General features: G+C 39.5%; 1 protein-coding gene and 2 long non-coding RNA genes across 3 annotated transcripts; all 3 read left to right on the top strand.

Annotated features, from left to right (window-relative positions):
* Positions 1-20,594: 20,594 nt before the first annotated feature.
* On the top strand, positions 20,595-34,551 carry LOC106895143. The gene is made up of 3 exons (XR_001413367.1): positions 20,595-20,696; positions 22,558-22,629; positions 34,426-34,551. It is a non-coding gene; the product is annotated as an uncharacterized LOC106895143 (long non-coding RNA).
* Positions 34,552-44,141: 9,590 nt separating this feature from the next.
* Positions 44,142-57,735, top strand: LOC106895126. Its single transcript, XR_001413360.1, has 4 exons — positions 44,142-44,242; positions 46,005-46,091; positions 46,436-46,556; positions 56,469-57,735. It is a non-coding gene; the product is annotated as an uncharacterized LOC106895126 (long non-coding RNA).
* Positions 57,736-59,945: 2,210 nt separating this feature from the next.
* On the top strand, positions 59,946-62,480 carry LOC106895111. The gene is made up of 2 exons (XM_014954240.1): positions 59,946-61,782; positions 62,163-62,480. Exons 1-2 carry the CDS (start codon positions 60,984-60,986, stop codon positions 62,303-62,305), a joined length of 942 nt encoding a protein of 313 aa, XP_014809726.1. The 5' UTR covers positions 59,946-60,983; the 3' UTR covers positions 62,306-62,480.
* The last annotated feature ends 9,609 nt before the right edge of the window (positions 62,481-72,089 follow it).

Here is a 72,089-nt window from a genome sequence, read left to right as displayed (position 1 = left end):
TGGCCCTAGATAAGCAGAAAACATGAAGAAAATTGTTAAGGCTTTTGCTTGTGCCAAAGATTATAAAAAATATATCTCAAAGGACACCATGTCAGTAAAATAGAAAAATCAGCTCCTTGGAATAAGTACAGCTTAGGCTAGAGGAAAAAAAAATCAAAAAAACAACAAACTACCCCAAAAAGAGAGATATTTGGCTTAATCTCGGACAGTAAGAATACATTTTGAGATCTCGTTTAATCAAATCTACTTCTGGTAGACGAGACATATTTTAATTGTGTGTCTGGCAGATGGCAATGATTCAGTGAACACCTCAAGAGTTTTCTGTGTACAATGGGGTAAGTTCTAAATATTTTTTATTCAGTCTAGGAGGTTGGTAAAAAAAAAAGTGTTGAAATAAGTAAGTGCTTACCGAAAAAAAGATAGCAGGATAATGTGGATATTTTGGTTAGTACTGAGTCACGGTGCCAGCACTATTAAAAAATTCTGTACAATCCCCAGGGAGCGCAGCAGTGAGAGGCAGATCAGGCAAAAGAAAACACAAGAGACTGAGATCCAGGAGTTCCTTCTGTTCTGTGAAAGTTGTAGCATGCGTTAGCCCGGTTGGAAGTGGTTGTGCTTTGTCCCAGGCAGCTGTGAGGCTGCCACCAGGAGTGGGCCCCTGAAATGGTGGTGCATCTGAAGGGTTCCGGGGACTGGGAGGCAGAGGTGCCCTACAGAGGCTGCCTGGAGCCAAGCCCAAGGCACAGGGAGCTGTGGGGTGATGTGGCCACAGTGTGTGGCTCTCGCAGAGCTAAGGGGATCCTTGCTGTCTGTCAGCAACGATGTTTGGAGGTCTTGTGGGAAATCCATCGGGTAGTACTTCATGCTGTAGAGTATTCATAACTAATTGTCTGTGTATGAGTATTTAGGTTGTTTACTGAGGTAACTAGGGTACACTGGTAACACAAATATTTATGGTGATGTTTGGCAACGACCAGGACATGTGGGCTCTGGGCCTTTTGAATGGCGCTGACAAGAACCAGGAAGCACGTCCTATTTTCAGCATCTTCAGTGAAGTGGTGCAGGCTTCCCCATGCAGGTGGCTGCTGGTAGAAGCAGAGGGCTTAGACAGAGGTGATAAAAGGAGAGAAGAGTGGAAGGCCAATGAGAACAGCATTTAAGGTTCTGGCAAACTTCTGGAAAACTTCCTCCAGAAAAAAACCAAAACACAGTATATGAACGTGTATAGGCTTGGAGAAGAATGGCTGGAGAGCGGCCTAGTAGAAAAGGACCTGGGGGTGTTGGTTGACTGTCAGGTGAACATGAGCCAGCAGTTGTGCCCAGGTGGCCAAGAAGGCCAATGGTATCCTGGCCTGTATCAGGAACAGTGTGGGGAGTAGGGCCCGAGAGGTGATCGTCCCCCTGTACTGGGCCTCACCTCGAGTTCTGTGTCCAGTTTTGGGCCCCTTACCACAAAAAAAGACATTGAGGTGCTGGAGCGGGTCCAGAGAAGGGCAACGAAGCTGGTGAGGGGTCTGGAGAGTAAGTCTTATGAGGAGAGGCTGAGGGAGCTGGGGGTGTTCAGTCTGAAGAAGAGGAGGCTGAGGGGAGACCTTGTCGCGCTCTATAACTACCTGAAGGGGGGGGTCTAGAGAAGCGGGGGTCGGTCTCATCTCCCAACTGACAAGAGATAGGACAAGGGGAAATGGCCTCAAGTTGCGCCAGGGGAGGTTTAGATTGGATATTAGGAAAAATTTCTTCACAGAAAGGGTTATCCAGCATTGAAATGGGCTGCACCGGCAAGTGGTTGAGGCAACATCCCTGGAGGTGTTCAAAAGACAGGTTGACATGGTCCTCAAGAATATGGTTTAGCATTTTTTTGGTTTTGGGTTTTTTGTTTTTAATTGCTTATTTCTTATTTATTTTTTTGTCAGAGTTAGGTTGATGGTGGACTAGATGATCTTTAAGGTGCCTTCCAACCTAGATGATTCTATGATTCTATGATTGAATGCACATTTCTCTAAGGCCTAATTTGTGTTACCTACAAATTGTGTTGTTTCTGCATCTAATGTGCTTTCCTTCCTTCATGTCTTTTCGTGCTTTCAGGAGCCTCTCTCCTTGCCTGGGTTACTCTTGTCCTGAATAGTCTTGTTCCCACCTCCCTTCCCACTCCCAAACTATCTCCATTTTTCAAGGCACTGGTCATCTCCTCAAAGCCTTCGATTTTGCACCATAGTAGTGACTTTTAGTTCAATGATGACTTTTTAATATTACTAATCTCTTTTAAATAGGGCAGGGGAGAAGGCTCTACCATTTAGGCCAATTTTCTTCCTTCTGGGAAGAAAAATTGTATGTTTACCCACAATAGTGTGTAAAGTTCATGGACACAGTGCAAAATCAAACAGCTTAATGATTTCCCTGGCTGAATAACTCTTGGATAATTTTCTTTGAATATGACCAGTTGATGCATTGCACATCCCTCTGTCCAAATGAAAAACAACATAGTCACAGGCCAGATTTGCAGCTGATTTAAATTGGCATGGTTTTATTCTATTCAACTGAGTTTTGACAGAGTATAGCTATGTGTCTAGAACTTACTATCGCTACATTCTGCTTCCTGCTAACAAAACATTAATCTGTAAAAATACAGATATATGCAATTATTTTCCAATTAATAGAGCAAATAAGATTGAGATGACAGAGACTATGTAATTTTTAATTCTCTCATTTTAGTTGTTTAATTCTTAGCTATTAAAATAGAATATAACTTTTTAAGAAGTTTAACTGTTATCTAATAATCATATTTAAAACACATATTATTAATTAATACAAAACACTTCAAGAAATTCAGTTCTCAGAATTTTGTAATTTTATCATGTTGAAATAAATTCTACACTCTTACAATTTGCTCAGACAAAATCTAGATAAAGTGTTATGTGCGGTTGAAGGAGAGGGTTGTGCCATTAGTCTAACAGCCTGCTGGATCATCTAAACTTCACAATATTATGCAGTTTCCTCCTCCTTCTCAGGGAGGTGCTGATGTTTCAGAGAAGTATCAGACAAAACGATATCGTTATATTTTTTCAGGAGGCAGTTCTGTCCCTTTCAAATTCTCAGCAACTCTTACTTTTGTATAAGAATAGGATCTGCTTTTTGTAACCAAACTTTATGCAACTCTTATTTTCTATTTCAGTCCATAACTGTCCCTTTGAGACTTCAAAATCATCAATCAGCAGCACGTTAAGATGTCAGTTGCTGAGTAAGAAGTGGGACCATTAGGACTCGAAGGCAAGTATTTAAATAACAGGACAGAGTTCTCTTTATGTAATGTTTTTAGGGCCCTTTATTAGCTTTAGTTCCTTAAAACTGATGCAGTCCAAACTGCAGTGAACAAAAACGAGAAGCCATGGAACAACCTCCCCTCTTACTTGTTGTTACAAACCATTGTAGGCTGTTATGTCTTCCATTAAATAAGAGCACATTTAATGGCCATAGGAGCTAGGCATGCAGAAAGGAGGGGAAAAAATTATGGTTTACTAACTGCAGCTTGATTTCATTTTTTTTTTTTCCCTGAAGAACATCCCCCACAAAATAAAAGCAGTGTTTATCTGCTCAGATGCAAAAAACCTATAATTATTTGCCATGAGAAAGTCAATATGCCTTGGAGAGAAACTGAGCTAGCAAAGATTGTCTGCCGTCCTTCTTTCCCACTACCACGGGAAAGCCATCATTAACAATCTGGTTTTGTTGCTTTCCAATCAGGAACTCAAAGCGTATACCCTCACATTAATCTCTGGTAACACCAGCCTCTTAATGATCATTATACAGCTAAAGTTCCCTTTCCAGCTGTGTGCCTACTTACGAAAAAAAGTTACAGTAAAGACACGTGAATTTTCTTGTACATGTCAGTACTTTAAGGGTCATTACATAAGCTGGCACCAATGTCTTGGATTTTTAGTCTCCAAGAATTGTGGTGACCATCTGTAAGATCTGAATTTTGCAGCTGTACTCAATAAGACATTGTTGGACTAAATCTTGGAAAAAAGTGGTTAATGCCAAACCGTCTATCACTGTCAATTTGGCTGTGCTTTAAACTTACAAATATAAATTTCGCTGAGCAGTTGGGAAACAATAATAAAGTCAAATGTCTCATTAAGCAATACATGTTTCATCCTAATGAATGTATCACTTATGAGATAAAGGATGAAACATAATTAATGACATGCGTGATAGCACAGAGATTGTCTGGACCGTAGTGGCCTGTATTTCAACTTTAACTCTTACAGGAAAGTAGTTACTTTACATAAAGAGGATGAGTTCAAGTGTGGCTTTTCCAAACCATCATTGCCAAATAAACTGGATTATGACAGTGGTGTCGTGCAGATTGCAACTCACTGTACACTGACCTTACACAAGGTCATTAGACATGAGAAAGTTTCTAATTTACTTTGTGAGGCAGATAGGGAAACTGCAGTCAAAATCAAATGCAGCAAGTGCGTGCCTTCAAATAATTCAGGCTTAAAGCAGTTCTTGACTCTATGGAAAGAAAAAAAAAAAAGCATATAAGTAACAAGCCTTGTAAGTATTCTTACTCAAGATCAATGAAATTTATGATTGTCGAATGTCTGCAAGAAGGTATGAATGGAGCTGATCCTAAGTCATTCAATATCAATTACATTTTTTCTATTTACTTTATGGCCTTATATTTTTCTTATGGTTAAAGCTAAAGCAATCAATTCTTACATAAAAGCATGAGTAAAAAAAATCCAAAACATAAAAACATAGTAAAACTCAGTGGGACGGGGCGGGGGGGAACTGAGTGAAATGGTCTTGCTTAACATAAAAACTTGTGTTGGCAATATTCACTATTGCACCATTTATGTTGCAAATCTTATTTAATAGAGGGGGAAAATTAAGATTAGGAGATGGAAACATAAAAGCCAGTGTCATATTGACATTATTATTTACTTTCAATAGACATTTATATTATGTAACATATTTTTCAAAACTGTTATTACTACTGGAACTTAATTAGCAATCTTAGCCTATAGTGTAATGTTAAATAAAATACAGAATTCAAAATAATTCACATTATATGTATTATCAGCATGAGATATATTTATTCCATTACTGAAATACCCTATTCTCATTATACAATTGTTAGAAAATACTTCTTTTGTAAATGTTGCAAATGCAAACAAGGCAAGAAGGCTAATGTTAAAAAAATAGAAATAAAAGCTTTTCTAGGAGCAACCCCAGCTTGCTCTAGTCCGTACTTTTGTATTGTTCAGCTTGTTGCAAAGCATGCAGCTTGAGGTACAGTTCTGGCATTTTATCATTCCATTTTATAGTAAAGGTCAAACAAAAAAAATATTTGAAAACATTTTGAGATGTATATATATATAATCATGCCTCAAATATGTAATGAGTGGAGGTTGTTTCCAACTGAGCCAAAACCAAACCTGGCATTAGCGACCATAAAATTCGCAGCACAGGCATTCTGACTCTGACTAATACTATGAAGAAATCTTTCATTACTCTCCAGTTTTCTCATGCCAGTCTTCATATCCCCAGAGTTTTGATTCTAGCCAGCAGCCTGACAGTCCCTCCAAGCCAGCCTGTGATTTCCTCTCCCTTCCATGCAAGATCTGGTAATTGTTCATTTAAAGACGTAGTTTACTGGGCTTTGATACATTCGCCTCACTCTCTCTCCCCTGCTCCCTTTTTTCCTTTTAGGCTTGTGTAGCCTAAAGCACCCTTCCAGGCAAGGATGTGACAGAGAAGCAGAAACAGTCTTTGCGGAGCATCTGTTTGGGAGCCTTCCTAAAGGCAGATCCCTGCCGACTGCTGATGGAAATCATCTGCAGGGAAGTGGAGGGCGTGAGTCATGTGACCTCTTGGGGCTTAATTACCAAGAAGTAAATTGCCTGGGTTCCTCTCTCTTACTGGCTGCTTTTAGAAAACAGGCAAAATGTGAGCAAAGGATGCAGTTCTCAAATGAACTCTTCTGTTTCAAGTGTGTGTCTCTAATTTGCATGGACCCATATGACGACACATTTTTGTCTATGAACAAAGAGTATTTTAAAAAAATGTGGACAACTATGTTTCTACACAGCATGAAAGCAGGTAGCAGAAAGGAGAATATTCACAGTTTACAAACTAGAGCACAGGTATTGGATATAATTGATAGACAAAAGTAGCTTTAATATATCAAATCTTGTAGAGGAAGCCAGCATAATCTTCTGCACAAGTGTTTACCCCAAAAGCATAGTTATAAATAAGCATGCCTGTTTTCTAAATAAACCAAAACTCTGGTGGCTTAAGCTACCATCAGCAGCACTTTACGGTGCCAGCATTGTATCAAAATAACTGTAAAACCCAGTAAAGGAAAGCCATGTAACCATGATTAAATGTCCATTCCATAGAGGACAAAATGAAGCTTCACCAGGTACTGGGCTAGCCTTTCTGTCTGTAACTCACAGGCGAATATACAGGTATTGCTTTTCTTCCATTAATGTTAATGAGAAAATGACAATTATCTTGCATAGCTGTGCTTCTGCATTTAGAAGAAGCATGTTTTAGCTAATAAAGAAACAGGCCTTTCTGGTGGAGCAAGGAAGGGTTATGCTCAGATCTCTGTATCAGTAGCAAGGATGCATAACAAAACGATTGCATTTCTCTGCAGTTACTATACAACCGAGACTGAATTCATGCATAGTAATACATGAATACATTTAATCTGTTCCTGTTGCAAGAATTTTCTGAAGCAACATCACCACAGATGATCACAGTATATATTTTCTGTCAGTCCTTCCTAAGGTCCTCCATATTGACAAGAAAGCAGATGTACCAGACTAAGGGAATTTCTGTGGTTTACTGTCATGATGAATACAGCAACTTGGTGACTGTCCAAGAGTCTTAAAAATTAAGAGCTTACAAAAGTTCTTCGTGTGGCAGTATTTGATTTACCACAGCGTTTCCTGTTCCTAATACAGGGGGATGATGGTAGCTGTTGACGAACAGTCTCTTTGTACTGGAACCCCCTGTATTATGTCTGGATTTTGAACCAAATTCTTCCATGCTTTAGTACAAAGATGTGCTGTGTGGTCATAAAGCAAACACATTGATAATTTATAATTTCTGGGCCACACAGCATGATTACAAAGTATGTAATGGGGCTGGGACTCTATCAGATAGATTAAAGCTAAAAATGAGTGTAGTTGGGGAGTGACTCCAGAAATGACAGGCCTAAAGGTCAGGCTAGAGGAAGAAAAAAGTCTGCAGGAACCCCAAGGCAGCAGAGAGATAAACTTCTTTTTTTTTTTTTATTTTTATTTTTCCAAAACTTTGAGAGACAGTCTGAAATAAAGGCTGAGAGCACAGAAGCTGGACGGGCTGACTCCCAGATCCTCAAGGGGCCCTAAGATAAACAGGCAACGTTTAGAGCATAGACATAGCAGCAGGATGAGGGAAATGATTATTCCTTTCTATGTGGCACTTGTGGAGTCACATCTGAAGCAGTGTGTCCCATTTTGGGCATTCCAGGACAAGAGGGGTGACAAACAGTGGGGAGTACATCAGAGGTCTGCCGAGGTGGATAGGATTGGACTGTGTCACATATGGAGGGGCTGAGGGCATTGGGTTTGCTCAGCATGGAGAGGAAGAGGGCACCTCATCGCTGCCTTAAGCTCCCTTGCAGGGGGTGAATGTCACAGAGAGGACAGAGCCAGACTCTCCTCAGAGGGGCAAAGCAAAAGAATGAGAAATAGAAATCATGAATTGCAGCTAGGGAAACCCTGCTGGATACAAATCCACAGCTGAAGTGATTAAGCACTGTAGCAGGTAGTTCAGAGAGTCTGTGGGCTCTCCATCCTTATAGGCAGTTGGTGCTGCATTAGGCAAGGTTCTGAGCAGCCTGACCTAACTTTAAAGTTAGCTGTGCCCTGAGCCACTGATGGGACCGTATGGCCTCCAGGGGACCTCTCAGCCTGAGTTATTCTGGTTCTGATACGGACCATTTAGAAAGCAACAAAGAGTACCAACCAAGAAATACTCAGTAGAGGAAATCTGGAGCCCAGTCAACTAGAGCATTCACTAAACACAGCCTGCACCCTATTCCCCAGTGTACCCAAGGAGGTAAATGTCTCAGCAGGTGCGGTGAGGTTTGTATTTGTCCTGGGGTCAGAGAGGTGTCACAAGGAGTAAAGCACTTAGAAAATTGCCATCTTTTTTAGGAAGTCAGTCATTATCTGATTTTTACACTTCAATAGCAGAAATGAAACAATCCCCCTTATCTTCAGTTGTCAACGTTAAATGCTGCATGGTCCTGGTTTTGCTTGTTTCAAATAGGGAACAGCCAGCTTTGAGGGGAGGGTCCTCAGCTCTAGTTTGAAAAAAATGGAGGAATAAAAAACTATTTTAAAATTCATAATAATCAAATAATCTGAGTATTTGTACTGCAGATTGGTTGTTGCAGTGTCTCTGGGATTGCTGCTGGAAAGTTAAATAGGATCTTGGCTCTACTCTGGACACAAGTGCAGATATAGAAATTGCCTATATATAATTGTCTAATTAGGCCATTTCTAATGTGTCCAAAGAATGCTAGCCACAAATATATTCAGTTATTTCATTGGTATTTAGTCTGCTGTTTACCAAAAGTGGACAGATAAGATTATTAGAAATACAGTATTTATAATTTGTGGCCCTGCATCTAGATAATTTTTTAAATAAAAAGCCAAGAAGAATCTGTAATGAGCCTTTTCCCTTTTGTTTCTCAATCAGTTTTGTTTGAGTTATTTATTTTATTTTATTTCCCCCTCAACTGTACTTCTTCCTGGAAAATATACTCATGAGACATATGTTTTGAATGCTATTGTTTAACCTTAGCTGACATGGCCATCTCGAGAACACATGCAGACTTGCAAGTTTATAGACCCAGCGCACATGCTTTGAAAGACACATGTATCACTTCCAGACTGTAATTCAAAAAGCTTTTTGAGCTCTGCAGTGCTTTACTGACAGCCTGGCGTGGTATCTTATTCCTTAATTTTGTTTTGTTTGAAGACTGATTTCCTTTCCTATGCTTCAGTTTTCTCATTTCATAAGCCAAAGTAGTTCTTCAGCTCAATTTATTTCCTTTCTTTGTCAGTGGAACAGAAAAGTTTTTACACGTATATGTTCCTATTTATAAAATAGGGTAGTTTTTATTGTCTCCAGTTATAGTTTTCCATGTTGTGAACTGTAGCCATTTAAAGCTTTGTCTCCTGCTTAGTCCAAACCTTTATTACTGGCACAACTGACACCAAAACCATTTTGAGGACTGAGGCAAAAGTTTTTGTCTTAGGGTAATGCATTGGAAATGCATTCTAGAAGTTTTGAGGGTTTTCCATTGAAGTCTAGAATAAGCAGAAGAACTGTTCACTTGCATACATGCTACTTATGTGAGTAAGGATTTAAAAGGTCTAGTTCTCTTTTGTAAATTAGAATTATGTAACCAAAAAGGAACTTTATCCTTGTGCTGAACATAGTGATTCCATGGTCTTAACTCTGTAGCTCTAATTAAACTTCATAAAAACCTTTAATTATCTTTATTAAGCTACATGGGAACTTGTTGTTGGACAGGAAAATCTTTTCCTCAAACTCTGATAAAATCAAAAAGGTTAATAAAAATAAATGGGTTTATGAGAGGTTGAATATATTCTCAATAGCAATTATTTCTGTCAGGCACAGCTAAGTAAAATATGGTGTCTATTTTGTGAAAGACATCATTATCAAGCAAAGCTATTATTTTCTGCTTCAACATCCAACAGTGCTTGGATACGTTAATAGCTTGTACTGAATGCAGACCATTTAATTCCAGATCCTTTTGGTTTTTATAGAAAACTGGCAAATGGAGTAAATATAAAACACTTTTCTGGCAACTAAACCTTGTTATGAGTAGATATGCGTAAACATCCAAGAAGTTTCTCTTGATGGACTTCCTCTCTAAACATTCCAGCCTCGTGGAAGGTCAGGTCCTATGGAAAATGGGCAAGAATTTGAACCAATAAACCCCATAATTCTCCTCAATGCGTAGGAGGCCAGACCGATGGGAAGGAGAAGTTACCTGGTGCCAAGTGGGGTTGCTGGCACCAAATGCAATATCTCCTGATAAGCAGAAAATCCTCCTCATCACCATAACCCTACATATATTCCAACTACCACTGAAATGACTTTAAGGGTGACAATTCACTACAGACAACCTTCTAGAAAACACTGCTATTGAAAGCTTGGGATACATATGGATCCCTTTTAACAAAGCATCCTGAAGAAATGAATGCCATCTATTTCTTTTTCATCTATGCTAATTTTTATTTTTACTTAATTCACATTTTAAGTGAATGCATTGAATTCAGTAGCTATAAAAATAATCTTTTAACTATATTTTACTAATAAACCGAATACTTCTACTTTATTCTTTAACTTGAAAAAAAACCCTGCCATCTGGGACACAATAATTATTGTTTATACAGTAAGAGCCAATTTGATTCTTCTTTTGTTTAAATCCTGTTCTAGAGCTGAGAGAACTCTTGACTACAGGCTAAAACCTCTAGATCAGAATCTCCTTTAGTTAACTTCACTTATGTAGAAAGGATTTCTCTAGTGGTGAAAAAATCTACATGTTCACGTTCCGCTCATGGCAAAATCCACATGTTCATCTCCTGTTCATTCTTTTGTTAAAAATGCAAAGAAATGCAAATGACAAGCTATAAAGATGTGAAACAGATAATCCGGCCATTGATTCTATCCTGTAGAGCACGACATGAGGATTTTTTTGCTTTCAGTCATGAAAAATAACATTTTGTTAATCCTGTGCATTACTTGTGATTAAATCACACTGCAAAACACTGATGCATATAAATACACTTACCAGCCTCCCCACACACACTTTTCCACTTGGAGAAGAGATTAAGAAATATTACACACAGCGAGTGCCAATTGGATCATCAAGGGCACTTGTGGGACCTTCTCAAGCACTACAGTGAGAGAACAGGTCATTTTTTCCCTCTCCATTTCAGACCGAATTCAGTCACAGGTCAGTGACACGCATCAGCAAAATCCAAAAAGCTTTAAGAGAGGATAAGATATTATGAAAGATGGATCTATGGACCCATCTGTGTCCTGCCTTTCAGGAAATCTTCCATAGCTTATATCCAGTCCAAAGCTTTTAGGGGAAAAGGGGATCTGGAAGGCAAAGTTTTTATAGCCAGAATTACAAGCTGACCCTAGAGAGTTGTCTTTCCTGGAGTTCATGAACATGGGATTGACTGATTCCAACAGTGAGCAGCTTACTGAGTGATGAATATGTAACAAATAATGTATGACAAAGTCATCCACTTCCCCAGATAATCTGTACCAACCCAAATGAATAAATGTCTAAGAAAAGAACAATAGCTGACATATTTGTAAGAAATTTGGCTTGTTACTACTTCTAACTCTCTGTTGTGTGTGACAGATTTGGGGGCCACAAAAATAAGGCTTAAAAGTGCAATTCTCTTAAAGGCACTCATTGGAAGCCTCATGCAGGTGTTGGCTTTGGCCAGCATGAGAGATGGAGCACGCACAAGCAGAGCTGCCAGTGCCCCAGTGCTAGATGTCTGCTGCTGGTCCCCACAGAGATGGTTTGGTTTTATTCACCTGGTCACTTAAAGTGGTACTTGAATTTTCTGGATTTCAGCAGAATGACCATTAGTGTGAGGACATGTTTAAGTTCTTTGTGTTTGTAGGGCCCTTGTTTAGCAGTTAGATATCATACTTTCACCTATGAAACAAATTTGTGCAGCTTTTTGTGCTAGAATTGATGCTTTAAAAGGCCTGTTTAGCCTCATGTATCATCTCTGCCACCTCTGAGGTCCTGTAGGATGGATTGGTGACTACATTGATCCTGAGTTTGTTCTGTATACTACTTTTCCATTATAGTCACTGCATAGTGAATTACCACCAGCACCATTCGACAACATTAAACTGTTACAAATCCCATTCCAGAGCCTCTTTTGTAAAGCAGTGTTTCATCTGAGGTCTTCAGCATCTTGCATGACGAGGCTCCTAGTTATTGCAAAGTTATTCCATAATTCATTTGGGTGATATTTTGCTCAACGATATGCATAGGACAGCTAAACTCTGCACGATCTCTGAATTTTTCACAGCAGTTGTGTGTCTTTCAGGTGTTTGGTGACCGAGAAGATGACTGTGGATCAGCAAGCACTGCTGCCTCATTATATAACTGAAGATGGGAGTTCCTTGTTTTGCCTAAAACAAGATGATCACCTGGAAGGCAGTTTCATTGTCCTGAGTTTCTTGATTTAAATCAGTCAACAAAGCCTCACTCAGGTAGGTGTGAAAGCATCTGGCAAAGAGTTTTGTGCCAGACTGCTGGGAGCAATGACTGTTATCCACTGCATACAAGGGCAGGAGCTATGGACAGACTGCAGAGATGTGCTTAGAATGGGGATCTTCTCTGTTCATCTGCAGAGCACTAATTAGACATGATATATAGTAGGGATTGTACCAATTGCTGATTGTTCTTGGATTTTCTATTTGGGGTGGAAATGTGCTGCCTACTGAACCTACCTCTAGCACAGCATCATCTCGGCAATGCTAGAGGTAAAACACAAAGCAGCTTCTGTTGGTGAACTCCTTGTCCCAGAAATACGATTGCGCTCTGTGGGAACACCCATCACAACCACCAACAGTCATTTTACCGAGTACATTTTGCTATTAGCTTGTCTAATTAGATGAGTGGAATTGCTTCATTCTGCTCCCTGGTGTATATCTGTGATAGTTTTATCAGTATCATGCTGTAATCCGTAACGCTGTAATCAGCACAGAACATGCCTGCCTATTTTCAGAGCATTTGAAGGGCCAAAATGTTACATTTTTATGTGCGGTTGGTTAGATTACTCTCACAGTTTCCTCTCTAAATAATGTTTCATTGCAGTTTTAGTTTCTCCAGACATCCTCCAGTTGCTAGAGAGTGCTAATTTAATTAAAATACAATTCTTTCCTAATAAGATTGGGACAGTCAAATCCATTATCTAATGGTGCCAGGGATACTTTGTTGACAGTCCTATACTAGTGTTAATCCTGCAAACTGTGTACTCATTAAAGAATAAACCGTTTCAGTGTATGAGTTGTGGATTATGAAATCTATTAGTCCCCTGTGAACTTTTCCCAGTTAGGGGAACACTTGTTCTGTCCTTTGTTCTGCCACTGCAGTAGAAAATTTTTTCATAAAGCCTTTTGGCAGTAGATAATTGGGTTCTATAGTCTATAACTTCCTCTCAAAATGAACAGAGGTCTTAGAGAATGGAAATAATTCTCAGAGATCAATTATATCTATTAAAAAAAAATTATACTATTAATTTCTTTCAGTCATGCTCAAGTGTCTGAAGCAATTAAGCAATTATGGTACCAAACCAGGATTCATGGCACTTGGCTTACATCATTTCTTGTACTTCTTGTCTGTCATCTGAGTTGAAGCTAGTCTTTTTTACCTTTTATGGACAATTTTATTTATCTCACAATTTTGTGAGTTGAATAATAATTCTTGGCCAATCAGAACAGTTCATCAGATAAGCTTCCCTTTAGCCTTAACATCCCTACATGTGCTTCTAAGCCCTGGGGATCTTTCTGGCTAGGACAAGCACCTCTGGACTTGCATTGAGCTGAGCTTCTGATGGTATGATAGCCCTCCGCACAGGAAAAGAAAAACTTAATTTGTTTCAGTGTGACTGTTCTCATTTACTTGATTGTCTGGCAAGCTTCACAGAAACAGGGATTTGGCAAACACATGAGTCTTCCTTGTATGTTGAGACATATCTATATTTTGAATTAGAAAAATGTGATCTGAATATAAATGCTAAAAGACATGAACCCTTTCCCTGTGTACCTATGTGGTTTCCCATACACGCTTATGACATGGGTCTTAGTAGTATGAACGTAGCCAGGCAGCCAAGCCACAACCTATCAAAACTGTCCGAGAAGATATACATAGGCAAGATAGATGTTGACTTCATTTTTTTTTTTTTTTGGTTGGTTTCTTTGGGTTTTGGTGGGGGTTTTTTTGATGCAAGACCGTGTGCTTGGTTCAAGTATCTTTAGAGGCTATATATAGCACAGGATCTTCCAACTCAAGAGAAAGTTTTAGTCACGCAAACAAGGGAAAAAACACTTTTCAGTCTGGATTGCTTTCAACAAGTAAATGACTCCTTAGAGACACAACTACTTAAGACCCAACAATCTGACAGCTGTCAGCCTTGACTGGTAGAGATGTGAACTTACATTCATATGGGTCCAATTACAGGTAACATGTATGAGAAGTCACGTACAGGGTTTGCTGTAGGGGCATATAAAAATATATGTGCATACATAGGGGCATAGCTAAATTCTGAAGTGCTTATAAGTGAGATCTCAGGGTATATGTTTTTGAGCAGGGTGAATCCTAATATAAGCAAGTAAGTGATGAAGAAAAAGCTTTGGAGGGTATCCTTAGCTCTACATTTTAAGACATACAGAATGAAAAAGTAAAAGATTAAAGAGTTAAAAGCAAGCAGTAAAGCAGGCTTTTCACACTAATTCAAAAGAGAAGTACATGCTTAAAAAACTGAAAAGTAGTTGCCAAGTTAATAAGTTACAACTTTAAGTGCAATATATATGGTACCTAACGTATTTTTCAGTCTGGACATGTACTGCTCCCCTTGTGTCTCAGCTTTACTGAAAACGTCTCTTTCTGCATATTAACCAGGCAGCTTCCATTAAAGCACAATCAGGTAAAATTCCATATCCACAAGGAATCCTTGAATGAACATTTGAGTGAGAACTACCACAGTTAATTACATAAAAACATATAAATACTGCATAAATCCCTTCCCCCTCTGAATTAAATTCTGAATTTAAATTCAGAATTAAATTCTGATTCCGAAACAAATCCTTGAAGCACATACATTGTAAATTCATTTAATCCAGTAGTGGTCCATGCCTGAAGTGCATTTCCAAGCACTCTTTAAAAGGAAAGTCAAAGACCTCTTCTTTTTCAGATGAGTTGATTAATAGCTGTGGGCATTTCTTGGATGATGTGTCACAGATTTTGTCATTCCTGGTATAGAGTTTTTGAATGATGCATTGAAAGATCATAAATTCAAATATTTGTGTCATATTATTGTAGTAATCAAATATGTCTTATTTTTTTCCCTAGTTCTTCATTTATTTTCCCCACTTAAATATTTCTTATAAAGGATTTGAGTTATCCTGCAACTCCAAGCTTTTTTTTTCTTTAATATTTTTTCATCTCTGTATTTTTCACCTCTCTATTTTTCTCTCTGTAGTTGAAAGTTGTAAGGTCCAGGACTGTAAATCTATTCCCTCATGCATATGTACAAACAAAACTTGTTAATGAGCAGAAAGAGGGGCAGAAAAGATTAAAATGTAATGCTTGCGTCTACTTGGTTTCTTTGTCCCCTACAAAATGAGAAATATGAGACTCACTCCATGTATTTCTATTTGACCAAGGCAATTAAAACCAAACAATTTTGCCTTTATTACAGATAACACAGAATGAGCTGTTAGTATCAGAAGTTAACCCATTAATGTGGATGGTATGAGCACGCTACATACAATAGATGGCCAAATGGAAGCAAGAGTAGATACTGAACATCTGTGCACAAAAGAGTAACATTAATTACCTATTTGTACTGTAGAATTAGAGGTTAGTTTCCTGGTTGAATGATAGGTCATGAAGTTTCCAGCACCTTTCCAAAACACCTTCACAGAATCAAATAAATGCTGAGGATAAGGAAGAAATTCTGTACCTAGTTGACAAAATTATCATGCTATTTAGTCTGTTTATAAAAGCTGTGAGTGTGTATTAGGAATCCCACTGCATGTTTAACCCCAAAAATCATGCAAACAAGGAAGAAGTATTTTTCTTTTTTCACTCATTTCTGTGAAATCACACATTGAACATACTGTGACATTTGTAGGCAGCTACAGCAAAAGGATCAGATAATGTATCTTGAAAATTGCAAAATTTATTGATAAAAAGGATGATAGCTAGTTCCTCCCAGCTCCTTTATCAAAAAGTCAGCAGCACCATCTCCATTTCTGAGAGCAGAAGAAAGAAGATTGTCAGGGGAATTTAGGTATAGCCATTAGATGTGGAAAACAGAAGAATAAATAGGGTGTGAAAACAGGAACCAATCCATGTCTATATCTCTGTTTTCAACATTCAGAACTCAAAAATGTTTTTGTGCTGCAATTTTCTCAAAGAGAAAATATAGCTGCATGAAATTTGCTTTATTTCAGAAAGAAATATGGGATCTTTATCTAAAAATTATTCTTCAGTGTTAGTTTATTACTTAAGAGTCTCAGCTATACAAGATGGCACTAAATACTTATGTAATGCATTAATTTCTCCTTTAAAGGAGAAAAAATTAAATGCATGGTGATGTCAGAAATCTGGACATATACATACAGCTCCTGTGTATTTGTCAGGGAGTAACACAGAAAACTATGGAACACATTCTCTCTAGTCTCTTCAAGACATTCTCTCTATCCTCTAGCATTTTTCTAAGTTTTGGAAAATATAAGTCCTTTCTACATATTTCCAGGATTTTCACAAAAAGGACAGAATGATTAGAGATATCTGCTTGCGGTGGAATTAAGAAAAATAGGAATATACTTTTGTTCGAGGAATATAATTTTGAAAATTGTATTCTATTATCCTGTTTTCTTTAATAGTATCTCATATGGGCTATGAATGAAAAAACAGCACAACCTACAGATATATACTATTATTTGTAGCTAATTTATGTAAATGTCATAGGTCTTAAAATAATCTGATGTAATTTACAGAACAAATGCTATAGACTTTATTAACTATTTTTTGTACTATAGAAACAATGTGTGACTGAAAAATCACATGCTATTTTGAAAGGTGTTCAATCATGGTACCAGTTTTATTACTCCTTTTATAAACACTGTACCTCATTGAGTAAGAAAATGCATGCATTTGCTGGAAACCACCAATGATAGTCATAGGGCTGATAGTCATTGTTAGCTTGCTAAATTAAGTTTCCAGCCATTTGGATATTTACGGTGCCTTCTTGTTTCTCCTATTCTGATTATACATTTACTTGCAACCTCATGAAGGTGGGCTTGGATTTTTTGTGTACTATGTACAGCTCATCTTTTGTTAACAATAGGAAAACAGTGGAGGATGGTCACAGAGTATAGGCAGCAACTTCTCCATGGTGTTGCTGCAGAGGTGGTAGCTGTAAGATAGCTGAGTCCCAGGGGAGATGTCTTGCCTCCATCCACCCACACAGCAGGGGTGTCTGGATGGATTATACCCTCATGCATGAATAGCCATAATGTGTTACTAGCTTTCTTGTGGAGAGAGATCACATTATGATGTTCAGCAGATCAAACAACTGCTCTGTCGGTGTGCGTGGTTACCTTCTGTGGTCTGGCCTATGTCCCAAACCCGAGCAATACACCTGTCATCTCTCCAATCTTAAAAAAATGCTTAGATTCTTCAAAATTACAAGGGTGCATGAAGCACCTCTGTAGAGGATAAACTAGTTCAAGCTAAAGAGGTGGAGTGCTGTTAGGAAAATGCTGGTTCATTTTGAATAAGACAGATCCCAATAGGATCATGAATGTCATTCTTCTTTTTTCAGTTTTGAAGAGTGAATAGGGTTGATGCTTCCTGGAAACCAGAAATCCCTCCAGACACATTAAATTCCAACTCATCTTTATCTTATTAAATAACTAATACCATCCAACTATCCATATCAACACAAAAGTGCTGAACGCAAGCAAATAACTCTTTGTACTGTGAATAGGACTTTGTTTTGGATTTAGTGATATCTTTCCATGCAACAGCCTTCAGAGGATGTGAACTCTGATAATCTGTTTTCTGAAAAAAGTGGAATACATAGCTAATGTCCTGCTTTCAGTCTGGGACTGTGCTACCCAGGCAGTGCCATAATACGGTGTCATGGAGACACTCCTTGTAATGAGTACACTCACTCCTATCTCTTTTCTACTTGAAGAAAAACAAAAAAAAAATATTTTGGAACATAAGGCACGGTCTGCCTGTAAAATAGGAAAGTAAGGCGATGGCATGCAGAGGCCTGCCACCCAAGCCTTCCTGTGGTGGGCTTAAAAACTTCTATCTAAACCAAAAATGGATGTTGAAGAGTGTTTCTAAGTGCTCTGAGCACAATAATCACCATGTAACAGAGACCTCTCTGGGTCCCTATATGTCCAGCATGTTTGCATTGAGAGGGTTTTTCGGAGGTCTTTAGAGACTTAGAATGAAGCTTCATCGAGAACACAGAGACCCTTGTGGTAGTTCCAGACAAGAAATGAAATGAATGAGAACCAAGTGCAGCTTTGTCCTCAGGCAGCCAAAAGGGAAAGTTTGGGCACAGCCCTGCATGAATTAAGCTGTACTGCTTCTGAGCTGAGCTGACACAGTTACTGTGCAAAAGTGTTGGATGTGCTAGCTTAAATCCACAGAAGCTGTGAGCCTCCTGCCTTATGCTGGGCTTCAGGTGGAGCAATCAGCACGGCTTTGTCTGGGCTCTGCAACTTTTATGCACCAGAGGCTTGCGGCAATCAGACTTACTGTTGAGTCAAGGATGTTTTCAGGCTTTTTAGCTTGAACTGCCTACTGCCAAGAATGAAAATGCAACAGATAACTTCACTCAGATTAGCTTGTTCTATGTCACATTCTTTCGTCATTGGAAAGGCTATTTCAACATCTTGCTGATTTGTTGCATGTGCCTTTTCTTACTCATTGTGAAGTTCAACAAGTACAACTGTAAGGTCTTGCATCTGGGAAAACATAATCCGTGAGTGCAGCACAGGCTGGGATCTACCCGGCTGGGGAGCAGCTCTGTGCAAAGGGACCTGGGGGTCCTGGCGAGCAGCAACCTCACTATGAGCGAGCAGTGTGCTGAAGTGGCCAAGAAAGCCAACAGGATGCTGGGTTGTGTCAACAAGGGCATCACCAGCAGAGATAAAAAAGTCACTATCCCACTCTACTCAGAGCTGGTCAGGCCTCGCCTGGAATATTGTCTTCAGTTTTGGTCCTCACAATACAAAAAAGATGTGGACAGGCTGGAGAAGGTCTGGAGAAGGGCCACCAAGATGATCAAAGGCCTGGGAAACCTGCGATATGAGGAAAGGCTGAGAGAACTGGATTTGTTCAGCCTTGAGAAAAGAAGTCTTAGGGGGGACCTTATCACTACTCTCCATTATTTAAAGGGTGGCTACAAAGAAGATGGAGACCGCCTTTTTTACAAGGAGTCACATGGAAAAGATTAGGAGTAATAGGTACAAGTTACTCCAGGGGAGATTCCAATTGGACCCAAGAGTTCACAATCAGAACAATCAGCCATTGGCATAATCTCCTCAGGGCAGTGCTGGATTCCCCAACATTGGACCCTTTTAAGATTCAGCTGGACAGGGTGCTGGGCCATCTTGTCCAGACCATGCTTTTCCCACAAAAGATTGGACCAGATGATCCTTGAGGTCCCTTTCAACCTGGTATTTATGATTCTATGATTGTGTCTGCTCTATGATTGTGTCTGCTCTTTTTAGCACAGGGAAAGTCCATTGCTTTGCTTCATTAAAACATTTACAACGAGAAGGCTGAGATCACTTTCCCAAGCTGCATTAGGTAGAATGCATTGGCTGTGTGTTTTGTGTCCCAGTGTTCATTCTCTGCTTTTATTTAAGTGCTGTTGTCATATATAGACTAATTGCTATCCTATAGCCTCTTCCTAATAATTTATACACTTTTTTGTCAGCATGGTTAGAACACTTCTACTACAAACCCTTTTTCATTTACCCAGCTGTTCATTACTCTGCATGCCTTATTTAATAAATTGTTTGTTTGTTTTTCAGGTAGCAAAGGTTCACCAAGATAACAATGCATTTTAATGACTGATTTGGTAGGACAAATCCTAAGAAAGAATCTCTGCAAGAATTTTATCATCACAAATTTCAGTTTTTAAGGACTTTGCCTCTTTAAGAACTGGGACCAAATTACACAATATTTCATTTTAACTCTTAATCCATTTTTTCATCAGTCCCATTCTTCCCTTTCCCAGGCTGCAACTGTAATGACTAGGTCTGATTTACAGATGCATAACGAGCAAGTAGAGGTCTTCCTCCTGCTTCTGTCTGCTGGTCACTGGCAATTCCACTTTAGTTTTCCATTCAAAACAGAGCAAGCTGCAGAAAATAAGTGTTTCCATGAGAAATAGACAGGGGAACATCTGTCATGGAAAACAAGAGTTGTCAGTAAATAAAGAAGCTTCAAAAAAGAAGCTAGATATCCTCTTTTATTAAAGAAAGAAACAAAGAATATTTGCACTTCTCTATAGTTAAGGTAAATTAAAGAATATGCTTTTATAAAAACATATCCAGTCTTATTTCTTTAGTTTTCTTCTTTTTTATCAAGGCAATAATGTTCTTTCTTAGTGTCCAGAAGTTTCAACTGTGATCCCCCGTGATTAAACTCAGAAACAGTCATATATCTTATTCCAGTGTTACCAATCTGTTTTCTCCAGGGTCATATTTTTCATCTTAGAGAAGATGGACAGATGTGATCAAGAGGCGTCAGAGCAAATCAAATCTGTGCAGTGCATGTGACATGTTGCAGAGTGCAGGTAGCAAAGAACTTTCTGCTCCTTTTTTGTTGCAGTTTGTGAGACTGCCAGAAGGGGAAATCTAATTATACAGTTGCACTTGCTGCATGTGGAGGGGTTGTAGAGCAAGTAAGTTTTACTAAATCAGCAACCAGTTCTCTAATGCTGTTACGTCTGCTCCTGTTTTGTTTTTTTTTTCCAAAACGAGTTATAATGAACGCACAAGAAGAGCAATCAAAAGTCCCTAGATTTGTAGAAGTAATGTAAGGCACATAAAGACAGGTCTTAAGATCCCAGATACAAACTAATGTCTATTGATTTTTGAGAAAGTAAAAATTGGATGTAATGTTGTGTTTCCATTTTTTTTGTTACTGTGTCTTCCTAAGGAGGACAAATTTGAATTAAAATACAAAGGTAATTCTAGTAGGGATTTCAGTTTCATCTCCAGTAACACAGTGTTTGAGGAACATTATCTGTCCTTTATTTAAAATAGAAGTGTTTTTCTTACCAAATACAGAAGGTATTATTTCATCCTACAAAGCAATAGCAATGTCAGTGTGGATGTTTATGTATTGGAAATGATCTGTTTTTTAAAGTGGAAACAATTAGAGCAGAAATTGAGGTTTCCTCATAGGATTTTATGATTCAGAACAACAATTCATGCCATATAAACAAAATTGCTTCCAGCCTAAGAGCATGTGTATCAGTTTTGTAGAATGATGATTCCAAGATGGCAGATGGAAATAAAGATTTGTAGTAGAAGTGAATCTTAGATTTTATTTTCATGTTACTAATTGGAAATTGTATAGTATGTAAATGTCATAAAAATAAAATAAAATATAGCATGCATTAGTAGCTGCATTATGCCAGAACAATACAACTTATATAAATAGTTTGTCTCAGCTAGAAAGAATTTGGGGGTGTTCTTAGAAAAGTATTTGTTCTATGCAAATTAAATTAGATATAGAAAACTATAGTATTGCTTGCTGCATCAATCTTATTTCCTAACACACTGAAGTCACTCAGCAATATACGTGTCTAAAGCAATGTTCAGGCATGCTGGATCATTGGCAGACAGTCAAGGTACTCAGTTTGACATGGAATTTCTCAGTGACTGCACCCACTGGCAAGCTATGTCTAGCTAGGCTCATTCTCAGCATCGTCTCCTACTGGGGTCACACGAGGCCAGAAGCAGCTGGCTCAGAACGGGCTTCTGCCTCACTTGACTGCAATGGGAAAAAAAGAGTGGAGAGGCCCTCTGGTACCTTGCTTACATAGGAGGAACCAGCTGTCCTTCCACTGTGACCTTGCGGTGTTGGGGTAAATGTCTTGTTTACATCTTTTCTTTAGCTTCCTCTCGCCATTTGGTTATCCCCCCCTGGCAATAGTTATCTGTTCTTTACCACGTCCCTTAGCAACTCAGGAAGACAGAAGGACAGGAATGCCAATGTCTGTCCTGCTCCCTCAGTGCTGTTCTTTATGGTGTGTCTTTCATACGTGCATAGTGTTCCTTCCAGCTCTTATGGTCCATCCGTTGGACAGACTGCATCTTGCTGTTTGTGTGGGATGCACTGTCCATGCATAGAGTAAGGTCAGAAGTGAATAATGGGATAATTCTGGTTTGTAATCTGTTCAGAGTGAGATTAGTAGCAAGTCTGTGAGTTGTGTTAGAGCTTTATTAGATCTAAGAGACATCAGTCTTGTTGAAAAGTCTCCAAGGACCTGAACATATCTCATAAAATGAGAAACAGTTCTAATAGCTAATCCTTATTACTAATTTTTGTTCTATTTTGATTTTTTTATGCTCTAACAGTCACTTACTAGATCTTATTTTGTATTTATCTGATAAATTAAGAATGCTTTGCTACTTTCTTTTTCACAGACCATGATCAATGTCCTGCTAAGCATATTTTTGGTGCATCAACTCACTGGATCTCCATTAGTATCCTGTAAGGTAGGTTTTCCAGTTCTTGAAATATTTTTGTAATTCTCTTATGGATCCTCTTGGTGGGATAAACACCAGAGCTGCAAGCAGAATGGCAATATCATGGTGGTAAACTATCATATCCAGCCACAGAAAGAGCTCCTCCTGATATTCTGCATTTCCTTCTATGCCTCTGTTCCTGTTAACTTTATTACCGTAAGCCTTTCTGAGTCATGTTTTTCCTAATGTAATTCCTAAACCATAGGAGTGTCTTGCTGATCCTGTTGATACTTAATTATGTAATTGGAGGATAGTCTTCTGGAAATTATGTGCTGTGTAACTTTGAACAAATTGCCTTCTGTTCCTGTTACTTTGGTAGGCTGTGGATAGAGTGGAGGGGGAAGGAGGTGCTGGGGTGAAAGGGGGAGAGCGCATGAGTGAGAAGTACTTCTATAGGGAGATAAACACTAAAATTGTCTTTAGGAGGATAGATTCCTGCAGGATGACATATAACATATAATCACTTGAAGTTTTCAAGATGTTCCTCTCAAGCATGCTCACTAGTGTTTACACCACTAAAGTATTCTGTTATCTATGTAATGGAAAAAATAAAGACTATCATCTTTTAAAATAATTTAACACTTTCTTAAGAGAAATTTGGAAAATTGTTGGATTTGTATGTCTCTTTCTTCCGTTCTTATGGCCTCTATTGCTGTTGTTTCATTTTGTTAGGTGAGTTGACTTTTTGCTGAACAACTTTGAATGTGAGACATATATGCAACAAGTTCTTAAAAATATTAACTTAATTACACTATTCTTTCTGGAAGTTCACTGAAACTGACAGGGTACAACTTGTAGCCAAAAAAAAAATAAATTTTCTTTCAGCTTATAATTACATTTTGTTAAAAAACTACCTTCACAGCTTATGCATCCAACCATTCTGAATGAACTATAACGTGAATTATTTACAAGATTTTATTTTCTGGGGAAGCTGACATTCAAACTGATGACTAAACACACTTGTTTGAAAAGTTTGTTTTGAGTAACCACCACCAGCCTTTGGAAAAGGGGACATGTTTCTGAACTTGCTTTTGCATTCCTGCATCCCTGGATCACCCAAAGCAGCATACTGGAGCAGGCTGGGTGAGCAACGGGTGCTGCATTGGCCATGTAATTATATAAATATCTAAGCCACACTACAGGGAAAGCACAGTATCACCAGCTCCAGTGCAGATGTTTTCCATACAGGAAGCCTCTAATCCAAACTTTCCCTCCTCTCCTCTTGCTGGCCTCACATGGCCTCATCGTACGCTTTGCTCATTCTGAAACAATTATATACGTTTGAATGGCAGCCAGACTGATTACAGCCCGTGTTTTTAAAAAATTAGCCAGTCGTTCTGACCATTGCATTTAGTAGAACATTCAAATCGATCAGGCTGCAGGTAGAAAATAATTTCCTTTTTGTTGTTAATGAGCTTAAGTATGGTGATCCACTAAGCAAATTCTGTGTTTTCCAGAGCCATTTCCCATAAGTCCTACACTCAGGCACAAACCATATGTACACACGTCTTTATTCATACTAGAAAATTTCCATGACTTTTTGAAGATACTGAGAATTACACAAAGGAGGTATTTGCCAAAGCATTTCTCTGAAGTGTTTCTGCTTTTGAACAAAAATCAAGGTGAATGCTGAAAGATGCTGCACAGCACTTTTCTTGTGTTATTATCTTGTAAAGCCCAATTCAACAAACCGGTTTTCCTGTGATGAAATACTACATTCTTACTTTGAAGTGACAGGATGTCAGAATGACATGAATTGTTTAATGAAGTTCCATAGCAGAGCTGAAGTAACTTGTTGTAAAGGACATGTGTATTCCTCATGTTTTCAGAATTAAGAGGCAGCTTTGTATTTTTTTTCTACTGCCAAAACACACAGGAAAGCATGCATAATTTACTGGAATACAACATGATAAGGGAATCTTCTGAAGTATTTTATTTAGATTTTTGTTCTGGTTTATATTTGCTGCTCTTTTTTTTTTTTTTTGATGTGTTTTTTAGTCAATTGGAATGGATCTGAACTTGTGCTTTCCCCAAAATTCATGGAATCTGGGCTGTGTGTCCGTGAGCATATGTGTGGTGTGAGTGGCTTAGCGTTCTTGATCCAGAAAAGGAAACGTTTGTATGTATAAGATGATAAATTTTAAAAATGCTTTGAAAGTGAGAAGGAACAATCTTAACACTAGAATGATTGGAAAGACCTGTTTACCTGTTTAAAATCCGTTTTCAATCATGTTTTTTTCTTTGCAAATCTCTACTGTGCCCATTGTGTGGCTTAGCTAGAACATGCTTCATGCAAACTAGTGATTTATTTAAAAGCCCACACATCCCATGTTTGTTCCCTCTGACATTACACAAAGACAGAACAGTGCTGTTATATTTTTAATTACTCCCATGGAGATTCTAGGACACCAGTAAGAGAAGATCTACATTAAACACGGGTCATAAAACACATGTCTAATATATGGGCCCCCTTCAAATGCTGTTATACCTACGGGCTGTGTCTATATGAGTAAACCCAAGCACGCCTGGAAACATTTTCAAGCACTGGGATGTCTGTGCTAGTAAAGAGAACTTTACCTGGCACGAATTCATCCTTTTCCAAACAATGCTGAATCCAAACAATTCCTAGGCACGTTTTGGTGTTTTGACAGTTAAAGGTCATGGTGGCCATTCCCTGTAGGCTGACCTCCTGGAACCTCTCCTTTTGGAGACTTAAAGCCATCATCTACCATCGAGGCAGGCTGTCCTAGCCCACTTGGCCTCAGGGCCCAAACCTGTTCTTAGGCAAAGTTCGTTTACTGGAGCAGGCATAGGCAACGGGGCTACTATAAGAATCAGTAGAAACTGATATTTCCCTGGACCTTGTGCTGTCGTGGGACGATATTTTGGAAAAACACCCCTAGTCTCTCAGATAATGAACATCTACTCCTTTGTGATTTTTTTAAATACCAGGTATCATACTGAACAAATGAACTCTCTAACTTGGTTACAACCAATCCTTCATTTTGAGAGCAGATTTACAATTGAAATAGTCCCATCTCAGCCTCTGTCCCAGTTTATTTCAGCTTCCCACAGACCTGCTCTGTTGTTGCAAATGAGTAATAGGAAAAACTACAATTATCCTGAAGTTTCAGGACAAGATGTGTTTGAAAAAGAAACTCATTACTTTGGCTATATATGGGACCTTCAAAGGGGTGGTTTACAGAGTGCTGGAAAGTATGAAAATCGCATAAGGTTTTTCGCAGAATTTTGGAGATTGACAAAGTTATTAGAAATCCTCAGGAAGAAGGAAAATTTTCTCTGATAGTGAATTGGTTTAGGACATCTTTTACTCCCATTAAAAAATAGTTGAAGAAACAGACTTGTCGCTTACAACTTTATGTCATAGCACTCAGAAATCAGCAAAGAATCTAGTCTTTAATATAATGAAGGAAAGTGGTGAAGACGGTGATTTAGGCTCTACATTAATAATTTAAAATATTTGTTATATACAAAAATCCTAATTAAAATGCCATGTAGTGACATGGAATAATTTGTACCTCAGAGGTTGATGCAATTGGCAAAGGCATTTTTGATAGTGGAAAAACCAAAACATAAGCAGTGTAAGAGGAATAATTTACGGAGCAAAAAGAGTGGGTTGCTCATGCCAGGCTTCCTCTGGTCCTGTCGTTATTCCCTTGGGAGAAGAGGCCAATGCCCACCTCTCTACAGCCTCCTTTCAGGTAGTTGTAGAGGGCAATGAGGTCTCCCCTCAGCCTCCTCTTCTCCAATATAAACATGCCCAGGATCTGCATGATCTGCAAGATCTGCAGTGCTTCTGGCTAGCTTCCAAACCAAGGGCCAGTCAGATGTCTTTTCCTCCCACTACTTCTCTTGATGCGAGCAGGAATGAGAAACTCTGGGGCCAATAGCAGTATTAACAGCATAAAGGTCTTTTGGGGTCTTCTCAGCAAAGTGGTATTCAATCTGTATTTTTTTGACTTTGGACCTCTTTCTGCCAAATTGCCATGTCTTATTTTTATGATATATCAGGATCTCTGATTTATGCCTTTCACTGTTTTCTCACCTTCATATCTTTCATGACTTCTGTTAATTGCAACTACTTTCTTCTCCCAGGAGAACGATTTCCTCCTTTCCTTATTGCTCTTCCATAACTCCTTCCCCATTTTCCTTCTAATGTGGGCCTGTTATCTCTGCTCTGACTCACAGAGCTCTTTATCCAGTTTTCCTTTCCCAGAAGTAAAAGTAATGAAAGAAATTTCAAACAATTTGTTCATCTGTTCTAGTATTTTTTAAGTAATTTGTTCTACTATCTTCCATGTTACCTCTTCCCTCAGACTCACACTTTTTGTTGTTGTCTATTTAGTTTATAAGTGCTCTTGTATAATCTCTCTTAAAAGAATTAATTATATGTAAAATCTCTTTTGAGGTCTTCACTAATAGAATGGTGATTAATAGCATGTTGGAATAAGTCAGAAGTGTCTCTGTGAGTTCTGAAAAGGAGCAACATTATGAATGTGTCCTGGGGCAGGCAACATGACCTAGCATATCTGTTGCCTCTTAAAACTGGACTGTGGCATTCATGGTACGTAGCTTGCTCCAGCGCAATAGAGAGATGATCTTTCCTTTTTCTAAGGGGTCTGTTGCAACAATTATTGTGAACTGACTATTGCATGACAGAAGCCATTGCTTGGGATTTGGCTTAATAGGCACCCTGTAGGGATTGTCCTATCCTTTAAGTTTTGTTTTCAACAGAAAGGAGAAACTGAGGTAACTGAGCTTTATGACGGCAGTTTTCCAAATGGAATTTATTTAATAAGAGCTACTCACATGTCTATTGCCTAATGCAAGCTAAAATGTGACCTCAATCTCAATAGGAAGTGTTTCCACTACTAAGATTAAAAAATTACACTCCACATTGAATGAACTGGCTGTCTGTAATGACCTAAGTCGTTCTTGACTTTCAGGTTTATGCTCCCTACCATCTTTCTGCTGGATGGTTATAAATAGTATTGAAATTTGTCCTTATGTACTTTTCAGTAATGATACTAGGTCAAAGTAAACTTAGCATTGCTATCGTAATAAACCATTTCACCATGTTTTATTAGAACAGTCCAAACCTGGTGTGTGTAACACTATCTCTGTACAATGATTATTATTTTTTGAATCAGTGGCTGGAGTTGTTACAAATGAAAGAAAAGAAACTACAGCAAAGGAAATATGGCACGAATACCCAGCTCTTACCTTACCACAAGTGAAACCATGAAACACCTCAAAAAAACAGCTGCAGAGAGCAACAATTCCACCTATGAAAAGGTCATAGGTCCCACGTATTGATCAAATAGGGTGCTGATACTTTTCCTGTCTAGACATTTCTGTTCTAGCATCCCTGAAACATGTAATGACGTCAGTCCTGGGGTTTCTCACGACAATGCAACTACCCAGGAGGTAATCACTAACCAGAAATGTTCCTAAAGTGCTAATAGAGAAAGAGCAAAATGTATCTGTACCTTGAGATGTCCAAGTGGATCCTTAGGGTAATGGGGATCTGGGCAGTAGTTAAGAACACCTAAACGCAGTTGTAGTGTCTGCCAGACCTTGCATTATCCCTCCTTGGCAAATAGCCAATCTATACCGCTTTTCTTCCCCCAGTCATCATGTTTAAAATGGACTTGGCTTGACCGTTGCTATTTAAATTATTTTTCCTTTCCTGAACTCTGGTGATCTTACGCTTCAAAGTACTTGTATACTTGCCTGAAGTTGACTCTACTCTAGTGAGTGCAGTTGTCTGGAAGATCTTCCGCCTAAAAGCTTCCTGTTAAACATGCAAAATGCACTGCGTATGCTAGGATATGTACTTTTAGCAATAATAATTATATTTTGTGGTTCTCCTGTTTAATGATTCATTTGACCTTTTTTAACTTGGATTTTTACTTTGTATAAAGAATGAAGAAGTTGTTTTTATATTAAAAAAAAAAAGAATACAGCCACGTGTGTCTCAGCTGGTGCCAAACAGTTGGCACTAGCTGAATTGCCAGGAGAGGGAGAAAAAATTCCAGTGAGTAATCACCTGAAGTCAGAAAGTCACCACAGCAAGTAAAGCTGCCAGGTAATTACCTATTTGACCCTGACTGACTGATATTGTTCATTCTTTGTAAGGCTGTACTGCCTAAGGCTCAAAGGCAAATCTGAGCAATTCCCAGTGCTGGCTTAGCCAGCAGCAGCAATGAGCGTGTTGTCAGCTGACTAATGGGGAAGTCTCAGCAGGCTGAGATGCAGAGGCAGAGCTTTATTCCAGCTGGACAACCCCTGTCTTTCAGTCAGAGGTGGAAACTTGCTGGGGTGAGGGGTACTAGTAAGATAAATGCAATTTCTTTTTTGCTTCCTCTACTTAGGTTGTTTATGATTTTGAGTCTGAAAGGCAGATTCTTCAAAACAAGTAATTCTTTTGATTTGGGTAAATTTATTCTGCTGCTTTAATGAGGTGGCAAGATTAAAGATGTTTAGCACAAGTTGGTGTGATAATCTCACCAGGGTGAGATTTTGCTGCTGTTTTGGATTCAGATGACAGGGGATTATAAACTAAGGTTTATAGGCACCTACAATAAACAATTGTAGGGCTGGTTCTAGATTATGTCCTGTAGAGGACTTGTTTAAAAAAAAAAAGCTTCAGGTTAGGTCTAGTGATCAAATCAGGGTCAGTGCTTGGACTGACAGAGGCCTCAAAGCTAGATTTTTTTTTTTTCCAGAACAGGATTATAACAGTCGTTCAGGACCCAATGAGTTTGTTCTGTCTGTAGAGGTAGCAGTTGCTGGACTCTGATGAAGGTTAAATCTAAGATTAGTGTTAGGGTTAAGTTTAATGCTCTCAAGAGGCAATAAGCACCTCCATATGAAGCTGCTTGCCTAGTTTTAACAGTGTCAAAGTGTTGGACCTAAAATTAGTTCAATTTCCCAGAGAGGATGCTCAGTTAGGTTCAAAATTGTGTTTTAGCTGGCGGTGTTTAAGGAGCTTGAACTACATACAATTGAAATATGTTTCACCCTCACAGAAAAAGAACTAGTGCCAACAGAAACACCCTAATTAGGTTCTTTTAGTTGCCGAGAATTTCAGATTAGAGGAAAATCACTTTATTGCTGGGTTGAAATTAGGATTCAGACATGTCGAGTGCTGCAGAACTATGACTCTGTGCAAGAGAGAAGCTTTTCACATAGATAAATCAGACAAGGACCTCTTGACTGGATCCAGTCTCTCTAGCTGATGTTTAATGCAATGGTTAAAGACTCCAGAGAGCAATGACCTAACTAGCATTGCGAAAGACTCAGAGAGCCACTGGATGTGGATTTGAGCCAGTGCTGAAACTGGGTCTCATGACAGACAAAGTAACTGCTTGTATTATGGATAAATACAGGATAATAACTATGGGTCAGAATTTCACTTGACAAGGGAACTACGAATTAAGTTTTGAATTAGCAACATTGTGTCGTAGCTAATGAGTTTAAAGTAGTAATTGTTGTGGGTCGACACAAGTGTAGGGGCTGATGCTACGAGGTTAGGAACGGGTGTAAAAAGATGTCCCAAATGCAGGCTAAGTCATAGCTCCTTGGCTTTTCTTTCCGGTCATTTCTGGCGAACCAGAGATCTTAAGCTCAAGGCTAGTGGTAGTGCTGGCATGTAGCCTAGAAGGGGTTATGTATCCATGTTGCACTCTAGGCAGCTAGCATGGGGGATTTCATGCAGGACGGAGTTTCTGTGATTCACACTGGTCTCAGATATTTAGAGTCTGTCTTAACTGGAGTAAAAGGGACTATGGGAGCTAATGTTAGGCAATGGGCTAACATTGTCCTAGTGAAAATGGATATTTAGGAGTGGTACAGAGAGGGCCAAGCATATTTGTATCAGGCTGGGCTAGCGAAAGTTGATGTTTCATGCCCATAACAAATTTCTGTAATTTCTTCAGTGAATCTAGAAGAAAGCGCGTACTGTTTTCACTAGAAATATTGCTGGTTTGGATATATGGTTTTCCCTTCACAAAGCAGTGATTATATTTTTTGCCTAAACATAACTAGTCTTCACGGGGGCAGCGGCAGAATCATGGGGAAAATTCTGTGGTATTAAATAATTATTTATGACTTGTAGTATTACAGTTACAGAGTTAAATCATGTTATAGGAGTAGATACTATCTATTAACACACAGTGTTGGGGGCAGGTTCACACTGTGTAGTGTTAACCTGGAAGAAAAACTTTTTTTTTTTTTTCTTTTTTTCTGAATTCTGTGTGTGGGTACTGTGTTTCTCTATGCAGATGTGTTAGAGTTAGTGTGCCAGATGGGTGATGGAGTATTCTCTTGCTTCCATATGAGAAGAATTGTGGGCTCAGGAAGCAATTTTGAGAAAGAAGATTGGATGTATACCCTCTTCCTATTCCTGGAATAGAAAGAAACAATATAGTTTCTAAAAGCAGCAGCAGAAGAGTTCTCATCATAATCCCTTCTCACAATAAACAGAGTTATCTTGTTTCATGAGTTAAATTAGCACCAATAAACAGACTATGAGTTCCCATAAGAACATGCCCAAGGCAGTCCTTCACAGTCTAGAAATCATCCTAAAAATTATCTGAAAAATGTCAGGAATTATCAGACCCACAGTAGTTATCTCTGAGCTCTTTATTTTTCCTGCAGATTACATTCCTTTTGGAAAAAAACCATGGTATTCCCAAATGGCCTTTATCAAGAGACCATGAGGCATTTAGGTATCTAAGAGTAGTGTAGCACAGATACTGCGCCATTCTAATCAGTATAAGACCTGTCAGGAGGTAGAGGTTTCTTTAATGCCAGCTCTTTCTTAAAGTCTGTTAACTGAAGTATTGACTCCAAATCATTAATGTTCTGGATTGAATGGACTCCAGGTACTTCAGAGAGCAACAGTTCATCCAAACTACCCTGACAGATGTTTGTAATGGGTTCTATAAGTCTTTTATGGCAGGGTTAGGTGATTGTCTCCCTGTGCTTATGTACCCAGGAAAACCCTTAACCTATAAACCGCTATGCCTTGGTTTAAAGTATCAAATTAAGAGTAATTTTCAGGTTTGTTTAGATTCTAGATGATTCAGCATGAGTCTGGGAAGTAGGAGGCTTCCTTTCTTTTGCAAATCTCTAAGTATATGATGGAAAGCACAAGTGCAGAATTTCTGCTGTAAAGACACATCACTTTCTAAGGCTCAATTCTAATATGTAGTTTCCAACCCTAAGGATTTTGGGATTAGATTTTAGTCATAAAGATTTTAGTCATAAAGTACCAGTGTGGCTGATGATAATTAATTGTAATGTTGCAAAAATTCATAGAGATGATCATTACAAAATAGGTCCTATTACAGGCTAATTCCTCAAAATCAAACTTTTCAGAATTTTCTGTATTTCATTCTGGTGCAAAATGGTTCAGATGATGCTAAAATACTCTCATCTTCCTTAGGACCTGACTGTTTTTCTTCTTACCTTACTCCCAACCATGTAAGCTCCCTGCATGCAGAGATACCCCCTTTTCTGAGCAATTTTATGGCATTTGGCATGCCTTTTTTATTTTAATTGTGTGTTAAGATGATGGCATGGCTAATAGCAATGACTTCAGTTTTTCCATAGCTACACACAAAGCTGGTATTTTCAGTAAAATTTAAGGGCATTAGACAGCCAAAACCCAATAAATTTCAGTGGATGCTGGACACAGAACTGGCTCAGCTGCTTTGAAAATCCTAATAGACTTATAATTTTCTTTGCTTTCACTAAGCAAATATAGTAGTCTTTTTAAGTGAAATGTTTCTAAATTAGCTGAAGCACCTGTTCTGAATGGATCTAAATATTACAAAAATCTAGCAGTATAGCTCTTGAAATAATGTACACACTCTCTTTTCCACCACTCCTCCCATTGTAAACTAAGGACCCAAAGAGCCAGCAACTGAAGTCAACGGAAAGTGAAGCTGCTGAGCAACTCTGTAAACAAACTCACAGCTCAGTGAGGTATTCACAGAAATACATCCAAAAATGTGCTTTTTGTTTGTACAGTGTCTAAATCCTTGATGACTGATACCAACTCTAAATGCAACTGAAATGCACCATAGATGAAAAGATATATGTTAGCCAAGGATTTCTTACAGTCTCTTAAACCTCACAGATATACAGCAGAAGTAATATGAGACCAGTGAGTCTGCAGCTTTAAAGGTAAAGGCACTAATAGCTAAGTGTGCTCACTACTTCAAAAGCAAAACTATAGCAGAATATGATTCAATGTTTCTAGCAGTTTTTGCTAGTTTTTTTATAATACTGTATACTGTAGGATATATTCATGTCAATTTGTTTGTTCCGTTCATTTTCAGAAGTGTTATATTATTTCTCTAGTCTCAATGCAGAGCATTTCCATGGGTTAACTAATTAGAAAGTTTCTCAAATTAAGTACTAAATCAATATTTTTCTACTTGACTGAAAGTGGGTTTTTTTAACTCTTTATTTTTGAGAATGCATGTTACACATTCTGCATATTTTATCCATCCTCACCAAGCAGTTATACAATGTTCCACTTAGTAAGCAGTGATTTTAAAGCCATGATTTTAAGGGGTGGTTTCAGTCATCTGTTACAGCTTCAAATGCTTAATTGCTTTAATGGATTAAACCTGGTTTCAAAATTCTTCAGGTCCTTAGCACTGCAGAAATTAGTTTCCCTGTTCTGATTGTCACATAATGACAAACCCATTTCCCCAGTAGTTGTCAGATGGTGCATCTTTGAATGGACATGACCAGGTATTTGTGTGTGGAAAAGTGTTATTATTTACTTCCTTTCGCTTATTCCTGACTGATCTACTTACATTGCTCCAAAGACTGAGGAGACACAAAGCAACAGCCATGAAAGCAGTCAATCTGATGCAGTGCCAGGACTTCTAAGTCACAGCTCTGTATAGAAACAAAGTAAGAAGAATGGGGAAAAAATACACTGAAAATAAAATGAATTATATATATCCTTCTTCACTTTACTATTTCTGATTGTGTGAGGTGCCAGACTATTCTGACAGGACAGTTTTAGGGCAGAGATGAGATGCAGTGTGGGTGGGAGAGCTACAAAACGCCAGCTTCTCCCACCCTATCTTGGCTTCTGTGGCAAGCTAGTCAGCTGCAGATCCAACTCATGCAGAAAAAGAAAAGTACATTTATTTAGGCCTAGGTCCATGACTTTAAATGTTATGTTGTTTTCTGCGTATTCAGGGAAACCCGATGATTTAACTTTGATTTAATGGCCCTACTAGCCTGACCTCTCCACACCTGTTATGACTCAGCTAACTCAGGATACCAAAACTGTTAAGATTATACAAGCATTTTATGTCATATTTGACTGTTTAAGTTGCTAAACTTTCATACAGTTTGGATGGCAAAACATTTTCTATTAGATAAAATAGTACGGAATCTGATATACCCATTTGAAACTGTAGGTCTAGCAGTTATAAGTTTGTATGAGTTATGGTGTATATAGGACCGCTTGAAAAGAAAACATAATTTATTTAAGGCATACGCAAATGGCAAGCAGACAGAAGCCATCTGGGAAATTGAGCACTATGCCTGAATCCATTCCTTCTGGTATGAACAACTTGGTCAGAGTTGGTGAGGGAGCAATGTGCCTTTAGCACGGTGCCCAAGGAATCAGATGCAGGATGAAGGTGACACCAGTTGAACACCCTCATAAGTCAGAGAGGGTAAAGCTCTTTTATCTCTCTTGTTTCACAGAGACACCACTTCAAGAAGGAATGCAAGATCTGGGGGAGCAAAGAGCAAGGTTGGCTATCCATGCTTCTACAGCCCACAAGTGATGGCGCTCACCATCATTATGAAAAGGGGCAGCCTTGGACTGGCTTCAGAGCCAGAAGACATCTCTCTCCGAAAAATAGATATATATTGAATAAGAAGGCTAAGGAATCATTAGGCTCGCCTACCCCATAGATTGCCCATTTGAAAAGACTTTTTCTGCTATTGAATTTTTCCTGTCTATTACAGTTTTTACATCTCACTATTTCTTCTGGAGAGCTGGTTCTCATAAATTACGGAATGAGAGTATGATTCAAAATAAGGACAAGCAATATCCTCCAAAGACTTAATTTGAGGCTTCAACTAGATCTTTCCTGTTTGAGGCCGTATAGAACATTATTTTTAACACGTCCCAGCAAAAATAGCCATGTTGCAGAATATCTAGGGAAATGAAGAAAATCTTGAGAATCTGGCTAATACATTTTGTACTGGAAAAATCACAGAAACTCATTGAGGAGGAAGCTATACTAGAAAAAAAAAAAAAGGCACAAACAAATCTAACAGCTGAGAAGATGAAGGAGTCAGCTTTCAGACATCAGTAGAGTGTTGTTCTTCAATACTATTGCTGCAGATTGCAGACTAAAATGTTGTCAACCTCCCTCTGGGAAGGTATAAGAGCATCAGAGGAGAAAGAAAAGGAAATACTCTATCTACAGCTGTCAGAACGAAACGTAGTAATTAATTTTACAATAACCTTCCAGAGTTGGAGCTAAGAAGAAGAGAAAAAGGTAATTTTAAAGTTCAGTGATTACTCCGCCTATTTATCATTTTAATGTTCCAAAATACACAGTAAGGCTTTAGAAGGCCATGTAAGTGCCATCTACAGAATAATCTGAGTATACCAAATTGAATTGGACCCTTGCTGTTCACAAATACAGGTTTAGAAGTCAAAAAACCCACCCAGTTTTAATTGCAGTGTGCTAAAAATCAGAGGAAAGCAACATATACATATCTCAAACCAAAATATAATTCAAAGAATTTAAGTACCATTTTATACATTTAGATTCCTATTGCTGTTTTGTTTTTCATGTCTGCAGAAGGATATTCTGTTCTGCCATTAAACTTTTTTAGTTAATCACTACTCTTCAACAGCTTTCTTTAATAACAGATACAGCACTGTATGCTTAACAGCTGATGCAGAAACTTTGGCCTGGGGAGCCATGAGCATTGCTCAATGAATACTTCCAGCATGGGTTTGACTCTGTTTCTCCATGCTGACTCAACAACCTATCAAACAAAACATTTCATTATGTAGGCTCTGTGGGACATGTGGGATACAGAATAGAGAGCATGAAAGGGTAGGAACACTTCACTATTATTTTCTTATTATTTTGCAGTTACAGAATGTTTGGCACATGATGGTACACACTGTTGCAAGGCAGATGCTATAAATTGGGTCAGTATGATATATATATGGCTGCCAAGGAGCTGTTTAAGTATATTTTCACTGTTTCCAGCAAAAATAACGAGAGAAGTAAAGACATCCTGAAGTAATTATGTCATTTGGAAGGAAAATATGGCAGGGATTTTTAAAACATACGTGCAAAAGGAAGAACACATACAACACTTGAAAACCTAATGGAAAAGGATTAATTGTTTTTAAAACATACGTGCAAAAGGAAGAACAAATTGAACACATACAACACTTGAAAACCTAACGGAAAAGGATTAATTTATAATCACAAAACTTTTCTGTTATCTTGCCCTCACTTCAATCTGAAATCCAAATTATATCCTGTGTAGAGTTACTAGAAAGGTGGGAACTGCTGTCTTTAGTCTGGATACCATTTTCAGTTTCTGCTCAAGGAATAAGGAAGTTTGTATTGACAAATGTGTTAAAAACTAGGAATTAGTTAAAAGGGTAGAGCATTGAAGAGAAAGTCAGCTAATCGATTAAGCTATTAGCATAGACCATTTATTCAGTATCTGAAATATGTTTTATAATCATCAAAGCCTGCCATGCTAAAATCAAATTGCACTTTAAAATGCTGGAGCCTTTTTCTAAAACAATAGATAATAAAAGGCAAACAGTTTGCTTGACTGGAGCAATAGGTTACTGATCACTGTGATTTCAATTCTGAATTGATGAATTTTTGACTGTTTTTTTCAGATCTGTCAAAACAGGCCTTGGGATTTGCCAAAATATGCAAACAAGAGGCAAAAGAGACAGACTGAAAGGCCCTCGTGCTGTACACGGTAAGGAGTTGTCTTTAAAACTTCTTAAGTCTTTAAATGTCATTGGTGAGAGACACCTTTTGTATTGCTGCTCACTGGTACATTATAATGCTTTTTTAACACTAGCATATCACTGCTATCATTTCAGTCAGTGCCAAGCTCCAGTGGTAGCCTGCATTTTGGAAAAAATGTTATATACTCCAGTGGTAGCCTGCATTTTGGAAAAAATACACCAGTCAGCAGGATCTTGCTCCTCTTGCAAACTGTCTGTTAATAAGCCTTTTTCCATACCACTGATTCCAGACCGTTATATAGTTGTAAGACTGTAATACCCAAATTTTAAGGACTTGGTGGCATTTTGCATTCCTTAAAGGGAAATGAAGAGAAAAAACATTGAGATCTTAGAACAATTCCCTCTGAATTTACCTGTTTATATACAGAGAAACTCTACGTATACAATACCGAAGGCCCCAGTCTTCCCGGCTCCCTGTAAGACGTAGGTATACTCAGTGCATAATAGAGGCTCTGCTGGCTACACGAAAACTGTAACACTAGTGGGTGCCACTTGGCATTACTTCCCAAACAGTGGTCTGTCCACAGAGGGAAAGTGCACAGGCTCTGCTGGCTACACGAAAACTGTAACACCAGTGGGTGCCACTTGGCGTTACTTCCCAAACAGTGGTCTGTCCACAGGGTCTGCTAACACATCTATCAGGAAAAGTAGAAGTGAAGTTGAACATGTAACATAACATTTTTTTAAAAGAAGAAACCATGCAGAAGAGAGTAAGAGACAAACAGCCAATGTCAAAGGACAGAAGGAAATATATGAGAAAAGAGACTGACTCCATTGTAAATCCTGGGGGAACCTCCCTATTATGAGTGCCAGGAGACAGCAACATGGGGAAATATAGCAACAGCCAAGGTCACTTGATAATGGGCTGGACTGCAAGGCCATGTCCGTGACTAAGTCAGTCCTAAATGATTAAGTAAGTCCTTTCCATCTCCAATGCCTCCAAAAAAAAATCTCTGCCCTAAAATAATAAATAAATATCCACAGGGAAGCCAAAAGAAAGAAAGATGTTTCCTCTAGAAAGGAACCAAGGGCCTTGAGGGAAATGGAAATGGAATTTTTTTGGTTTGGAAGGAAATAATATTGCTATGGGCTGTGGAGACAATCAAAATCCCATAAAGGAATCTACTAATAGTAAATGTCTATTTGCCCTAAAATTAAAGGAGGTTAGTTAGCTGCATGGTTTGGAAACACTTCTGAGCCATGTCTTTAAAGATTCATGTATCTTTATGAGTGCAATGCTTTGTGTTATCAAGACCAATGCTGCAAGTCATTGAGGAGACTTTACACCTTATTTTTAAGAATCTACCAGCAGGTTTGTGTTGTAAAGTTCCTAAACCTATTTCCTAACTTGTTAAATTTGCCACCCTGGTTTCCAGAGGCCCATCTAGCTTGTTTCATAGTGAGGGTAGTTTTTTTGAGCTCATTGAAGTGTTCAGTATTAAAAGGTATGTGGCTAGCTAGAGCTGTCTACTCCACAAGGAAGAATATGTCCTTGTTGACTGTCTCTACATTCCTATTTGCTGTATGCAACTACTTCTGAGAGCTTTATGGCCAACTGTCTACAACACACCACTTTTCATGCTATTCCTTTTTTGGTCTGGAAAATTATTATTTTTTTTAATCCTATACTCTCTAATGCTGTATTACTCACAGCAATCTTTCACCTTTGTCCATTTTAAGGCACTGTTTAATGGCCTGATTTATGCTTAGAACTTGCAAAGTCACAGGTTACCAATGTCAAATGATCCCACTTCTTGCACTCGTACTGGGATCATGTTCTGCTCAGGATCTTTCCATGTATTTTAATCCATGCTGTCCTTTGAAAGCCAGCCCTTCTTATAAAATAGTCTCATATTTCTTGAGCTTTGCTTTGAACATCTCTTTCCCCCATGGCATTGTTTGAAGCAAATCTGAGCAAATGTAGAAAGAAAACTTCAATACTTAGAGAACAGGAAAAAGCTGACAGAAAGGTTTCATAGAACAGCAGACTCATCTGAAGTTGAAAGTTTGAGCCATTAGTAATGGTAGTAGAAGGAAACATGAGTTTGGAAGCAAGAGAGAAATGTATTTTTTCCTTTAGCTTGGCCCCCAGTTCTGCTTTTCTGCATATACAGAGCATGGTACAAATGTTTTTCCTCAGGACTTGCATCCTCATTATTTATTACATCCCGGCAGCATGATGTGATGTGCCAAGATCTCAGCTGGATCTGACCCAATATTCCAAAATTAGGCAAGTAAATGGGTGCAAGTCAAGCTAAGGTTTTTTTATGGAGTTCAAAAGGCAATTAATTTGTCCTGTAGATATTAACTCAGCCCGTGTTTTCCTGCTTTCAGCAATTACTCAAATGTGAAATACAGTGTGCCCCTGCAGATCTGGGCCCTGGTCTTAAATATTGGTTCCCTTCTATTCTTCTTATTCACACTTCTGAACTCCAAGGGGGTTTCTCTTTTTGAATTTGCCCCTGTTTCACACCAAGAACAGCCTTTTGGCTCAGTGGATGTAATAAAGCAATAAAAATGTTCTTGCATAATTTTTGTTTTACATCTGTGGTAAGGTTTGCACAGGTGGTAAAATAAAAAAGATATTTCGAGTAGCTCTGCTGACAAAAGGAGCAAGCAGCACACCTGTCAGAGCAAATGTGCATCCTGATCAGCTCTGAAGTTACAAGTAAACAAGTACTAAACTATCCAAGGCATATGATGAATAATGACTGGTATTTATTTTCTCCTTCCTAGACCATGTGGGTAAGAAAAACTGGCATGAAGTATGCAGCTACAGTTGAGCAAATTTTTTTAATTTAATCTGGTTTAAATAACTAAAAGGTTTTTCTCTCATCCTGAGACTATCTTATGAAGCTATTCATAAATTCTCCCCCCAATATGGGAATTTGAAATGATGCTTCCTATTACCCAGCAGGGAGTCTTAATGTCAGGCCTTGAGTTTTGGGAGTGGTTTGTGAGAGTCTTTCTTCTTTCTTTTGATGCTCTACTTGTGTTTATAAAGATTTCGTAACAGAAAAGACAAAAATCCAATGGGACTCAATTCCTAAATGCAGAAGGTATTCGCTATGCACTGTATTCAGTCAGTATCCATCCATCTTAATTACTTCTTTGATACAGGAGACAGAACAGACAGGGGAAAATGAGGAAAGTTCATCCCAGAACAGCACACACCAGATTGGTTATATTGTGCTACCAGGTCTTGAATACTTGACTCACTGTATTGGAGACTGTAGGTTATAAGTAGCCATTAAAGTAACTTTTCCACAAGCAGAAGTATTTGCTTGCTCATGTCTGCTAGCTGTCCAAAACAGATGGAAAGGAAGGCACTTTAAGAAAAACATGGATCAAGTAAATTTAGATTAACCTTTCAGACAACATTCATATCTGGCATTCATACAACGCAGAGCAGTGATTGAAAAAAAAAAAAACAAGGAAAAGTAGAGTAAATTGTTCTAAATCCAGAAGAGAAGAATGGATTTGCCAGACCATTTCCAAAATGGGCTGGCAGCCTTTCACAGTACTGAGCTTACCACAAGGAATGTGCACCATGTACCTTTACTCCAGGACATGATCTCAGTATAACCAGGAGCTCTAAGATTTCCAGCTGTAACACCTGTTCTAAGCTTTATCCCCTGATTAAAATTTTTAAATGGGGATATAATTGTGATGGGCTTTATTAATGAATGTATACCCTTCTATTGCACATAAGGTTAGTGATTAAAATAAATTTACTATGTCATGTTTTTTAAGAAAGAATATTAAGTCTGGAGTAGAAAATAAATGCAAGATTTAGATTTGGTTTTGGACTATATGCAGTTCCCTCAAGTCAAGCTAAAATGAAGAAATGATTGAAGCTAACACTCCATTTTTTTGTATCATTTCTATTTTCTCTACAATTTATAACATATCTAGGACCTTGTGATTGTTTGGATGAGGTTGTTTCAAGTTGTGCTTACCGTTTCAGGTTAAACATCATGGGTCTAATCCAAAGCAATGAGGATTTTCATATCCTATTTTGAGTAGACACCTGCTGAGGCAGTGGCACTTCATCTTTCTGTTTACTGCAGTGGCCTTCAAGCCAGGTCATTTACAACCCTGCTTCCACTCCCTCCCCTATTTCTTCCCATGACAGTAGATACAATCCACAAAGGAGAAACGCTGGTAGTTTGAACCCTAGCTTCAGTCGGCAAAACATTATTATACTTGTCTTCTACCATAAAAAATTGTCTTATTTTCGTCTCTGCCCTGGTTCTTTACATCTTCTTTGTCACCACACTTAAGTGCTGCTTCACACAAGGATATGTTGCAGAGGCTGGGAGGAATTATTTCTTTACTGTGGCTTTCCCCCACACTTCTGCTTTGGTGCCAGTATCTGCAGAATTTCTTTAGAGTCCTGTGTTGATCTGAAATGCTGAATGTTTCCTGGAAGAGATACATTTTTCTCATTCTCAGTGCCTCCCTCCCTCAGTGCATTCCCTCCCCCAATAGCTGTTGGAGAAGAAATCCCAAATTCCTTGGAAACTAAGGTGCAGAATAATTTTTACACAAGCTATGGTTTGAAGCTTTTATGCATTGCAGCCATTCAGAACTGCATGGGTGGAAAACACAAAAATTCATTACAGTGATTAAAAACATATCACTGAATTTATGAAGGTAAAACTCTAACAGGAAAAAAAGAGAAAAAAAGCTGTTTTAGCACAATGGAAATACTGAGATTTTGAAAATGACATGGCTTGAATTGACAGAACGGGCAGAAATGGTGTTTCTACTGTTCGGTACTCTTCACTATACCTTTACCTTCCTCCATAAAAAGGTTGGAGAAACTGGAAAGGCAACAACAGGGCAGGAATTGTGTCTGCCTTAAGCAGCAAGGTCTCTGCAGTCACCATAAAATGCTCTATAAAATGACCTACTATTGATGCAATGAACACACTGTCAGATAAAAGGCAATGTTATATTTCACAAAGTAATAAATTGCTCTTTGCTCCATCATATAAAATTGCAGCATCTCTCACTGATGCTATTTTCTTTTATGGTATGTCATAAAAGAAGCCCCAAACCAACAACTCTTTACCTGACTTTTACATGGGATGTTCCTAGGGCTTTTGAAGATTTTTTCTGTTCTTGGAAAGCCGACGCCACTGCCCGCACCGGCGTGTCTTCTACAACAGGGTAAAGCCTGAATCTTCAGGGATTTTGGTACGAGTTACAGCAGAACTTGACCTTGGTTTTAAATCTGTGTAAATAGCATCATTATGTGGTCAAAACAGATGGAGGACTAAAAAACAACAACCAGTAGATGAGAGTGACGGTCAGAAAATAAGTATTAAAAAATCAGCATCTGGTGTCCTGAAATGACATGCTGCCTTGTGCTGACCATTGTGGAGTTGGAAGCTGCTCTCCTGTGTGGAGGCTGCTGCCTTGCATCCAGCATCTGGTTGGGGTGGGAGGCACTGGTGCCAGCAGCACTGCCACCCCACAGCTTTCCCAGGCCCTTCCAGCAAAAATTGGAACTGCCCAGCAAGGTCGGAAACCCCTGCCCAGCTCTGAGGTTGCAGAGCGTCTCCACAGAACTTAAAGAGGCTGCTCTGTCAGAGGGTACAGGCAGAATAAACTCACAAGCAGCAGCTCAGGATGCTGGAGATAAGCAACAGGTTTCGTATCTGGATAAGCTGATGAGAAACTCTGCCAGCTGGAGGCTTACGCCAAAATAAGGGAATGAACCTTTATTCTCCCTAGACTGTGATCAGAGCATTGTGCTAATCAGAGATATTCCAGTGCAAGTTCTGAGTAAGAGGAGTTAAGATAGTTCAGGGAGAAATTTGGGTAGCCACAGCACTCCATGGGGCATGAGCACAACACGGGCCCCTGCACTCTTCCCTCTTTGCTGTGGTCAAAGCATTTTTATTTTTAGTGCTTTCGGCAAAAGGTACAAGGGCCATCTTCCCTGGAAATGGGTGGCTATTTCTTTCTTTGTAGAGAGGAAGATGGGGAAAAGGGAAGAGACCTGGGCAAGGGTAGAAGTGGTGTTATTCCCCTGCCCCCAGATTGTGTTGGCATCTGGGATTGTTGCACAGAAAGCATGTGCTAACAGCAGCTGGAAATTAATCACAGAATGACATGGGGTTGGAAGGGACAACCAGGAAGGGACGACAAGGGTAATTCGGGTACCCACACGAAGCGGGTACGCTCCTGTTATTAGAGTTGAAATAGGATTTCAGGTGAGAATGGAGGATCTGAAGAGGCAGGGAAATCAAATACTTTATAGCGCTGGCATGCTTGGAAGTGCTTTGCAACTTGCTCCATTTCTGAACCAGTATTTCCAGAAATCACACTGCTAACCAGCAGTGCAGTGTCTCTCCCAGCAGTGCTTTCAAGAGTAATGCAAAAACCATCACAGCCTAGTGGCATTGCAGACTCCTACTTGGCAAGCTGCAGCATTGAGTTTGAGCTCTCAGTCTATTGCTATCAGTGACGAATATCCAAAAATAAACTGAAGGCCTAAATATTGCTACTCACAGTGCATCCCATTCAACAATACTTCTAGTTTCAGCCTCCAGATGTAATATTTGGGAGGACACTGTTTGGTTCATTTTCTTCAGACAGGAAAAACTTATTTCCTAACATTTTTTAGCCCAGCTTGTCTGCCCTGAATAGATTTCCAGAAAAGCTGCATCATAACATTTCGTCCTGGACTCAAAGCTAAAACCATGCACTCATAATGTTTCCTCTGTTGGAAGGAAATGTTATAGAATGGGGACAGGTGCAAGATGAACTGCATAGCAGAATTTTGCTTCTGCTTTCCTGAGGAATACCTGCAATGGTGGCACAGAGGGAAAAAAAAAATCAATCAGTCATAAAAGCCATGTGATATTTGGCTTAGATTATCAGTATGAAAAATATGGAAAACTACTTTCAAAAGTATATAGACTGCAATGCTTCTGTTACTCTTAGCCCTTGTGTGTGGATTATGTGGAGGAATCCCTCACAAGTGTATCATTTGTAGATCATGAAAAGTTGGTAAGCCATCTTTCCTTGAAACTAATACTAATATTAAACCAGAACAAGGCAGGGTTTTTTACAAGCATTAGATTAAAAGGGAACATGATCATTACTATTTAATCAGATTAATTAGTGGATTTTGTATCAAATGCCTCAGATATCAGTGAAAACTCTTGGCCTCAGGGATAGGGGGATATTCAGGTAACTTGCTGCTCTGCTGAGATATGGACATTTCTTTTGTGCCTGGCTACTGCTGCTTGATGGAAGTATGCAGGTGCCTCATTTGCTGAAGGAGGTTTAAGGCCCTGGAGAAACTTACTTGGGAAGTGTTGAATTCAGAGGAAACATTTTATTCTGTTTTCAGTAAAAGTACACCAGAAGAGAAGTTTTTGAGTAACACAGTGAAAAGAGGTGGGGTGTATATAACTGTGGCAAAACACGCTGAAGTCCAATCTCCAATACTTCTTTCATAGGAATTCAAAATGGGTAAGTCAGTGTCTGTCACTCTAGAAAGAAGTACTTTGATTTTTATTTTGTTTGTTTGTTTCCTTTATAAAGAGGTGCCTGTGCTTTTTTTTTTTTTTTTTGCTTCCTAAATAACACAACATATATCCAGCTAAGTATGTGCAAACGAAGTATGCTTTCTTCAATTTAGCAACTATAGCAGCTCAAGAAACTAGGGAATAGTCTTGGGCACTGCAAGAGATAAAACACAGGAATAAAAGTTGGCAAGGAGAGGGAAAGGCCAAGCTAATCACTTCACCTTTTCTCTGTAAAACCAAGAGTTATAGTCTATTTCTAAAAGACGTACCTGTAAAGATATTCTAATAGGCAAGATCATTAATATTTTAATGAAGTAACGAAATGTCACATGAGCTTGGTTGTCCCTATTCAGGGGTCTCTGTATAATGCTCCATTGTGTGGTATGAGCACAGCCATTACTTTGCACTCTAGTCTAATAATTTTATTTATAGCTTTTAAGCCTCATGGTAATTGATTTATTCTACCATATTTTGTCTTAACATAGAAAATAGTAAAAATATTAGGGAAGCTGTTCAAGTAATCTGTGATTTATACTATGTCCTTTCTCAGTTACTACTCTGTATATAACCATTGTTGCAGTAGAAATAAAGAAAAAATTTCCACTTTCCAGTAATCAGTTTAATAGTTATATATAGGTATACTGCATCTAGGATGTCATTCATCTAGGCTATCCCTCAGCCTCTATACTCAACACTATAACCTCTTCCAATGTGTCAACCTATAGCAAGAGCCAACGCCTGGAACGGACATTGAGAGGGAAAATTGCAGAGGAAATAGCATTGGCAGTTCAATATATATCAATCACCTTTCCAAGTCAGTGCTAAAATGTTACCCTTTAGTATAGTTTTAAGGGAAACAGTGCTATTAGAGTGGTTGAGTAATATCCCCGAGTCTGTTCCAGTATCTTTCTACCAAGCAGAATCTTGAAGGTGCATAAGGTATTCCCAAAGCCTGCTTCCTGTTGAAAAAAATTGCCTTGGCATAGGATCTCTGCGAGACAGCTGCAGAAGGCTCCCTGGAGAACTCCTTCTAGGCTCCAGCACACCAAGAGAGAGCAGAGCCAAGGACAAAGGTTGGAGGAACATGCTAAGAGCACAGCTTTTGCATCACCACAGTGCAGATGTTCGGAGTGGCACTATAATCCACTTCCACATGCAAATATGCCCCAGGCTTTTGAACTGTCTAAATTACACTGCAGTTGTAAGATAGACATAATCAGGTGGATGTGAGAACAGTTCAATGTTAGCTTTAGTTACTGCTTTTTCCACCCTCCCACCCCCCCACCTCCAGCCCTGACTCCATGGGCTCCAAGTTGAACCCGTGTGCTGTGTATTCATGGGCTCTTTTCACAATAGAATGCTGGGCAGAGATCTCCAGGTTGAAGATGACTAAAAATATTCAGCATGCATGGTTGTGTTGCTGCTTTCAAGCTAATTGTCTTTGCTGAAAAACACCTTTTTTTTAGTTTTGGCATCACCTTTCTTGAAGCAAGACATGCTTGGGAACCTACATGGGTACCTCTGCATTCATGGTGTGCTGTATGGTTGATACTAGCTGGTTTTGGTTTTCTGGTGGTTTTTTTGTTGTTGTTTGGTTGTTTTTTAACTATAAATTCTCTTGGTAGGGATCTAATTCTAAGACAGTATTCCCAATTCTCATGCTTAATCTTCTGTGCCTAACCCCTCTCACATCATGTTTCATGCAGTCTCCAGCATCAGCCATTGAATTGCACTCCTGCACCTGGGCATCATGATCCTGAACGTTACCACCAACTCAACAGAGATTTAGAAAGGTAGCCCTGTGTTTGGAACTAGAGTTATCTTTGCTCAGTCAGTTTTTTGTTTCTGTAGTGTCACCATCTTAAGTTCAAGGCTCCCTTCATATTTAAATTTCTGGGTTTAATTCCTGCTCTTTTTTTGCCTTGACACAACTACCCTGACACAGATAGGCTCTGTGTAGAAAGCAGTTGTGTTTGGTCTAAGGGGAGAAAATATGTTTCTTTTTCTTACAGAATACTGGTATCTATTCTCTTCCTTCCCCTCTACTGTTTCTGATGCTACCTTAATTTTGTGCTCAGTGTGATAAAAAACCAAAGGCCAATGCCATGTTCACTCCTTAGCTTTTTCTTTATTACAGGACAGATTGCAATTTTTGTATAGACCAGAAATACCCAGGCTGAGACTTGAAGAAAATCAAATCAAGCACTGCAGTTTTAGCAGCTTGATTCATAGTACCATTTATTCAACAGAATGATCAGGTAAGCCTAGATGTTGATTTGGGCATATAAAACCTTCTGTGCATGTTAATATTAAATTTAAGTAGAAGCTAATTTTTATTACTTCAAGCTGCATCTTCGTGGTTAGGCTGGTATAGAGAATTAAAATACGAAAATAATCCTGATGAATGAAAATTAGTGGTATTTAAAGTATCAGTTTAAAAAATCTGTTTGGCCCAAGAATTTTCTGAAATATCTCTGGAAATATAATGACCTAAAATAAGCCAAGCAGATTTTATTTGCTTTTCCATATTTAAGACATGGTGTATATATAATTACTGGTTTAAGAGCAATTTACCTATTGATCCTACATTCAAACTTTTAAATAGATAATATTTAGAGTTCATCTGTGCTTGATGTTTAACTACACCGGCAGCTTTTCATTTATTGAGAACACAAAGATAAAAGTGTAAACATTTCAAAAATATCTATGGAAAGTTTTAATTTACATAACATTTTCCATTCAGCAACTAAAAAAAGTCATGTTTACTTTTTTATTGTTATTCTTGCTCAGGCTTTTTAAAAAAGCCAAATGAAAGTGTTACTTTTTCAGAATACATCAGAATATGCTGAGTTAATATGTCAAAAAAATGTCAAAATAATCTTCTGAAGTATCAGTCAAAAATTGCTGACGGATTAAAACTACTGGGTCTTATACATTATCAAGTATATCTGAAAGTTAATTTTCATAAAGTCCTCCTTTCTTTTATAAATCAGAAACAGTTCTTTGGCATGTCCTTGAAAACTTTGTTCTCATCTGTTGAAGCAGACTTCCTTGTTCACCTAAAATGAGGCAAAAATCTGATTTATGACAAATAACTGGCATGCACTGACAACTAATGGGAAGGAATCCAAAGAATGTCCAGCAATGAAGCCATTTAAAAGATAATAGGTTTGTCACATATAATTGGACAATCAGCATTAGTAGCACTTTATATGAATGCATTCATTCAAATGCACATTCAAATAAAAAGTGGAGAAACAGGAACAATTTTTGTGCATCATTTTTGCAGGTGTTTTGCATTATTTTCATTAAATTGAGTTGGTGAGTAGGCAGCTCTGGATTAGGATTTGAATAGCTCACAATCAGGTACAAGTGGAAAGGAGAAGAGAAGCATGAATGTACCTATTAGGAACGTGGAAGAATTGTTTTTTCTAGTTGATTACTATGACATTATTCACAAATTTGGTCATTCTGTTGCCTACAGATGACAACTCTGTACATCAAGAAGGTAAAGAGGGGAGACCTAGGTTTAAGATTCCTGAATGAATAGTTTACTGTAAAGTAGTTTTGGGGAACCCACTGAATCCACATGTGGGTACTAAATGAAGAGGAAGCGTGAAAGTAGGAATGAAAGTTACATTTTGGATAGTTAGGAGACTATCAGACAGTCTACAGTTCGCACCTTAACTTCAGAGAAGCAAGGTAGGGCAAATGAATGTAAAATGAAGTTGCTCTAAAGAATTTTTATTTTATATTTTATTTACTTTAAGGAAGACATAGTATTTGCTACTGATTGCTGTATCTCTAAGAAACTCAAAATATATTTTTTTCTGCAATCCTTATACATATCTGCAGTGATATGTATGATGGAGAAGACAGAAGTTTCATCAACTAGTTTACTCTATTTCAAAGAAAACATGGAAAGTTGGAGTGTTTAGCTGAGATACAAGTAAGGATTGGAAAGCTTTACGACTTACTTGCAAAATGTGGAAAAAACACTGGAAAAGCTGGGAAAAAAGTCTTTTAAGACATCTATTCTAGAACTAGAGACTCTATATAAAACAATCGGACCACATTAGATCCTGCTCTGAGGATCAGGTTTTGTTGCAAACTTGTGGATAAATTCAAAAGTTGTCTTCATCAAGGCAAATAGTTTGGTAGCAGAGATAGATGACAACAGAGTTGCCCTTCTTTTTATCTGAAGATGTTAATTTTTGGCATTCCATAAAAACAGTCCTGGGACTCCTAATTTTGTGACTAACCACATGAGAATCAATTAGCTTCTTTTATCCTCTAATGAGAAGACTGAGCCTTGACTCTGAGAGTGAAAAACAGATTGTACTAGAGGATATTTCAAAGTGGAATTAAAACTTAAAAGAACCAGCAAAAACATAATGTTCACTTATAGGGGAAAAATTAGAAAGCAAGATTAAGTTTGTGGCTGAAAATAAGATCAAGCCTTCATATTCAAAGGAATGAAATAGCCTTTGTCCTAAATATATCTGTGCATGTCATATCCTATAGAATAGAATCTTTATGCGTGAATGCTTGGGTTTTTTCCCCCAGAAAAAAAATATGGCATGACATCCAGTGAATTCAACATGCAGAGAATTTCTCAGAAACCTGTGCTAAGCCAACCAAGAAGGCTGATGTTGCTCAAGTAAATCCCCAAGAACAGAATAGGTGTAATTCTTTAACAACTGAGTGCCTGGCCAAGTTCTAATATGTGTGACTGCTGACCATAAAGGGGTTTATGTCACAGAAGCCAAAAATATTGTGTGAAAAGGAGCTCTATAACATACCACATTATGCTTTCCTTCTGTGAAACTGTAAGTACAGTACTCATGAAACTGTGAACGCGTTTTGGAAGTAAGTCTTTTTCATTGCTGGATGCAAAAGTGTTTAATTATTTGGAAATCTGTCCACTCAACTCCAAAGACTAGTAATAGCAACATCATGATTTCCACAAGGAAAACCTTCTTTCCCTTTCCAAAAACCCATAAGCCCTGGAAGCAGGGAGACATGCCAAAAGTCAACCATCTGAGGACGAAGAGATGCATAGAGAAAGATTTGGTTTTAATTTCTATGTTCTTCGAGAAAGAAGTGATCTGCCTAAAGATCTCATTAAGCATTATTGTTGCTTGATAATGCTTAAATTTGTATGTGGTGTTCTAGACTGAGTTATCCTAATAAAAGTTGATTAATCCCAGTCACTAGAAAATAAAACCTTTATGCCAAGTATTAAATATTGTGAATTACTTACAATAGTTACAGGAAAAGGAAAGGTTTTATGCACTGTTCCTTTTTATCGGGAAGTCACCATTTAACTCTTGCATCACTACAATTCTATCTTAGTTTATCCTGAAGTCTGGCAGTTGCAGAGAGAAATTGGAGCAGTTTTTGTGTAGAATTAAAATTCCTGACATTAAAAGAGCTCCTGGTTTATAGAAGAGAGAAAATATTTAAGCACATGACTCTCAGACAGTAAAGGTTAATATTCATGGACTTAGTTTATATCTTTGAGCTTCAATGGAATGAATGATGAACTCATCAACTTAGTTTGTATCATTTCAGAAGAAACACCAGAAGAAAAATGTGACATGAACACAACTCTTCTGCTGTTTCTGTTGTCGGAACAACAGGGTAACTTATTCCAGCTCTCTTGTAAGTTTAGCATGCTCTCCATCATAAATCTGGCCACATCTGTTGGCTGACACATGGGGCCTTAGTGCTAACCTGAAAAAATATCAGCTTCTTTTATGCAGGTATATGGAGAATGTGGTAGGTTCTCTCCACTGTTGTGGCTGTAGCCGTAACACAGCAGGGTCAGCAAAATGGGCTATATTTCCTGCTGCTTTTATGCATGGACATGTGTAGCTTGAAGACACAAACAAAACTTCACAATTCCTTACTAGCGAAATAGCCTGGTGTCTTTTCATGTCTTCAAATGCTGTGATTTGGGAAACCACCCTGTCATCTTTCTTCCCTATTTTAAAAGAGAAAATACTTTTGTAACTATAAAATTATATTTGAAAAGAGGAAAGGTTGTTGTTCTACAAAGCAGCCAGCTACAGTACTCATGCCTTTGCTTAAAGTGGGAGAAGTGCTATCCTTCAGGTTGTGACCGTATTTCTGTTCATATTGTCCGTGATTTCAACTTCTGAAACATGATCTTTTTCAGAAGACTTCATTTCATGTTCAACCTGGAGAAGAGAAGGCTCCAGGGAGACCTTCTTTTGGCATTTCAGTACTTAAAGTGGGCCTATAGGAAAGATGGGGAGAGACTCTTTATCAGCGAGTGGAATGATAGGACAAGGGGGAACAGTTTAAAACTGAAAGAGAGTAGATTTAGATTAGATATAAGGAAGACATTCTTTACTGCGAGTGTGGTGAGGCACTGGAACAGGCTGCCCAGAGAAGTTGTGGATGCCCCATCCCTGGAGGTGTTCAAGGCCAGGCTGGATGGGGCTTTGAGCAACCTGGTCTAGTGGGAGGTGTCCCTGCCCATGCAGGGGGGTTGGAATTAGGTGATATTTAGTGTCCCTTCTAACCTGAAACATTATATGATTCTATCTACACAGAATATGGTGTGGATGGGCAGCATTATTATATATCTTTTCCCATGCATTTAGCAGACACATGGAGGCTACCACATTTAAAAATAAAACATTACTGTAATTTTTCCTTGATAAAATAATGGATCAATTACAAGTAAAAATTTTTACTTTTCTAAATAATGAAGGAGCATCATGGTGTTTCTCTGGTATTTATAATCTACATGTGCACCTACACCTGTTCTTTAAAAGAGAGTAATGATGTATCAGTTAGGAAAGAAATAATTTTAAAATTATATACTGTATCCTAAAAGTATATTAGAATGAAGTTGTGAGGTGGAGAAGTCAAGGGTTTAAATTACAAGTGAAGTAGTTACCTTTCCAATTCTCATTTTGTTCTTTCTGCATTATAGTATTGTCTCTGATTACATCATATACTTGATTTCTGTTTCATTCAGTGTAGAGGATTGAGATTGCTCGTTAAAAAGAAATTTCCTGTCTGTGACCTGTACTTCATTTACAGCGATCTTTTCAGACGCTACCTAAAATACGTAATTATTGAGTTCTCTGTGTACCATCTCCTGTGAAGCCAATGAAATGCAGAAATATTACATAGACTTCCAGAAGTGAACTAACGAGTTTAACATCTGAGCACCTAATTATCTCAGAAGGTGCAGGGTTTTTTTCAAAGCATGGATTTGTATTTTTGAAGTATAGCTTTCAGCAACCGTAGGTTCAGCTGTGGCTTGCCTGCAGTTCTGCACAGTTGAGACACTCATGCCCTAATTGGACACCTGGGATAAGATGACTAGAGAATCAGCCAGAGATGCTAAACATTCAGTGACAGGGAGCCTTTTTCTGCTTTAACTGACACCATCCTTTCTGGTTTTTATCCAGGAGATAGGTAATCTTATGCTTCATTCCCTAGATGCCATGCAGCTTCTGTCAGGGGGGTGAGGCAAGCGCAAACAAACAAATCACATTTTCTTTATGGATTTCACAGAAAACAGAATGATGCAATAGTCCTCTTGATGAGGGGGAGGGAAAAAAAGTGTGCCATGTTCATAGAAGTTTTTTATTGCAATATAAGAATGAAAAGTACGCTACCATCAGAAAAATAAATTATGAGATTTTTAACCTCTTGAAGTTTGATTTTGAAACTGTAACAAAAAAGACAACCTTTCTACATCTCACTGGAGAAGAAAGGATTCTTGAGCAGATGCCTCTTACAGGAACAGAGTATAATATGAAACATCACCACCAGCATATTTTTTTGCATACCGACAAAGATGGGTTTTGCAGGATTTTTTTAAAGACACAACACAAAATGACATCCTTCATTACACAGACCAGTCTTGATGCCTTGTCTTCAACTACAATTTTGATAAAGCTGATTTCTGCAGACAGTAACTAAACAGATTTCTGTCTGAGGCAGATAGCCTGTGCAGTGTAAAGCACACATTTCCTCAAACAATGTGCAAGTACTCTGTTCATGTGATGAGAATCATGTGACAGGATGATTCTGTCATCCTGTCAGATGACAGGAGCCATGTGACAGGATGATTCTGTCATCCTGTCAGATGACAGGAGCCATGTGACAGGATGATTCTGTCTCATCCTGTCACATGACAGGATCCATGTGACAGGATTTTCTGCGACCTGCCAAGTTCCTTGGGCACAGAAAAGCAATGAGCAAAGATGACTCTGAAGGATCCCTGGTCTTCAAGGCACACTGGACATTCTGCATCTCATAGGAAATACATAGCTATCCAGCCAAATCAGGCAGGCACAGATAAATTTGCAATACCCATTTGAAGAGAGTGGGAACACAACTAGTTTCTGTACTTTGGCTTTATGTTCAATTTTAATATGCAACACATATCCAAGATGTCTTTGGCCAAAATACCAATTCTACCTGTGAAAATTTGAACTCTCAGGAACAGATTTGTTACGGAGCAAAAAGAAATATTTTTTATTATTATTTGTTTATTGTGATTAGAAGCAAAAAAGGGCAAATGTAGTTCCAACCTGGACAGACTTAATTTTTCTAAGTGCCTCAGAAATGAATTGTCTTTTTCTCCCATCTCCCATATATAGGTTATTGGGTCCTGAATCAGAAAACAACTCCCTGTTGCTCACGGGACAGTGATTTCTATATTACAAAATAGGAAATAGGAACAGGTGAAGAAACAAATCCTTGTGGAAGACGAGAACAGGTCATGCTGGAAAAGCAAATTTGCTTGAAAGCTTACAAATGAATATGTGTTTTGGTGTCACTACAAGATTTAAGCCAAAATCCAATTAAGTTAGTGGAAGGCTCCTCCTCTCAACAGCAAAGGGTTAATTATGCATCTGCGCATTCCAGGGCTTTACTCAGTCTGACTTTGAAAGTAGTAGTCTACTACTGCTTTGAAAGTAGTATGCTATGTGGCTTCTTTCCTGAAGCCACATTTTCTGCTGAAATGGGGCAGATGTTAGGGAGGCTGAGGTGGAGGGGTAGGAAGAATTTCTGTGCCTTCACAGAATCGCAAGATCTGGTGGAGTAAATAATATGATAGGTTTAAATTAAATTGTGCTGGAGTAACTTTATTGCTTTTAAAACACAAACATTTTTTACAGTATAATTAGATGAGGAAACATTCAATAAATGAACTAATTACATGCCCACTTACCTCTGTGCTAAGCATGATACATCAAAATGAATTTATGTATGCTTATTGTAGGCAGAGTATAGCTCTATGGAATACATTATAGAGTTAATTATTTTGCAGTCTATTTGATACTGTACCTTTTTACATTCTACTCCCAGTCTAAATTGGATTATAAAAATCACAAAACCAAGGCGGAATAATAAATAGGACTAAATTAGAATGTGTGTGTGGAAGTAACAGAATGAATATTCTGAAACAAAAGCAGTAAATATTATGCCTCCATTAACAACTTCATATGTTGTCTGAAACTGGAAGTTAGCAGCATCTCAACAGTGAGGTGCAAAAATTATACTGAATTAGAAAATTTGGTATACCCCAGACAGTAATACACTGTGAATGTAAAACATAGGAATATAAGCAGAAAGTAACAGGTACTTTGTGATAGGTAGCCTATGTGACATGCTTATATATATATTTTGAAGTGACCAGATTCTGACTATGGCATATAATGAAATGATGAGTCATAAGATATTTTTATGGCGTATAGTTATCATTTGATCCCTTAGAAATTAGTTAGCTTCACTGATTAATCCTAGCAGGCGCTATGCCTCCCTCCCATGGACTTTGGTAATTTCTTAAGGTGGATTTCAAATTTGAAAAGTTTGATAGCAAGCCTAGTTCTCATATTTATATGAAATATCAGTTTCTGTATTCCAGTGGCATAGTATTTACCTTCATGGTTGGAGCACTCTTAATGACACCACATATAAAGAGTTTTTCTCTCATAGTGAAGAGTATGTTGTGCTGGGACTTTAATTTCATTGATTCCTTCTTAATTTACGGAATGTTGATGTAAAGTTTTAAAAAAAAATGTATATGATTTAAGTCCTTAAATTGATGGATTCTCTTTCTTCTGTTATAGAAACTGCATTTGTCTGAAGTGCTTGAACTGAGTTACTAAGCATGATCATCTCATAATTTGTGGGAAATACGATATTATGAAAAGCAGAGATGTACTAAGTCCACAGTTATACTGATAAAAGCTCCTTTAAGCATAATATTTCCACTTGTCACTTTTTCCGGTGATACGAAATAGTACACTGAAATCCCTGTAAAGTCCTACCAGAAAGACAGCTTCTGGATTCCTGCAGTACTGTGGATTTTCACTGCATGCATTGTCTATCCCGTTGACAGATCAGTTGGACCATGTACCACACTTAGTTTTAAGCCAACATAAAAATTAATGAAAGACATGGTAGCCTTTCATTTTCAGGAGGCTGGTGTAGTTTTTGGAATATCCCTGGATCACCATGTGCATATCCATACAGTGTGTAAACAAGGTTTTATTTTGCAAAGCCCTATGATACAGCTGTTTCTAATTTTCATCTTGCAGATGCTATCTTGCTTACAGGACAGCTTAGTTAAAAAGCTGTGTTGACTCATAAGACCAAGATGTACAATATTCAGTTTTGATTGAAAACTGTTTAATTCCTTTATCCTCCCCAGGGCAAAAAGCTTGATGTAAAACCATATTTTACTAGGTGCAGAAGACTGTAGGTTCAGAAGCAGTGTCAAAGCTCTCTTTTTCTGTGAAGTATAGTCGACTGCAAAAGTCTAAAAAATATGCTTATTCATCTTATTATTATGGAAAGTCCTGGTGACTCACTGCACTGGCAAGAGGAGATGGTTTAGTTTAGTTGTTACTGTTTGTAATTGAGTTTTCTGTTAAGATGGAAACAAAACAAAAACAATATGGAAGATTCTCTGAGTGTATGTGAGTATGTCTTCTGCCTTTTAGTGTTCGCATGCCCTCTGGGTTAAGGAGCAGGGGAGCGTTCTAGAGGCACTTCACTGAACCAGTAAGTGAACAAATGTGCCTAAGACAAGAACAAAAGGAAAAAAAGGAAGAAAAAAAGAGGAAATCTTAGTCTTCCCCCATCTTCCCCAGAGCCGGGACTTGGAGCGATGGAATTTCCCTGGTGGGGAAACAAAGACATAATGTCTAACTGCAAGGCCATAAAGGCTCAGAGGGAGAGTGTACAGTGGCCAGAAGTGCGGAAGAGCACTGACCCCAAAGGTCAAAAAGATGGAGAGAAAGAGAAACTCAGTTCAAAGTATGTGCAGAAAGTTCAAGTACCCAGCCACAGACAAAAGAAGGCTTGGGAGTATCGAAGCAAAGGAAGAAGAGTAGATGTTTGTCTGTTTTGTGTACAGTTGTCTATCTGAATGCACACATACAAGCACAGATATATTCTCCAAGTAACTAATGAAAGATAAAACTTGTGAATCTGATTTCCTTCTATGTTCAACCAATATGTACTCCTAGAAATACTACAGCTGATGAGATCTGAGAACAGATTTGCTCAATCTTCTGGGGAATGGGGAGAACTAGCCTGGGTAATGCAAATCTAGGACAGGAGAGGCAGTTCTAATGACTGTTACAAACAGGGAACTTGTTCCCCTCAGTGTGTGCTACAGGAAAATCAGGAGCTGAAAGCTATTATTAAGAAAGCAGTTGGCTGTTGTACTGGGTTCTATACATAGCAAACTCACATGTCCAGCCAGTAGGAGCTCTACTGAGGTTGTGAAAGAGAACAGCATTTGTATTAGAAGATAGGAAAAGGAGTTATTCTTAGTAAAGAACTCACTGCAACTCAGCTTTTTCTGTTATTACCAAACCTGACTTATTCAGAAACTTGACAGCTATTGACTCAAGTTAATAATCTCTGAATTAGTTTCCAGTTCCTTCCCAGAGGAATGCAAGCCAGTTCTCAGGAACATTATTCTATCAGCATTTTCAGTTCATATCAGTCAACCCACGTTTCTTTTCTCCTCAGTACATGTCTATTGTGCACATTACTCAAGTGCAGATTCTTTTTTTTTTCCCCTCTGAACACCCCAATATGCAGGTTTCAGCATTTGAAGGACTAATACAGGTTCTTACCTTCATTGTCATTTTTTACAGGCGCCGCTATACAATACAGCAACCTTGTTGCTTCAGTCTTCTCTGAGAACCTCTCTCACCACACCTCTTGAGTGGATGGACCACAAAGCAGACTCTGGGGGAGAAAGTCGCTCCCACTATAAGACTTCAGGCTTGTGACCACCTGAGGAACCTGAACACACAGAAGTCCGTGGTATATGACAGGATGCATCCCAGAGTCCTGAGGGAATTTGTTGATGCAGTTGCCAAGCCACTCTCCATGATATTTGAAAAGTCATGTCAGTCAGGTGAAGCACCCAGTGACTGGAAAAAGGGAAACATTGCACCCATTGTTAAAAAGGGTAGAAAGGAGAACCCTAGGAAGCACTGAACTGTCAGCCTCATCTCTGTGCCTGGGACTATCATGGAACAGATCCTCCTAAAAGCTATGCTAAGGCACATGGCGGACAGCAAGGTGATTCGAGACAGCCAGCATAGCTTCACCGAGAGCAAGTAACTGGCTGACTAACCTAGTGGTCCTTTATGATGGGGTGACCACACTGATGGACATGGGACAAGCTACGGATGTCGTCTATCTGGTTTTCTGTAAGGCCTTTGACATGGTTCCCCACAACAGCCTTCTCTCTAAACTGGAGAGATATGGATTTGATGGGTGGACTGTTCAGTGGATGAAGAACTGGTTGGATGGTCTCATCCAGTGGGTAGTGGTCAATGGCTTAATGTCCAGATGGAATTGGTGACCAGAGTCATTGATCAGTGCTGTTCAAGATCTTCATCAATGACATAGACAGTGGGATCAAGTACATCCCCAGCAAGTTTGTAGACAATACCAAGCTGAGTGGTGCACTTGACATGCCTGAGGGGTGGGATGTCATCCAGAGGGACCTGGACAAGTTTGAGAAGTGGGCCTGTGTGAGCCTCATGAGATCCAACAAGGGCAAGTACAAGATCCTGCAACTGGTTTGGGGCAACCCCTGGTATCAATACAGGCAAGCAGATGAAGGCATTGAGAATAGCCTTGCCGAGAAGGACGTGGGGGTAGTGGTGGATGGAAAGCTGGACATGAGCCAACAATGTGCACTTGCAGCCTAGAAGGCCAACTGCATCCTGAGGTGCATCAAAAGAACTGTGTCCAACAGGTTGAGGGAGATGATTCTACCCCTCTTACTCAGTTCTTGTGAGATGCCACCTTGAGTACTGCTTTCAGCTCTGGGGTTCCCAACATAAGAAGGACATGGACCTGTTGGAGTTGGTCCAGAAGAGGGCCATGAAGATGATCAGAGGGATGGAACACTTCTCCTGTGAGGACAGGCTGAGAGAGTTGAGGTTGTTGAGCCTGGAGAAGAGAAGGCTCCAGGGAGACCTTTCAATACCCAAAGGGGGCCTACAGGAAAGTTTTTAGCAGGGCCTGTTGCAACTGGACAGGGGGTAATGGCTTTAAACTAAAAGAGGGAAGATTTAGACTAGGTAGAAGGAAGAAATTTGTTACAATGTGGAGGGTGAAACAATGGAACAGGATGCCCAGAGAGGTGGTAGGTGCACCATTCCTGGAAACATGCAAGGTGAGGTTGGATGGAGCTCTGAGCAACATGATCTAGTCGAAGATGTCCCTGATCATCTTGCAGCTTGCTAAACTCCCTGACTGAGTCAGCAGCAATTTTAGCAGCAGGTCTCTTGAGTTTTGAATCTTTAGTGATTATTATTCTATGTGGACAAGACTGAATACCTATGTCCATATGAAATGCTGCAAAGGAAAGTTACATAAAGAGATTTATTGGAAAGGTACTGACCACTTTAGATAAGAGTGCAAGCCTTCTGTACATCTAGGGTTTGTTGTTTTTTTATTTTCCTTCACTCTCTTGAAACAAAAATGATGTTGGATTCAGTTTTATTGGAAAATTGGAGATCTCTTTGATATGTTTACACATTATTACTCATTGCATCTGGGAGGTAAGTTGCCCTTGGCTTTCTACATCTGGCCCCAGTGTAAGTAGATAAAGACAAATGCTTTCCCAATGCCAGGATTCCACAAGCACACAGTCCAGCCCTCCACTCCTCTTACATTTCTCCTTTCCTTGCAATCTCTTCAAAAGATCCTGTGTGTTAAAAGAGCCAAGTTAATTATTTTAAAGGTTCCAATAGTTTATTTTTCAGTAAGATTCTCAGACATATGAATCACCAGGAATAACCGTAGTTCAGGAAAAATTTCTGGGAGTTGGATGTAACTGCTAACACTTGGTCAGAATCAATTATATGGGACCTGGAGGCAAAGGGAAAGGGAAAAGCAAAGCTTTGCAGTGCCCTTTGAGCACACAGGGAAGCCAAGGGGGCATTTTAGCTCAGTTTAGTGTCAGAAATGAAAAAAAAACCCCACAAAAAATCCACAAAAACAAGTGTGGGAAACTAACGGAAGATTGGCGAGGAGGACTGTAAATACGCTCAAGTGACTTGTATGTGGGGTGCTGGAAAACACAGCTATCACACTAATTGTTGCTTAGTTTTGTGTGCTCAACAAGTAGAACATCTGCACTTAGATACATAGGCCTGGGATGGACTCAGGGGCACCTTCTCAAACACACCTGGGATTCTTGCCCTGCTGCTGAAGAGATCAAAGCCCAGCAGAAAACTCTGCCTGCCTGAATCCTTGAAATACAGGCCCAAGCAGCAAGTGGGAACTCCCTCGCTCCCTCACTCCCTTGCTAACAAGGACTCTCTTGCTAATAAGGACTCTCACTCCGCAGTGCCTGCGTCCCCTGCTTGCCTGCCTCTGCCCGGGTGCTGCTTCAGAGGTTCCCGGATCCATGAGGTATTGACATTAAATTGTTCTTTGCCCTTAATCCATGGTTTTGTGGTTGTTCCTGTGTCCTGCCTGCATCGGCTCACACATTTGGTGTAGTCGGCAGCTCCAGGGACACCCATGCCACGGTTGATAAAAAACCTGGGGACTGGGGAGGCCACTATGGTGACTCCCCCTATTCCGGGATGGCCCAGTACGGAGCACTGGACCCCCGTGGTGACTTTTTTGGTTAAATTGGCTCCGCCAGAGGCATGGCCTGAAAAAGATGATGGGGCGGTGATTACCCCCAGAGCATTGAAACGGCCATGCATGGGTTGCCGTGGAGAGCGGCATCAGATTCTTCTCACAAATTAGCGAGTAGATTGGGGTGGCTACTGGACTAAGAGCTCTTGACCGTGAAGTTATTGCATTGCGTGGTAAAGTGAGAGAATTGGAAAAAGGAAAACAGGAGTTTGCAAGATGCAAAGGTGATTGCACAAGAAGTAATTGCTGTTCAAGCAGAGAGGTGCTATGAGATGCAAGATAATGTAGACCAGTTGGTAGTGTGTAATGTTAATAAACAAAGGGACAAATATGGGAAAAGTAAGCTTTCGATTTCTGAAGTTTGTGCTCTCACTACAAACCGGTCATGGGATCCCGAGGAATGGGATGAAAATATTTGGAGTAAATCCTTAGACTCTGAGACTGAGTTTGAATTTGCTCTGGGCTTAAAAAGCACTGAGGTGGTGGAAGCACAACCCCTCATACAAATGAGAGGGGAGCAGGAAGGAGCAGACAGAGGAGCGCAGATCACTAGTACTTACACTCTGAAAGAGTTAAGGGAATTTTTTCAGATCTATCAGCAAAAGAGTGGGGGTGGCGTACTGTCACGGATTTTGCAAGCATGGGATAGTGGAGCTGCTTCTATCCACTTATCACTGAGTGAAAAAGTTTTTCTAAGCCCTAGAGCCAATGATGATCAGGTAGACCAAGGATGTGCTCAGCTGCAAAATGTCAGAAGTCCTGACAGGTGAGACACTGTTGCTGCGATGTCGTATCAGTGGTTGTGTGCAGCAGTTTTAGCAGCAGATACAGAACCTGTTGAATTTTTGTTGTCCCTTGGAAACTGGTTTATAATGGAGGAAGGTATTAATTTGGTGCAGCAGATGAGGATGGCTCATGTGTCAGTTACAGGATCCAATCCGGACAGTGTAGCAGTGACAAAAAGTATCAAAATGCAGTTTTTGAGAGGAGCGCCTGCCTCACTAACCCCGGGATTATACCAGCAGTGACAAATGCTGTGGGTAATGTAGGCACCCCAGCAAACACCTTGAGGGGAACCGGGGCTATGATTTCGGGACCCTCTGTGCAGGTGGTGAACAAAGGAGAGGCAGCAAAATGGAAAGGAGTTACAGCACAGGTGACAAGGAAACAAATGTGGAATGATTTTGTACAAGCCGGTATCCCCAAAACAGGGATAGATGGGATCACAACATCAGAAATGTTTCCCTGGTGGCAAAAGTTAGCGTTTACACAAAAAAGCCGACCACCCCCAGCCTCACCACCAACTCCTCACCCTCCCCTCCACCCTGCCTGACACCTCAGTGCAAGATGTTGCCCGGCCACAAAAGCAATATACTTTACAAGTATTGCCTCAGGGATGCAAACTCAATCCCTCCATTTGCCACCTAAGGACAGCAGCTGATTTAGCAGCGTGGTCCGGTTCACTTACTGTTTACCATTATAGTGATGACCAATTGATGATGGTGGAATTGCAACAAGAAAGTGAAGCAGCTGCTGAATTACTAAAAGTTCATTTGCAGGACCAAGATTGGGGAAATAATTCAAAGAAAATACAGGGCCCTGGTGCTACTCTACAATTTTTGGGAATAGTTTGGCATGGACAAATCAGAAAAATACCAAATCAGGTACAGCAAGCAAAGCAGCCATTTCCTGTACCAATCACAGTAAAACAGTTACAGACCTTTGGAGGACTTTTAGGGGACTGGAGAACTTTTACACCACATTTGGTCATATTAATATGCCTTTGGCAGAAATTAACTAGGAAGAAAGTTGTCTGGCAGGGGACCAAGCAACAACAAGAAGCTTTTGATGCCTGCAAAGATGCTTTGATTGAGCATGCACAATTACACACTCCTAAGCAAAGATATTCATTTGAATTAGTAACAATTTCAGATGATACAGTCTCAGGATTGTGGCAGATGACAGGGATGAAAAATCAGAAAGAACCTATAGGGTTTTGGTCCAAGGCATTACAAGGTTCTGCTATACATCATAACCCAACTTCTCCTCTTGTTTTACATCCTTTGTTAATATCAAATTCTCAAGTTTTTGTATTTCAGGTGTCTTTGGTGAATACCTGTGCCTCATCTAGAGGAGATAGCATTGGAATGCTGTTATTGGTGTTGCAAACCCAACATCTAATTGAAGTTCACTCTGAAAAGGCACAAGCCATAGCTCTACAATCCGTGTGGGCAATTACCCCACATCAGGTTATCAAACCCAAAGTCACAGTAGCTGAAGGAGCTGAAGCAGCACGTATGTATCACTGGGAAGACATGTCACTGCTGTTTTCCTCCCCTGTCACAGGTTGGCTCATCATGCTTTGTAGCCTGGTACTACAAGCTCATGCCCTGGATACATCTCTGCAAAATCAACGTGTAAACACTCAGATTTGGTTAGCCTCTACTGCAACTAACTTGTCTGCATTTAATACTAAGGGAACATTAACAGCTGCAGATCTGTAGAAAGCTTGTTTCAGTGGCGCGTTGACCCCAGCATGTGTGATGTAGAGTTATGCTGTGTTAAGTGTCTTTGATATTAATGTCTCATTGCTGGTTTTTTTTTTTCTGAGTAGGTAACGGCCATGTGCCAATGAACATTACATACTGACTGACAGTCAACGTTTTCCTCCCCAGACACCAGAAACGTTGCTTCAACTTTGAAAACACGTTGCTTCAATGGAACTGATGGAACAGCCAGCCCAGAGCACAACATTCAACATTCTCCAGGACTGAATGTATCAAATGGAACAACCTTCTGGTGGTGCCCAGCTGGTTGAGGGCACCTAGATAGGAGGAACAGAACACCTGATTCAGAGCATTACTGTAAAGATGCGTCTATTCTTTTTTCTATATATGTTTATTGCATGCCTCTGTGAGCTAGTTTGTATTGTAACCTGCAAGCCTAAATGAATGTCTCCAGTTTTGTAAACCCCAGCAAAAGTCGTCTCTTGAGCAAGGGGGTGGAATACAAGCTCATGCCCTGGATACATCTCTGCAAAATCAACGTGTAAACACTCAGATTTGGTTAGCCTCTACTGCAACTAACTTGTCTGCATTTAATACTAAGGGAACATTAACAGCTGCAGATCTGTAGAAAGCTTGTTTCAGTGGCGCGTTGACCCCAGCATGTGTGATGTAGAGTTATGCTGTGTTAAGTGTCTTTGATATTAATGTCTCATTGCTGGTTTTTTTTTTTCTGAGTAGGTAACGGCCATGTGCCAATGAACATTACATACTGACTGACAGTCAACGTTTTCCTCCCCAGACACCAGAAACGTTGCTTCAACTTTGAAAACACGTTGCTTCAATGGAACTGATGGAACAGCCAGCCCAGAGCACAACATTCAACATTCTCCAGGACTGAATGTATCAAATGGAACAACCTTCTGGTGGTGCCCAGCTGGTTGAGGGCACCTAGATAGGAGGAACAGAACACCTGATTCAGAGCATTACTGTAAAGATGCGTCTATTCTTTTTTCTATATATGTTTATTGCATGCCTCTGTGAGCTAGTTTGTATTGTAACCTGCAAGCCTAAATGAATGTCTCCAGTTTTGTAAACCCCAGCAAAAGTCGTCTCTTGAGCAAGGGGGTGGAATGTGGGAAACTAATGGAAGATTGGCGAGGAGGACTGTAAATACGCTCAAGTGACTTGTATGTGGGGTGCTGGAAAACACAGCTATCACACTAATTGTTGCTTAGTCTTGTGTGCTCAACAAGTAGAACATCTGCACTTAGATAACATAGGCCTGGGATGGACTCAGGGGCACCTTCTCAAACACACCTGGGATTCTTGCCCTGCTGCTGAAGAGATCAAAGCCCAGCAGAAAACTCTGCCTGCCAGAATCCTTGAAATACAGGCCCAAGCAGCAAGTGGGAACTCCCTCGCTCCCTCACTCCCTTGCTAACAAGGACTCTCTTGCTAATAAGGACTCTCACTCCGCAGTGCCTGCGTCCCCTGCTTGCCTGCCTCTGCCCGGGTGCTGCTTCAGAGGTTCCCGGATCCATGAGGTATTGACATTAAATTGTTCTTTGCCCTTAATCCATGGTTTTGTGGTTGTTCCTGTGTCCTGCCTGCATTGCCTCACACAACAAGGTAAAAGTTTTTGACCCTGATTTCATTAATCCCTTTGTAGTATACCAGAGCACTGACATGCCCTTATGCTGAACTCTGCTTTGAACAATAAGAGCTTTGTTGAAAGGGGAAAAAATTTGGTTATTTTGTTGCATTTTTCTCTTTCTACTCAATATTCCTCAAATACTTTCCAAATTAATGGATACACCCTCAAATGACCAGTATTTTAGAGAGACCTTCTTGAAAAGTGGCAGGCAGTTCATAAAGCTGAGTTCACATTTCTTTTTCAAACTGAAGAAAAACTGGGCAGACAAAAACGACAAGGAAGCTGCAGTGATTTTCTTGGGGTCTTATAGTGGTACAAGCTAAGCCTTCATCTTAGTCCTTTAAGCCCTATGTCTCTAATAGAAGTTCAAACAACAAAGAGTAGTTTTAATAGCGAGTAGAACCAGCAAAACTAGAACACAGGATATCTGTGCCAGCAAAGTATGTTTCTGCACAGAACAGAGTATTCACAGGATTTGTGGTAACAGTATATGGAATCAATTTATGTCTGGCAAGGAAAATAAAAGTATAACATTTCTTGTGTGAAGTTTTTTCCACATTCACTCCAACAGTGTGTGTCATTAGTTACATCTGTGACAAAAACATCACTTAAAGAAGGCTAGGAAAGAGAAACCTTGGCTGGCTTAACCTATTACTTCATCTCTAGGGTTTGCCCTGGTGCGCTTTTCCAGTAACACGATATTCGGATAGGCTCTGCATTGTCTTATATAAAAGAAGTTACTATAATAGCCACCTCCCTATGCTCTGTGAGGTATCTATAATTCTTTCATTTGGCTTAAAATGTTCTATCCAGTAATTTTATAATAATATAGAGGTTAGTCCATGTGAAGTCAGTCATACTTGTTTATATATTGCATTAATTAGCAACTTTTCTTGGTTTAGGTTGTAAAATGTGATCCGTCACTGTCTTTGTGGACTGAAGATTCTGTGTTGGGAGTTATCATTTGTGGTTTTACAGTTAATTATAAATGAATCCCTAGTGTGGCTATGTAATTTCATTTATAATTTTCTATGAAAACTCCAATTGCAACTATAATTTGACTATAAAAATTTTAACTGCTATGATGTTATTTCATATTCATGTCAATCATAAAGTTTTAAAAACAAAAATAACTCAATTTTGTGTATTTCACAAGACACAAGATTATTTGTCCCTAACCATCCTCCCCATTCAAATGTTTTCTCCCAAAGACTCAGCAGCAGACAGTCCCAAATTTCATTGAAAAATGTCATATACCTATGAGTTATTTGCTGTTGTATTTAATTCAATAAGGAGGAAATGCAGAATCAAATTTGAGAGAGGGGCTAGATATCCAAGCATTTTGTACAGAAATATTTAATCTCATGTTAGATATCACTCTTGAGAAGCCTCTCATCTCTGAATTTTTATTGAGAGAAGGAACTTTAAAAAGAGTAGGATTTAAGACATTTAGTATTTCCTGTGCTTAATTTTATGTAACTCCCTGCTCAGGATGCTGATGTGAGTCCTGTTCTTACATGCCTTTCTTCATATCGGTTTGTATTTCTGAATTCTGTAGTGTAATGGAGAAGAAGATACCAAAGCATGCAGGACTCTTAAGCTGCAGGGAGGTCAGGTTCTTGCAGCAGTCATTACTCAAGATTGGCTGGCGAAGAGTCTCTATACTTGTATACTCTCAAAGTGTGAAGGTAATTTTAGCTTATTTCATCTACAGTAAATTGGCTGTCATTTTTTCCACCTGTTCTTCATTCTTGGTTTGTATTCCGCCATGATAGCTGATTTGTTTTTCCCTGAGAATTCCTAGTGCAGGAAATAATTTATTGCCATTCAGATTTCCTTATTTTCAAATGAATCTTTACAGTTCAAGACACCAGTTTTCAGCTGACACTGACGCTTACTGCAGTAAGCTGTATAACAAGAAGTTCATGATACTAAAATGTTATAAGAGCTGCTCCAATAAACCTGACTACTGTGAAAATTCCTTGCCCTATATGTAGGCCAAGATGTCAGGTAACGTGTTTGCAATCCATACTGAAAATAAAAGTTTGTTGGCTTTGCATAAGGGTGAAATTAGATATTTTAATTCCATATGCCTGTAAAACTTGCTACCAGAACCAAAGGGAGAAAAACCCATTATTTGAATCAAACTTCTATAATAACAGATAACATAAGATCAGGACATATTAATAGTAAAGGAACAAACCACAAATGAAAACCAGTAAAATCCAAAGATAATTACACTCATAGTTGTGTAGTAATTGGTTGAACCTCTAAGCCTGTCCCATTGCAAAGTATGTAACTGTCCATAACTACATTATACTATGGTAGAGGGAAGAATTGATCTACCAGATTCCTTATTCGTAAATGCAAATACTTATATGTCATATATTGAGGAAATACTAGTGTAATACCACTCTCATAATAGACTACAGGAAGTGTTTGTTACTGATGGGCATTGCATGCGTCATACGCATTTAATCTTATTGAGGATCTGACTCCCATGACTTGAACTCTGGATTTAAGAGGTAATACAACACATGCTTTTTAAGAACTCCACAACAGGGTGTGATTTCCAAGAATTCAATACACATGTCACTTTTCATCCAGGTTTTCAATAGAAAATTAAATCTCATGTTTAAAAAAAATGGAGCTCTTGGATCTTTCAACTTGGGAAGGAATTTGTGAAAATACTTTCTATTCATCCAAATTTCAAAGAAAAAAAAAATGGCATAGAAGAAAAACTGGAGAGATGAAAAGCCAGCATGTATTTCTGCATGGATTGTCCATCACCAAGCACGTACTCAGTGGTTTATGTAATAATGAGGTTTGTTCATTCTTCTCAGGCAGCAGCAGAACTGGAGCTTCCAAAAGCTGGTGTAATTAATACCATGCTTGTGCCCCAATTGCTGTCTTTCAACTCTGTGTAACCCCACTGTAGTCAGTAGGACTGTATAGCACAGAGTTCTGCAGGAAATAGGAAATGTTGACTGTGATAGACTTGTTCATCCCGAGGACAATAATCTGCTGGTGTATCCAAATCAGCTAGAAGGTAACTTGCATCATGTTCTGCTTCTGCACGTGACACGTACTGCAGCAACTCGTCTTAGTTCCAGAGTCTAGGTTAGTTTCTGTGTGTAATTTGTTCTTGATTTTCGCCTGTGTATGTTGCTCTGAATCTCAAACTACCCATTAAGACATGAAAACACAAACAAGAAAATCCTCTCCCTGCCTTTTGCCTCTCTCTGTGTCCCTTTCACAATTGCCAGAAGAGGGACAGTGAAGTAAGAAGTGAGCTAGCAAGCCATATCTGCTATTAATATTATTGCTGGGGGGTCTGGGGAAAAAGATGGGAAAATAGCTGCTCTAGAAACTTCTGACTGCTGGATTAAGCCAATGCATGCTCCCTCCATCCAGATTTATGTAAAATGCTGCTTTTCAGAGATTTTGACCTCTCAGAGTTTAGAGGGGTCCAATTACACTAACATATTCTGGAAGTTTTCCTGATTCTTTTGCCACAACATTTATTTATCTTCTGCTTATTAAAAAGGCACTTGGAACCAGTTTTGTCAGATGTGTGAATAACAAACCCTCCCCAATTGTGCTGTTACTGCTGCAGTACTGGGGAGGAATGAGTTAAGAGGAGTGGAGATCAAAGCAGCTGGGACCTATCAAGCAATTAGGGCCAACTGCCAAGTGAAGAGAAGGAACTAGGACTGAGACAATGGCTTTGATCCCAGGAAGAGAGGGCTGCGGGTCAGGAAGCATGAAGTAAGGCTAAATTTGTTGACTTTGGCCCTGGTTTTCAGCAGGCTCCTCACTCTAATAGGTAATGCTTTTCTTTTGATTGATTTTATAACTTGCAATGTGTTTTTGTTGTGGTCTTGATTCAAATGTACCTGTGTGACAGCAAACATGGAAGTGCTTGAAAGAGAAGCTGGGCTGCAAAGTGGTGTCTGAGCAATGTACAGTCATGTTATGTGGACAAGCCAGGCTTGTGCTAGACTGAGTGCTAGTCTACATCAGTGAGAGGCTTGCCAGTTTGAGTTAAAAGTCAGGAGTTAAGGATGTCTGTATGGACTGCAGATGTTTGAGATATGTCACTGGTTAACACACAGTAAACATGAGCACCTAAATGCTGATGCTTTCTTATGGATTTTGCAAGTTTAAGTCCTCTTAGCTTCACTCTACCATCATTAAGCTCTTAAAATATGGTGATTTTCTGCCTCTGTATGTGAGCAAGCAAGTTAATTTGGCTAGCAGAAGCTTTTTCTCTTAGTGGGTTGGTTTGGGTTTTGGTTGTTTTTTTTGTTTGGTTGGTTTTTCCCCGGTTCTGTTTCAGGATAGCATTGTTGGGGAAGATTGGGGTCTTCCCTATGGCAAGCTACTTAATGGGTGAGACATCAGCACCAGCTCTCTCGGGTGATATAGCTCTGTGTTCAATACATGGTGCATTTTAGATCTACAAAGCTCCCACAGGCTGGATACAGTATTTTTTTTATACTTGTGTAGGATTCGGGCTGCTGGATGTTACTGTTCATCTTGGTTCTTCCGCAGCTGTAAGAAGCTATAGGTGCTAAATGAGGTCTGAGTATCAGCTCTCATGAATATTTGTAATTAAAACTTTTTTTTATTGGCTATGTATAACTTATTCCAGGATGTAGAGTTAGATGAAATGTTCTAAAAGCAGCTGGCAGAGGTTTCAAGATCACTTGCCCTTTGTCCTGGTGGGAGACTTCAACCTATCAGATATCAGCTGGGAACGCAATACATCTGAGAGGGAACAGTCTAGAAGGTTCCTGGAGTGTGCTGAGTATAACCTCCTGACACAGCTGGCGAGCTTGTGCTGAGTATAACCTCCTGACACAGCTGGTGAGCTGATTAGGGAAGGAGCATTGAAGTATCAGCTCTCATGAATATTTGTAATTAAAACTTTTTTTTATTGGCTATGTATAACTTATTCCAGGATGTAGAGTTAGATGAAATGTTCTAAAAGCAGCTGGCAGAGGTTTCAAGATCACTTGCCCTTTGTCCTGGTGGGAGACTTCAACCTATCAGATATCAGCTGGGAACGCAATACATCTGAGAGGGAACAGTCTAGAAGGTTCCTGGAGTGTGCTGAGTATAACCTCCTGACACAGCTGGCGAGCTGATTAGGGAAGGAGCATTGCTGGATCTGGTGTTTGCAAATAGAGAAGGACTTGTGGGGAATGTGACAGTTGGAGGCCGTCTGGGGCAAAGTGACCACAAAATTATAAAGTTTTAAATTCTCAGGGAGGCAAGAAGGGGAACCAGCAGGAACCATCCTGAGGGCAGACTTTGGTCTTTTCAAGAGTCTGCTTGACAGAGTCCCTTGGGAGGCAGCCCTGAAGGGAAAGGGAGTCCAGGAAGGCTGGACGTTTTTCAAGGAGGAAGTCTTAAAAGCGCAGGCCGTCCCTCTGTGCAGTAAAGCGAACTGAGCCGTGGAGGGAAAAGACTGGCCTGGCTGAACAAAGAGATAGGGTCACAGCTCAGGGAAAAAAAGAGAGTTTATGGCCTTTGGAAAAAGGGACAGGCCACTCAGGAAGATTATAAAGGTGTAGCAAAGTTATGTAGGGAAAAGATTAGAAAGGCCAAAGCCCAGCTTGAACTGAACCAGGCCTTGGATGTTAAAAACAACAAAAAGAAATTCTATAAATATATTAAAAGCAAGAGGAGGACTTGGGACAGCCTCTGTTCACTATTGGATATGGGAGGCAATGTAGTGACAAAGGATGAGGAGAAGGCTGAGGTACTGAATGCCTTTTTTGCCTCAGTCTTCAGTAATGGAGTAGGGTGTCCCCTGAGTACCCAGACCCCTGAGCCGGCAGATAAGGACAGGGAGCAGAATGAAGCCCCTGTAATCCAAAGGGAAGGGGTGAGAGACCTGCTCCAGCACCTAGACACAAACAAGTCTATGGGCCCAGATGGGATTCACCTGAGGGCACTGAGGGAGCTGGTGGAAGTGCTTGTGGAGCCACTCTCCATCATTTACCAGCAGTCCTGGCAAACTGGGGAGGTCCCAGCTGACTGGTGTCTAGCAAATGTGAGGCCCATCCACAAGAAAGGTCGGAAGGATGATCCAGGGAACTACAGGCCTGTCAGTCTGATTTCGGTGCCTGGGAAGGCCATGGAACAGATCATCCTGAGGGCCATTATGCATCGCATGAAGGATGCCCAGGTGATCAGGCCCAGCCAGCACAGGATAACGAGGGGCAGGTCCTGTTGACAAAACTGATCTCCTTCTGTGACAAAGTGACCCTCTTGCTGGACAAAAGAAAGGCTGTGGATGTTGTTTACCTTGACTTTAGCGAGTCCTTTGATACAGTCTCCCACATGGAGTTCTCCCCATGGAGAAACTGGCTGCCCATGGCTTAGATGGGAATACTCTCCACTGAGTTAAAAAAGCAAATGTGAGGCCCATCCACAAGAAAGGTCGGAAGGATGATCCAGGGAACTACAGGCCTGTCAGTCTGATTTCGGTGCCTGGGAAGGCCATGGAACAGATCATCCTGAGGGCCATTATGCATCGCATGAAGGATGCCCAGGTGATCAGGCCCAGCCAGCACAGGATAACGAGGGGCAGGTCCTGTTGACAAAACTGATCTCCTTCTGTGACAAAGTGACCCTCTTGCTGGACAAAAGAAAGGCTGTGGATGTTGTTTACCTTGACTTTAGCAAGTCCTTTGATACAGTCTCCCACATGGAGTTCTCCCCATGGAGAAACTGGCTGCCCATGGCTTAGATGGGAATACTCTCCACTGAGTTAAAAACTGGCTGGAGGCCAGGCCCAGAGAGTGGCGGTGAATGGAGTCAAATCCAGTTGGCGTCCGGTCATGAGTGGTGTCCCACAGGGCTTGGTACTGGGACCCGTTCTCTTTAATATCTTTATCAATGATCTGGACGAGGGGATCGAGTGCACCCTCAGTCAGTTCGCAGATGACACCAAGCTGGGTGGCAGTGTTGACCTGCTGGAGGGTAGAGAGGCTTTGCAGAGGGATCTGTACAGGCTGGATCGACAGGCTGAGACCAACAGGATGAGGTTCAACAAGGCCAAGTGCCGGGTCCTGCACTTGGGTCGCAACAACCCCCTGCAGCGCTACAGGCTGGGGGCAGAGTGGCTGGAGAGCTGCCAGGCAGAAAAGGACCTGGGGGTGTTGGTTGACTGTTGGCTGAACATGAGCCAGCAGTGTGCCCAGGTGGCCAAGGCGGCCAACGGCATCCTGTCCTGTATCATGAACAGTGTGGTGAGTAGGACCCGAGAGGTGATCGTCCCCCTGTACTGGGCACTGGTGAGGCCTCACCTCAAGTTCTTTGTCCAGTTTTGGGCCCCTTACCACAAAAAAGACATTGAGGTGCTGAAGTGGGTCCAGAGAAGGGCAACAAAGATGGTGAGGGGTCTGGAGCACAACTCTTATGAGGAGAGGCTGAGGGAGCTGGGGGTGTTCAGTCTGAAGAAGAGGAGGCTGAGGGGAGACCTTATCTCACTCTATAACTCCCTGAAGGGGGGGTGTAGAGAGGTGGGGGTCGGTCTCATCTCCCAACTGACAGGAGATAGGACAAGGGGAAATGGCCTCAAGTTGCACCAGGGGAGGTTTAGAGTGGATATTAGGAAAGATGCCTTCACAGAAAAGGTTATCCAGCATTGGAATAGGCTGCCCAGGGAAGTGGTTGAGGCACCATCCCTGGAGTTGTTCAAAAGACGGGTTGACATGGTCCTCAGGAATATGGTTTAGTGATTTTTTATTTTTTTTTTATTGCTTATTTCTTACATATTTTTTTTTGTCAGAGTTAGGTTGATGGTTGGACTAGATGATCTTTAAGGTCCCTTCCAACCTAGACGATTCTATGATTCTATCTGGGCTCACAGTATAGGAAATCAGTCCTTAATAATGGAAGAAGTAGTTGTGCTGTAGGGTGAAAGATCCAACTATGCTGTGATTTTAGTGAAGGCGTCTGCTTTGACAGCATGATAAACACAGATAATAAACCCCGTATTTTTTTAATTTGCTGTCTTTCACTTTGTTAAAGGTGGAGTTTACTTTTGAAGGAACACCTCCAAACTTTATGCAGTTTTAATATTTCTTTTATCTCTGTTTCAACGTTGAATAGTTACTGATGCAAGTTTACTCTTTATCTATGATAATTCAGTTAAATTAAATAATTTGCTTGTTACGTAACCTCACAAGTAATTCAAAGCCACCTGTTTTTCCATTTCTTTGACTTCAGAGTCTGTATTTCTATTCTGTCTCTGTCACATGTTTCACTCATTTTTTCTATTGGATAGTTTTCTTTTGGACAACTTGAGGAGAAAAAAATATAGAAAGGAATTTTGTTCAATGAAATGCAATTGTCCTGACACCAATGTAGATATTTGCGCCAATGGAGTTGCGCAAGTTTACTCTTGGAGTTTACTCTATCAAGAC

This window comes from Calidris pugnax, unplaced genomic scaffold, assembly GCF_001431845.1.
Source record: "Calidris pugnax isolate Ruff unplaced genomic scaffold, ASM143184v1 scaffold103, whole genome shotgun sequence".
NCBI classification, from domain to species: Eukaryota; Metazoa; Chordata; class Aves; order Charadriiformes; family Scolopacidae; genus Calidris; species Calidris pugnax.
The sequence above is the reverse complement of the archived record's forward strand: the minus strand, read 5'-3'. Positions and strand labels throughout refer to the sequence as shown.

What these genes read in the sequence shown, in the direction of transcription:
- LOC106895111 (XM_014954240.1), top strand. Translation starts at nt 60,984, where the DNA reads ATGATGGTGGAATTGCAACAAGAAAGTGAAGCAGCTGCTGAATTACTA. An exon ending in TGAAGGAGCTGAAGCAGCAC is followed by an intron (nt 61,783 to 62,162) that starts GTATGTATCACT and finishes TTTCCTCCCCAG; the next exon opens with ACACCAGAAACGTTGCTTCA.